Genomic DNA, 72,089 nt, shown 5'->3' on the forward strand with positions numbered 1-72,089 from the left:
ATCTGTTTTAGGTCGAAATAGCGAACCAAAGACAGGAAGTCAGCCGAGCTCGCACTGTCCAAGTGGATGTTCATGTCTCCGAGGACGAGCATGGGACACTTATGCTCAGGAATTGATGACAGCAGGGTCATGTAGGAAGTCACCTAGTTGTCCTGGTGGACGGTAGATGACGACCACGTAGGCTTTCACTGGAGCAGTCACCAAGACGGCGTGATATTCAAAGTAGGCAAAGTTGTTTAAAGGCAGCAGTGGATTAAATTTCCATGTGTTGGAAATTAGCAGGCCAGTCCCACCACCACGGCCAGATGGTCTGGATGTGTGGGAGAATGTGTAGTTTGTGGAGAGTGCAGCCGGGGTTGCGCTATCTTCTGGTTTAATCCATGTCTCAGTGAGAGCAAGGAGCTCCAAGGAGAGGTAGTTGGCATGACCAGAAATGAAGTCTGCCTTGTTAACTGCAGATTGACAATTCCACAAGCCAACAGAGAAGGAGGTCTTTGCAGAAGATGTTTGCTGCAGGGACCTGAGGTTACCCGGATTGCATCGGCGTATGGTATAACGAGGCTTTCTGGGTGACCTTAAAGTTGTAGGGATGCGGTAGTAGCACATTTTGTATGGAGTGAGAAAAAAGAAGGCAGATTTGCCTTGTTCTGTGTCCTTGCTACGTTTGACGTGCAGAGGTAGACGTGCGTCTTTTCACAGAGCGTCTTCACACGAGAGCGACTACAAATGGGCCAACGCTTGAAGCTAACGCTTCAAGGGCAGGACCATAAATAGGTGATAGAATACAGCTGCTCATGTGATTAGGGTTGCACCTGGCTAAGAGCACGCCCACATAAGAGAGGACTTACCTGAATAGGGGGTGTGTCTGGAACACAAGCTTGTTGGCAGATCAGCAAATAGCAGTGAAATGTGCAGATTCAAACCAGTAGTCCAAGTTGCAATACTACAATACTAGATTACATAAGCAGAGCAGTAATACACTACACAGAAACCTCAGCCCTAGAGCTCGACTCAGAGTTCAGTTTGTAGTGAAGGGCATTTATCCCGGTTCAGCGGAAGAAGGACACGCCCAGAACTTTAGACAAAGGGTTTACTGATTAGAGGGAGTTGCTTGGCTCACACCCTTGCTGATGGCTGAGCAATTAGCAGCAGATATGATGGTACTACCCTGAACCAGCTAGGAAAAAGTAAGTGCCAAATAAGACTGAACCAGCAATAATAACAAGAAAAACAACAGCAAAAGGACAACAACAAACGAAAACAATAAAACAGATTTAGTCAGTAATGCACTTCTATTTGACGTGCAGAGGTAGACGTGCGTCTTTACACAGAGCGTCTTCACACGAGAGCTACTACAAATGGGCCAACGCTTGAAGCTAACGCTTCAAGGGCAGGACCATAAATAGGTGATAGAATACAGCTGCTCATGTGAGTAGGGTCAGTTTCTTCAAGAAACTTAATAAACTGACAATGGGGAAGTCCCCTCGCTCGAATAAAGTTAACAAGATTTACAACTGGCTTCACCACGTGGTCAAGCTGCAATACGGATTTACACAGTGCTTCCTGGTGAATTATGCAGTCTAGGGAAATTACCTCCTGCTCAGGGTTGTCCTCTTTCACCCTCTCCTGGATTCTTTTGAGCAGTCCGACGTTTTTTCCCATCAGATTTGGCGATCCATCTGTGGTAACGTTGGCGAGCGTACTCCAAGGTAGCTTGTGCCTCTTGATGACCGCCGACACACTGTCATACAAGTCCTCTCCCCGTGTTTTCCCTTTTAGGGATTCCATGGCCAAAAACTCCTCCGTTTTCTCAAAATTGTCATTAATCCCTCTGATAAAAATAAAAAGCTGAGCGGTGTCCTTTATGTCATTACTTTCATCCAATGCCAAAGAATATAATGTAAATGACTCCGCTTTTTTGTTTAGCTTGCTAGCTAGCTTTGTCAATTAATTCAACACGGCGAGTCACTGTCCTGCGTGATAAGCTAATTTTTTCAAATTTGTTCTTGCTCCCAGGACACAAGATACCTGCTGTCTCTACCATGCACTCTTTGAGAAACTCCCTTTCGCAGAAAGGCTTGCTGGCTTTTGCTAATTTGAATGCCAGCAAATAACTTGCCTTCGGGCTTTATTCTTGGATGGCAGTTTGTCGGATAAAGGTGTTTTGCTGAGCCTGCAAGCCAGCTGCCAACCTCTGAGCGGTATGCGTTGATTGGTTGTTAGCGTAATTAGCATGCTTGGTAGAAAAGTGAGGGCTGATGTATTCCTTTAAAACGGCAATCGTTTCTTGGCAAATAAGACATACAGCCTTTGACCAGACCTAGGTAAAAAAGTATTTAGTTGTCCATTCCTTATTAAACACTCGGCACTCACTGACGACTTTTCTTTTCTTTGGCTCACTCATTGTTGCAGATGGGTTCAGAATAGTAGCAGAATAATAACAGAGAGTAGCTCGGGCTCCGCAAAATCAAGTCACTGCACCTAATGCGCCACCTGGTGAAACGCCAGGCATTGCAGGTCAAGGTGAAATGAATGCAGTCATAATTATGAATTCTGTAACAATCTTCGGCGGGCCGGTTTAAAAAGACCATTGGGCCAGATGCGGCCCGCGGGCCGTAGTTTGCCCACCACTGCTCTAGACCATTGTTATTCACAACTATAGGACAGCTACAAACCCCTCCCCCGCCCTGCCTTTGGTAAGGCAGATCACACCTACATTCTTCTCCTACCAACCTACAGACAACGATTAAAGCAAGGAAAACCGGTTTGTCAGACAGTCCAACGCTAGAGTGAGGAATCCACTGCCACTCTCCAGGAATGTTTCAAAACCACAGACTGGGAGATGTTCTGTGTTGCAGCTGATGGGGACATCCATGCATACACAGACTCTGTCTCAGCCTACATTTCCAAGTGCATTGATGACATCGTCCTGAGAGTCAAGGTCAGGACTTTCCCTAACCAGAAGCCCGGGGTTAATGGTGATGTCCGTGCTAAGCTCAGAGCACGGTCCTCCGCCTATAGCTCTGGGGACCTGTAGGCCTTGAGGAAGTCCAGATATGACGGAAAGCCATCAGAGATGCCAAAAGAGCCTACAGGGACAAGCTGGAGTCGGACTACCACAGTTCTGACCCCAGGCGCATGTGGTGTGGACTTTGCGCCATCACAGACTACAAAGGGAGAAACAGGAGTGATGCCCAGCCAGCCTCTCTTCCCAACGAGCTCAACACCTTCGACACACGGTTTGAGATGAGCAACACCATCCCGGCTGCAAGGCTAGCGGAGGACCAGGATGACTGCACTCGGTTCCTGTCTACAGCTGACGTGAGGAGAGCACTTGAAAGAGTAAACCCTCGGACGTCTCCAGGGCCTGATAGCATTCCAGGCCATGTCCACCAGCTGGTGGAGGTATTCACCTCCATATTCAACCTCTCCCTGATCCAGTCTACAGTCCCCACCTGCTTCATACAGACAACCATTGTGCCGGTACCAAAGAAACAACCCATCACCTGCCTGAATGACTATCGCCCCATAGCACTGACCTCCACTATCATGAAGTGCTTTGAGTGGCTAGTCAGAACCCATATCTGCTCCTCCCTTCCAGACACCCTGGACCCCTGCAATTTGCATTTCGCCCGAACAGATCAACGGACGAGTGTGTTTTTGGCAAACTGAATTAAAATCTAAATGAATTTAAGTGCCAGTTAACAATAGAAGTCTATGCTGAAGTAGTATGAATAGATATTGAATGGTTTGATTGTGTTGCAGACTTTCTTGCAATGGGATGCGTGTACCCACGTTGGTCGTTCTGCCATCTTGACTGCCACTGCGATGGTGAGGAGGATCTGGAACGGTCCCAGGAATCTGGCGGAGTTCCAGCTTTTCCTCCGGCAGTGGCTACCCAGTTACCTGGTCAGAGGTGGTGTAGTGGTCCTTCGAGTGGGATGGGTAGGGCTGCTTTGACCTGGGCACATAGACTTAAAACACTTGGGTGAGAGACACACATTTTGACAACATTGTTTCGTCTAGTGCCATGAATGTAAAATAGGGTACGTGGAATAATTCTGTAATTTCTCAAACAGTTATGTTGAATAACCGACTACAGACTCCGCACAAAGGTTTATTTATGCACCCTAGTGTGACAACAATAATATTATCACAATGTCTAATATGTAGGAGATAATGTCCATAGAATCTCGATTAGGCTACAAAACAACCGACAGTGTGAAAATTATGCTTATCAAACTAACGCTTTTCAAATTTTCCTAGAACGATTTCTCGAATGTTGTCTGAACATAATCCCATCGAAATAATCCATTAATAAAGTTAATCTAACAATGATAAATACTAAACTGGACAATGTGATCACTACTGGATTACGTGATTCTTTTGTCGACAGAAGACATACTTAACCGCATTGGTCTCCTGGTCAGAAATTCATGCAGGGACAGTCGTGTCGCACCATGTGATTGTCCTCGCATTCCCATCATCACTAATGACAGTAATAAAAACCCAGTAGAGCTTACCTCTACTGGGATTCCATTCTGAAAAACATATCAATTATCACCAAACAATATTTTAATCATGACAAAGCGTCAGCTTGATAAGTCCATCATGAGGTTCCTTCATTGTTCTAAGCACAATCACTATGTTTACTTAATTCTCTAACTATATCCCTCCTTTTTGACAAATGGAACCTACCATATGTCAAACAAGTAAAACAATGGGAAAAAAAATAAAAACTTGTGGGGAAAATACAGCTCAGTACATACTGTACCAAGTGGCTCTGCCACTCCAATAATTTAGTGCAGGATGCCTTTGAGTAAAGGAAAAAGAAAACAAGTTAGTGAGCCTGTGTCCTCATCTGTGGAGGAGACAACCATCATTAGACAGAGCATAAATTGGGTACGGCGGCTTTGTTGGCTGCATTGGCTCCAACATTTCCTATAGAGATGGGGTCAAGTACCTGTATGTAATGTAAACAACACAAATAGGAAGATCAAAATGGGGGGGTTATGACATCACAACATTAAACAGATGTTCTGTATGTCTCATCAAACAGGTACACCTCACTTGCCTGTACATATTCATGCAATCAAAAATAAAAACAAAAAATAGTTTACCACAGATAGAAACACAAACACAACCGGTTGTACAAAGATAGACAGACTGTTTTATACAAAAAACAGATGACGGACAAACAAACCAAAACAAAAAACCCTCCTTTTGTTGTACTCATGAGTTCAAAATCATTGTCGTTGAACTTTTCAAGAACTTCAGTAGCAAGATCTGGGCAAAGCCACAAGAGCTTACACTGTCAAGTAATCATGTGAATCTCCATAAGAGTGAAGAGATGTTGGAGTAAGCAAAGTGAAAGTTGTACATGTCAATGATGGAGAGGTGATGTCTGAGAGAAACAAACCGGTTTCCTTCGTAGCAAGATAAAGGCTGCAGCATGTAATCAATCCAATGACCCCAGCACCAAGTTTCCGAGCATAGTATGCAACAAGACGTAGTCCATTTCCATAAGATTGCAACGACACAGCTTACATTAAACCATCTTATTCACCCACAGTTAAAGTAATCCAGCAAACCCAACATGGAGCTGGTGCAAAAAACTTCGAAAAACAACAAAAGGTTCTGCCATGTAATGGCTTGGCAAGCATTGTCTCGTTCCATGATCCAAAAACAACAATAACCACAACAGCCAAGAAAGGCCATGCCAGGGTGCGACCCTGAGGAGACAAAATAAAATAAAATAAAATAAATGTCATAATAAACAATGTGTTGAAAGAAAAAAAAAAATAGAAATTGTAAACATCTTGTTCTAAGTATTTTAGGAATTCCTGTGTATCTACGACACAAGTAGATCAATAAACTACTAATTTCTAATAAGTGTGCTGCCATTGATAAATTCAAAATCAGTCAAAATAAAATTTCCGTAATGTGGCAGAAGAAAAAATTTCTGGAGGCTCCACATAACTTCAACAACGAGTTAAGCAACTAGAGAGGGTAAAGAAAAAATGTGATTCACATGCTAAAACATTTGAATATTTAGCACTCAATACTATATTCTCATTTTAATTTAATAGGTACAATTAATAACCACAAACAATAAGCCTGGGATGTCAGCAGTCACCAATCTAATAGAACCCTAACATCATCAATATAATAGGAGCCTGACTGGCGTTGATAAAACATTTGATCAGCTATCGATTTGCCATGGTTAATTTATGTTACTCAACTCCTTAAAATTACATATATTATGTGCTAAGCTTTGAACTGATAGTCTTACCTTTTGGACAGAGAGTAATCAACTATAAGTCCCATCATTCTGCAGTCTGATTAGAAAAAAATGGAGAGGTTATTTGGCATTCCAATCAAGTTAACACCTTTTTAAAACAAATATATATGTATAATGACAATAACAGAGCCAGCATTCAAAATGAGACCATCTAAAACCTTGAAGGGCTATTAATACATATTTGTCAATCAATGAAAAAAATCACTTTCATCTATTATCTGTGCCTAATTGTGTCTCTACTTAATTATTGAATTTACAAACTATTCAAAACCTTTTCCTAAAATTTTTGAAAATTATTTAATTTAAATTTGGCAATATTCTTAGTAGAATGTAGTATTTCTTAGAAACAATCTGTGTATTATCACGATAGACAGATTGAGAAAACAATGGCTGAGAAAACACAGAAGCAGTCCTTATGGTAATCACACAGATATCATTTCCAGCAGGACTTCAGGTGCTCAGTCATTCCACAGCTCTCAGCTGGAGAAGAAATTCCAATTGCAGTCATTCAGTTTCATCGTGTCTGATGCAGTGACATCATTGAATCCAGTTCCAAAGAAGCACAGTTGATTAGGCTCCTCAACTGTGCACAACATATTTTCCAATTGTGCGTCTGCTGAAATTGGAGGCCAAACACTTCATGTTCGTTGGTGGATGAGAGGATCAGCAGGAGTCAACACTTGCATTTGATTTTCCATAACAGAAGCTTTTTCGTTGTTCAGAAAATGTCCCAAGTTTTTTCTTTTTCTATTCAGCCTGACGTTGGCCAAACTGGATCTCGTATACAAGGTTTTTCACAGACCTTCTCGGAAATGCAGGAGTAGGCAAGTCTCTCAGCAGGATATCAGGCTTTTGGTCTTGTGTGAAAAACCCTTAAGGTGCTTAATGTATTGTTCTCATACATTATCATAAGATGAAAGGAAAAGTCTACCACTGTAAGAAGCAGTGTCATAGAGATAATCACTCCAGGGTGCTCTGACAAGAGTGTTCCTGAGTGTTAACACTGAAATCCTTAACTTAGCTTCTGAAGTTGTTTCAACAACTAGACTAGACAACTAGAATGTCATATTAAAATAAGAGCTAATCAAGAATTATTCTGGTTGTATAATGCACTCTATAATATTTGATGCTTTTATACATTTTAACGATTGAGCTCGATATGGGATATAGAGCTCAATTCAAGGTCTCTCCTTGTATATACTTGCATGCATATCATCTCAAATGTTCCTATTGAGCCTATTAAGTAATCAGATTTGCAAATCAGTTAAATACAAATAGTAATAACATTAATAATGTACAAGGACCTTTGAATGCTGGACATGTTATGGCCTTTACTCATTTGTAGAGCAATTCTCTTTGATCTGATCTCGTTGTCAGTCCCTCAAGTCTTCTCAATCAGACGCAGTCACATCTGCACTGGTCAAAACTGAAAAATGCAGTCAGTGGATTTCTGCTTAAAACTGCGGAAATAAAACACTGAATAGATGGGTTAGTTAATTCATCAATATATATTTACAACATTACTCGAATCGCAAGATATTTTCATGTTTAAACTTAAAAAATTTGAATGTCCAAATTAAAAAAAAAAAGTAATAATAATAATAAATAAATAACATCTAAATGGCCAACGTACTTGACATTTATTCAAGCGTTTAAATTTTTAGTAAGCAAAGTACAAAATCTATCTACCTCTCCTGTATACAAAACAAAACAATTATTCCTCTTTGTTAAACTACTTGTTAAATGTTATACTGTATATCAACATCTACCTTATTCAATGTCAAATCAAGATAACTTCTAGAGGAAGACAAAAATAAAAATTAATAGTATTAATGTTGTTGTTCGATCAACTTAAATAATCACCAGCCCTACTGGGAAAAACAAAAAGTAACCTGTAAGGATTTGAAACATACAAACACAGCAAACACACACCAAAACTAACAATTCACTCATGCAATATCATGATTTAATGTATAGTGTTCAATCTATACCATTTAGTTATTTATCATATCCTTTGATAGAGAATTACAAATTTACTAATGCTTTGTGCCATTCAATTTGTTACCGCTGTAGCACTGCAGACTATCCCACTGTGGGATAGATAAAGGATTATCTTATCTCAACCAGCAGATCACTTTGACACAAGAACACAAAAGGGAAAAATAAAGTAAATTTAAAAAATCAATAAATAACTCTTTATAAACCAACCAATTTTGGAATGCTTTTCCATAAATTCTATTAACAAAGCACCAACTATAGTTCTCAAAAAACAAAAATCACCATACTCCTAACCTTACCAAAACAATTTAATGAACCAAAAACATTTTCCAACAACTTAAAACCACAACACTATTGTCAACATCACAATAGTGTCACAATAGTAGACACAATGGGGGAGAAGACGACAGCCTTCACGAGGCCTCTCCTGTGAGTAGTGAGAAATGGTGCAAGACCAACTCACGAAACTAATGTCGCCAAAGAATCATCGAGCTGGCAGACCAAGGTACAAGCCAATGCCAAAACCAAGGCAGAGAACATCCTCTTTAGGACGGGCGGACACCCCCACCGTCGAAAACCAAGGTCTGCCGGTGCTCCAACTCAATGTCGAGGGCCTTACCATCGCCAAACTTGAAGTCATCAGGCATCTCGCCGATTCCAACAAAGTGGCAGCGGTCCTCCTGCAAGAGACACACTGGGTGTCAGATGAAAACCTCAAGCTTCCTGGGTTCTCCCTCGCTGGATCCATCCACAGCAAGAAGCATGGAATGGCAACCTTCGTCCGAGATGGTTTGAGCTGGGCAGCCACCAGCCAATCTCCACCTGGCTGCAACATCGAGTGGCTGGCCACTAAAATCCAAGAAACATCTGTCGTGAACGTATATAAGCCCCCACCAACAGCGCTGACTGCATCATCACTTCCATCCGTGACTGCTCCTGCCATCTATGCAGGTGACTTCAACTGCCAACATACGGATTGGGGTTACCAACACACATCACAGGATGGAGAAGCACTGAGTGAGTGGGCCTCTAACTTTGAGGCACTACTGCTGTACGACCCAAAGGAGCCCCCAAGCTTCTGCTCTGCACGTTGGAACTCTTATACCAACCCAGATCTGGCGTTCGTCATATGCCGCAGTAACGACCTGAAACCGGAGAGACGTGTCTTGGACAGGTTCCCTCACTCACACCACCGGCCATCCATCATCAAAGTACCATCCCTAGTACAGCCGGTAGCTGGCAAACCGGTCAGGAGATGGAACTTCAGGAAGGCGAACTGGCAGTCGTTTACGGTGGAAACAGAAAGAAGAACTGCTGGTCTCATGGACCCAGAAGCAGAAGACGTGGATGCTGCATACAGTGCCTACTGTGAAGTCCTCCTAAGGGCAGCAAAGCACAACATCCCACGTGGCTACAATAAAAACTATATCCCGGGCTGGGATGAGGAGTGCAGCTGCCTGTTGCGCCAACACCAGCAGGCGATCACCAGGGAAGAAATGGACGCAACAGCAACAACCCTACTGCAGAAGCTGGATGACACCCGAAGGGCTAGGTGGACGGAAGTAGCGGAATCCATCGACTTCACCCACTCCAGCCGGAAGGCGTGGCAGACCATCAACTTGCTCTCAGGGAGAAAAACAACACCTTGTGGGTGTCCAGTGACTACAGATGCTATTGCTTCCCAGCTCCTGAAAAATGGTCGCTTCCCTGATGCGGACAAAAACTTTGCACGACTGACATCGTGTGAGGTATCATCCCTCTCCAGAGCAGCCAGCGCTGATGCTAATCTCTCAGGAGACTTCACAGCAGCCGAGCTAAAGGCAGCAATTAAAAAACTGAAGCTGGGCAAATCACCAGGTCGAGACAATATCCACCCAGAGTTTGTTATGCACCAAAGTGAAAGAACATCTCAATGGCTACGCACATTCTTCTCATCATGCTTCCGGAGGTCCAAGTTCCCGAAGACCTGGCGCCGTGCTTCCATCATAGCCTTGCCAAAGCCGAACAAACCCGCCGAAGACCCGAAGTCCTACAGGCCCATATCCCTGCTCTGTGTCCCGTACAAGATTCTGGAGAGGCTGATCCACAGCCGCATTGAGCCAGTGGTGGACCCTCAACTCCCACCGGAACAAGCCGGCTTCCGCAGAGGCAGGTCAACGGTGGACCAGGTAACGCTACTCACCCAGGACATCGAGGACAGCTTCCAAGATAATGAGAAAGCTGGAGTAGTATTCCTGGACCTTACAGCCGCTTATGACACCGTGTGGCACCGTGGACTACACCTGAAACTGTTGAGAACAATCCCGGACCGGCACATGGTGAGATTTATTATGGAGATGCTATCTAACCATAGCTTCATCCTACAAACCAGCGATGGCCAGACCAGCAGGCTCAGAAGGCTGAAGAACGGTGTCCCGCAAGGCTCTGTCCTCTCACCAATGTTATTTAACATCTATATTCACGACCTGCCAGACACAACATCCAAGAAGTACGGCTATGCGGACGACCTGGCCATCATGCTTCGATGCCCAACATGGAACACTATGGAAGGCCTCAACCGAGACATGGGCATCCTGGCAGACTACCTCCAGAAGTGGCACCTTCAGCTCAGCATGGGCAAAACAGTGTCTGCAGCTTACCACCTCTACAATCGGGAGGCAAGAAGGGAACTGGACCTGCATGTTGGCAACATCCGCCTGGAGTTCCAGCAAGCCCCCAAGTACCTCGGCGTATGCTTGGACCGGACGCTGTCCTACAAGCAGCACCTGGATGAAGTGAAGGCCAAGACAACCGCAAGGGTCTCGCTCATCCGCCGCCTTGCAGGCTCGACTTGGGGAGCTTCCCCCCAGACCCTACGCATATCCACGCAAGCCCTGGTCCTACCCGTAGCGGAATACTGTGCCCCTGCCTGGAGCAGAAGTCCACATGCGAACAAGGTGGATACTGTCATCAACAGCGCCCTCCGGATAGTAACTGGTTGTCTGAAACCCACCCCTGTGTCCTACCTGCCAGTCCTAGCTGGTATCGTCCCACCCAGTCTCCGACAGGAAGCAGCTACCCTCGCCCTGGCAAGGAAAGCCCAGAAGAACGACTGGCACATCCTACACAAAGCCACAACAACACCGGCACCACCATGCAGGCTCAAGTCTCGCCATCCCTACAACAAGGCAGCACAAGAGATGCTACAGTCGATCCCTGACGACTTGTCCAAGGACGCCTGGCTGGCAGCATCCTGGAGACAATCGTGGGAGTCAGCTGCGCCCTCCCGCATCCAACGATACATCCGGGACCCAGGAGGAGGTGTAAAAGGAGAAGACATGCCACGCCACCTATGGACCTCGCTGAACCGCCTGCGTACTGGCGTCGGGCGCTTCAAGTCCTCTCTAAAGAAGTGGGGCCTATCCGACAGTGCGTCATGCGAGTGTGGCGAACCTGAACAGACTGCCGAGCACATAATCACCAGCTGCCCCCTATACAGCCCACCCTCAGAAGCTGGCCTTTTTGACCTAGGACTGGAGATGAGGGCGTGGCTATATGCCTCTGAGTTGGCCATCTGATGATATACGAAAGAAGAAGAACATCACAATCATCTCTCTAAACACAATCCAACAGTTCAGTTCAAATTTTCTTAGGTAGCTACTGTGTTCTGTCTAGGACATATTGTAGTCACCGGGTGCGTTGCATTACATTTCACTGCATATATATATATATATATATATGGATGTATATGTATGAAACGAATAAACCTCTTGAATCTTGAATCTTGAATCTTGAATTAGGAAGGTGAGATGAGAGTGAACGATATTGTAAATCCTAGCATAGATAGCATGCCAATCCTACATCTTGCAGTATTTAATAACCAGAATAACAAGAATACATACATTATGATCAGAATAACCAGGGTGTGGTGTATAATAGACCGTCTATATATAATTTATCAACAACCATCGATACGCGTTTACCCTTCTGCCGGTTCTCCTTCAGGATAGGATACAGCACTTTCCGTCGGTCGTTGATCTCCTGGGGGAATTGTTCGTTCATGCCCAGTGCTGTTCCTTTCAGCTCCCGTCCTTTGCTTTTAACCAGCTCCTTGTGCTTGAAGTGTTCAAACTTAGCAATGATGGAGCGGGGTCCCAGTCGATGAACCGGTGAAAGGTGATCTGCTTCGCGGTGTCCGTCGGGAGTTTCAGGGTGGTGCGGAGAAAGTCTTTCACCATATTTCTGGGGACTCGGTGTTGTTCTCTGGTATCCCAGAAAATGGAAGGTTGTCCCGCATACTTCTGGATTCAATATCCAGGATAGTCTCTTTCATGATTTTATTTTATTTTTTTACAACTTCCATCTCCACTGTGAGACGCTTCACGGAGGTTTTTAGATCCGCATTGTCTTTTTGCAAATGATATTCTATGGGTTCCGTGCATGGACGAGACAAAATGGCCGGACATGCCCTGTTAAAAATTTCAAAACATCAAACCTATTAAATTTTTACCATGAAATTCACAAAACTCGGGACACTTGTTTAACATCTTGGATTAAATGTGTGAAATTTTAGTCACTTTCCAGTCATTTTTATGCTTTGTACTTTCGCAAACTCCTCCGAGGCCATTTACCCAATCGGCTTCAAGCTTGGCGAGTGTCTGCAAGACACCTTCACGATTAAAAGTTATTAAAATATTTTCCTTTTGTCACACGATGTAATATAGTTAGAGAATTAAGTAAACATAATGATTGCGCTTAGAACAATGCAGGAACCTCATGATGGACTTATCAAGCTGACGCTTTGTCATGATTAAAATATTGTTTGGTGATAATTTACATATTTTTCAGAATGGAATCCCAGGAAAGGTAAGCTCTATTGAGTTTTCATTGCTGTCATTAGTGATGATGGGAATGCGAGGAATATGACATGGTGCGACAGTACTGTCCCACCGTGAATTGCTGACCAGGAGACCAATGCGGTTAAGTCTGTCTTCTGTCGACAAAAGCCAGATATGAATTACACCACGTAAACCAGTAGTGATCAGATTATCCAGTTTTGTATTTATCATTGTTAGATTTACTTTATTAATGGATTGTGTCAATGGGATTATGTTCACGCAACATTCGAGAAATGCGCTCTTGGAAAATTTGAAAAGCGTTGCACAATTTACACTGTCGGTTGTTTTGAAGCCTCATCGAGATTCTATGGACATTGTCTCCTACATATTAGACATTGTGATAATATTATTGTTGTTACACTAGGGTGCATACATACATTTTTGTGCTGAGTCTGTAGTCGGTTGTTCCACATAACTGTTTGGGAAAATACAGAATTAAGTATATTGCTGTTTGGCATCTCTGAGTGTTTTTTCTAGTTACAATTGAGATATTTTATTTTCTTCCTGGTAATTGTTGGGCTATAGTTTTAACCTTGCTGGTTACTTCTGATGCTATGAGCCCTGTCTTTATTCATAAAGATTAATAAAGGAGTATCTTATCCTACAGTGAATAGTGCTTTGTTTCATATTTTAATAATTATGCCGAACAGAGATAAACTTAATCTCATTACATTAATGCCCAATAATTCTTCTTTACAAAGAATAATGCACGTATTCATAATAATAAATAATCATTTGGCACGGTGGCGCAGTGCATTGCCTCACAGCAAGATGGTCCTGGGTTCGATTCCCGCCTGGGGCTCTGTTGGCACCGTGCTCCGGCGGGTTATCTCCCAAATAGGAGCCTTTCTGTGTGGAGTTTGCATGTTCTCCCCATGCTCACATGGGGTTTCCTCCACTTAACGTCAGTAAGGACCCCCACCAAAAACATGCACACATCATCGTCTGACCAGTGATGGACATTCATCACCAGGTCCCTGGGCGCGTCCACGAATGCTGCCCACTGCTCCTGGCTGTGCCCCCGGAGGAAGGACAAGCCAGGATGGGTTAAACACAGAGGCCTCATTTCACTGGCCACCATCCAAAGCATGTGCGTGTGTGTGTGTGTGTGTGCGTGCATGTGTTGTTGTAGTGCTGTGTGCTACATGACGATTAAAGATTGTTCTGTCTGTTCTGTTCTAATTTGGCTTTCAAAATGTGTCATTATAGACGTATTTTTTTATATCTTAATTGTATATATTGTATGATCACATTAGCATGAAGTAATAATAATTTTGGGAATGCATTATTTAAATATTTAAAAACATTTTATTTGGATAGGGTAATTTTTTGGAGCAACTTCCGCAATGCATTGAATCAACGTCTGAGAGAAACACACTGCGGTTAACCTCTGCCCATCCCCTCATGCCATGACTTTACCCAACATTGAAACAGCAGAAGAAGAACAGGGGCAATAAAATGGATGATTGTTTTAGAAAGTTAACTTTTCATTTGTTACACGTTTTTGCTGTTAAATGCTAGCAGGTTTTGTGCTATAACACCATATAACACGGAAAGGTAATGCATGCGAAAGTTAATAAGTTAATTTGTTTTATTTTATAAAGCTGTTTTTAACATGCACAGTATCTAGCTTTAGTTAAATGGGTGTTGGAGTGGAGTGTAAACTAGCATCTAGATATAGTTTACTGTGTGTTGGGGCAGGCAGACAGTGCTGTGAGAGATATATGTAATATTTTTACAATCTATAGGTGCAGACAACAAATTGTCAGATTTTGATTAACTTTATTTTAATGAGAAGCATTTTCACACTCTTACATAATTTGTAAAATTGATTTTTTTTTCAGATAATTTAAGCAAGGATGCTTTGCCCATGGTCTGAAGGAAAAACAGCATTCAAGATGTGTCAGATTTAGATAGCTATTAAATACAAAAATGTTGAATTCAATTGGAATATGAGGTATGATGATCTTATTTTTTCACCAAATGAACTTTTACAAAATGATGATAACAACATTGTCTGCGTTCGAATCAGTGTCCAAACAGTGGCTCGAATTCAGATTTTATGATTGTATTTATCGGGTCTCCTTTTAGAGGAAACTGTCAGTGGTTGATCAGTATCTGTGTCTCAAATGAACGTCACTATCCGCTTGTCTGCAGAGCTTTTGGTTTTTATAAAATACAAGCTCAGTCAGAGAAAGTTAAGATGACAATGTTACAACACACAGCCGAATGGCCTAACCACCCAGCCAACCAACTAACCCAACATGTTGTCAATATCTACCTTTATTTCAATATACACATATTTTTGATTCAAGGCTGTTCTGCAATCATTGTAGGATACAAACGTCATGTTGTAATCAATTATTATCTAATGTTTCACAGCAGCTACTCTGTGTATAACATAATTTTTCCTTCACAGGAATTAAGCCATGTTGATGAGGAGGATGACAGCATCCTCCCCAATGAGAATCTACACAGACATGACAACACAGAGATTCTCGCTCCAAAAACTGTAAACGATCTGAATCTGCCATTACTGACGAGAGTCGATAGCAACCTTGTAAGTGTGCTGCTTTACTACTCTCACTACTACAGCTACTACTACACCACTATACTACTCACACTACTACACTACTGTGACTACACTACTGCAGCTACTACTACACTATTACTATACTACTGTCAATATTACAGCTACAACCTCAAAAGTACTATACTACTGCACTACGATTCTACTCTCACTACTACAGCTAGTACTTCTACACTACTATACTACTTCTACTACACCTTTATAGTACTTCCACGACTTCAGCTTCTACTTCGACAGTACTATACTACTAGAGTACTATACAACTCGCACGACTACAGCTACTACTTCTACAGTACTATACTACTACTACTATGTCTATTAGTAAATATTCTCCTACTAAAGTACTACTGTCCCACAACCACTACTGGTATTACTACATAACTACTACACTACAACACAGATCTACTATTACACTCCAGTAGTAGTACTGCTGCTATTAGACTACTACTACATTCCTGTACTACTATACTTCTACATTCAACCTACAAATGTTGAATGCCGGATTTGGCTTCCATGGTTTTAATAGGTTTTCGGTACATTCTGGGATTTAAATGTGTTTGTTTCTTGTAGATATTTTTTGTTAAAACTGTATACTTGATTTACAGCTCGCTGTAGAATATTTGGAATCACCCTCCAAAGTCTCTGAGACCTCTACTAGCTGTATAGCAAGCATCAATAAGGAATAGAGCCCATCTAAAGAATCGATGCAAGAAACTTATGAGGATGATGATCGAAGAGGTGTGGTGCCACAGTGAAAACAAAAGAAACAATAAAAGTGTCAGAGGACTTATGGAAAAATGGCAGTGCCCACTGCTTCTCCTAAAAATGATGGCAATGAAAGCTCAGACACCTCTCAAAGTGAGATGTCTGTTTTTAGCCTCCAGCAGAGTATGCTTGCCTATCATGACAGTTGAATGACAATATAGATCTGCCATGTCCAATTTATTACTTTTTTTTCTTAAGGTTCCTCCAAAAGAATCATGGTGACAAGCGATGAGTTTAGTGATGTCACTGCACCAATTGGTATGCCACAAACTAAGCCCATGTTATTGATTGATCATTGATCATTGATATTTTATAAGCAAAAAAAAAACACCTAAGAGAAGAAAAGAAACTGAATCTGACAGTGAAGACCTTGAAATAGGTCTTTTTTACAAAAACATGCTTGTTAATTGTTAGTTACCTGTCTAAGTTTAGCCTTATAGCAAGTTGATTTACTGTTTAATGATGCAATTTTCTCAGGATTCTCAATAGCTAAGAGAAGAGAGGTCATGGCATCAGACAGCGATGAAACACAATCAGGTATTTGACATGCTAAATGAACGTCTTGCTATTTTAGTTTACTTCCCTGCTTTTGTGCTCTCTTTCTAAAAGTTCATCACAAAATCAATACCTGCTGCTTTTATCTGAGAAAGACACTTTATTTTCCTCAATTAAGTGAACACAAGTGTAGTGGTTAAAACATTGGCTTACTTTTAGAGAGTGTAATTCCTGTTCAAATTCCTCATTAACATGAGATGAATCTCTCGCGCTCTATTTTGGAAAAAAGTACCTGACAAATGTATAAATTTGGGTTGAATTTCATTGATAAGTTGGTTGGTTGACATCATCTTGTCAAAACATTTTGTCAGACAATCTCAGAAAAGTGCTTAGTTCAACACTGGAGACTAGGACTCATGAGAATCAGGTTGAGGCATTTTCCAGCATTGTCTTTCACTTAGGTAATGGAGCATATACATGTCTTGCACATTCTCAGCTAGTGAAAATCTGAATACCATTTAGCTTAATTGTGATGTGGTGCCTTTGCCAAGTTTATTTTTTTTGCAGACTGAGTTGCAGTTCATGTGTGAGGGAGACAGCTACAGATTCTCCATTTTTTCAATATCTGATTCTGAATTGAATATAGAGTCACCAAAAGATACAGAGATTGAAAGACCTGGTCTAGACTCCTAATAGTATTTGTCCTTTTACATTTCTATTTCTATCTTAGAAATCTCTGAGAGGAGGAGATGGTTAGCTGAGGAGGTCCATGTCGTGGAAAAGACCCTGATGGCTTTCATTAAAAGTGGTAAAGTGCCAGGGAGGACTGAGTGTGATAGCTGTATTACAGCTTCACCTGAAGCTCGAAACCAGTGAAGCTGGACTGCAGTGAAGTACTATGTAAAAAGTCGGATCACTGCCGTCCAATGCGAAAGTGCGAGAATAATTTATTAATAGAGTTGTTAAAGCATTTGCTCAAACATGTTGGTTCACGTTGCTCAAAAATGTTGGTTCATTTGATGCAACTTCATTTTTGGTGATGTTTGTGTTGTTCGTTGGCATCCTGAGTACCCAGGTATACAGTGGAGTTCAACTAGTAGTTGATTTTATCAGGTGAATACACTGATAATGTGTAGTTAGGTGCAGGCAAAGGCCATAAGCCAATTCATCTGCTGATGACAACTGACCCAAAGGTGGCCAACAGGAAAATACACTGCAACTAAAGAAAACACATGTGAATAGACAAAACACAAGCAAATTAAGAAAATGTCATCATCAATTTGAAAACACAAGAAACAACACAATGGAAAAGTTCACAAAGGAACAAACTTAAAATAAAATCTTTAAGCTTACTCACAGCTATTTCTTTTGATCTTCTCTGTTTGGCACAATAGCTTTTTCCTTCGATCTTCCCTGATCGGAACAATATCTCAGTGAGTCGTCACCTTAATTTTTCGGGAATCTTGTGTTTTGCCTTTGCTGGACCTGTCCAGACGACTCCTTCTTGGATATCTTACGGCCGGTCTCTGACTGCCGTTGGGCACACAACCTGGACATGAAGAGGTCCAGCAGAGTCAAGCAGAGTGTCTCATCGTCGCCAGATTGTTGGATAAATTATCCTAGGTGGTCGGTGGGGTTAATCTGTCCGCTACAGGAAAACAAACTGAGAGTTTTACAGATTCTGCAGAATAAAGAGAAAGATACAGTCATGCTCCAAAGCAGTGTTCTGATCAGTCTACCCCTATTACTGACGAAGAGGGCTTTATACCAAAGAGAGGTTGTGTGCCATTGTTCATGTGTCATTTACAACACTGTGACCCTCATATCCCCCTCATATTCCATGACCATGCCATATCCCTGGGTGTTACCCCTAAGCAGTGATTTAACAGTCAAACTCTGGTCACAGACACAATCCTACTCTACCATAAAACAAACACACAACGCTCTTTTAAGTCCCCCTTGTCCTTATCCTTATCTCCACACATGGTTAACTGAAGGATGGAATGTGGTCTGGTTTTTCCAATACTACAACTGACATTTTTTAGCTGGAACAGTCTCTTTATATTAACTCTGAGTGACTCATTAAAACCCATAGACAATGAGTTTTTTAACTACGTAACATACAAAAGGCTATTGTCCTTTATAAAACATGTAAAATATCATTCAAATAGTTGATCACGTGCATTTTTCTCTCACAGTGTATGGCCTCTATACGTGCAACTGCGGCTCTTGCGCGGGCCACTGCGATCGACGTTTCACCGACTGGGCTTGATGGACCTGCTGGCCAATTTAAAGGACTTATTGGCCCAACTTAATGGACTTGTTGGCTGACTTGAAGGACCTGCTGGATGAGTTTCAAAGCACGCTTTGGTCAGTCAAAGTTGTACTGCCACTGCTGTCCAGGCCTTCTGCCCATTCCTCCAAGCCTGGCTGACTGTTTGGGCCCACGAGTTCCGTGGAGCCTCGGGGTTCAGAGGGGTCTGGGGGTTCCCTTCTCCCTGGGTGTTCTGACATCATTGCTCTCAGCAATGCCTTGAGGTGAGGCCAATCTTTTTACTCTTAAGCCCTCACCAGGTGTAGCCGAACTTGGCTATACAGCAAGCTAAACACTCTTCCAATCAGTACCCAGAGACAGGAGCTCACTTTTGGTGTCTTTAATGAAAGCCGTGTAAAACTGTGGAAGTCAGAAATATGCAGATAAACGATCAATCTCTCTGCAGATGTAGATAACCTTAATACGTTATCATAGCTCCTACATTGTATACATACAACAATAACATTAATTATCTCACAGATTGTGCTTTCTCGAGGGCAGTGAAGAGGCTGATGGAAGAGATGTTAATCAGGGTCTAGGACATGATCAGATTGGCTGAGTGTGCCTCGATCTGTCTATGCCTGTTCTGATATCATACTATCATCCAAATGCAATGACGTTGCAATACTGACTGGGCGAGGGGCGCACTGGGAGGCAGAACAACCCTGTTTGGGTTTCATCTGAATTGTTTATTATGGCTTTTAAGTTGGTTTTAAACTGTATTTCTGTATCAGGATTGCGTCTGAATCTTTGGGACACATCATCAGTAGTGGACGCCAGGATCATGGGGTGTTTTGACAATGAGGAATGCCCTCCCGTGGTTGATCAAGCCTCTTAAGGCCCTAAAAGTCACGTAAACTGCAAACATTTTTTTTTTTATAACTTTTAATCCCCAATTAGTCTCGATCAAAAAACTCCCCAAGGAGAAGGTCCCAAAAGTACAAAACATAAAATGTGCCTAAAATATTACGAAAACACAGCTTTTTTTGGAACATGAAATTCAACGCTTTGCCACGCCCACATCGTGTGACAAAAAATAGATATTTTAATAACTTTTAATCGTGAATGTGTCTTGTAGACACTCGCCAAGCTTGAAGCTGATCAGATAAATGGCTTCGGAGGAGTTTGCAAAAGTACAAAGCATGAAAATGACCGGAAAGTGATGAAAAATACACATTTAATCCAAGGTTTTACACAAGTTTTCCCGAATTCTCTGAGTTTCATGGTAAAAAGTGAATGTTTTTTTTTTCGCCGCAAACAGACCGACGCCTGTCGGTCTGTTTGCGGCGTGTCCCGGCTGGGACACCTCCGAGCCACCTGCCCGATCGGTCCACGAGAGGGCGACTCCTCGGTAGGGTTACGTTCCGGTCGCTCCAGCGCCAACCCTCTCTCCCATCCGCTGCTCCCAGTTACCCTTTCGTGGGGAGATATAACACTCTCTTCCTCCGCTCTCATAGATTCCGGGGCGGATGGGAGTTTTCTTGACCAGGGACTAGCCCGCCAGCTAGGGCTGACACCCGTCCCTCTCCCCGCACCGCTCGAGGTCAAGGGGCTGAACGGGTCACATCTGACCCGGATTACCCACCAGACAGCTCCCCTCAAGCTGCTACTCTCCGGCAACCACTGTGAGTCCTTAAGGTTCTTCCTCATTGATTCCCCACTGAACCCCGTGGTTCTGGGGTACCCCTGGCTCCAGACCCACAACCCTCAGATGGACTGGCGCTCGGGCAGCGTGAGCTCCTGGAGCACACACTGTCATGCCCACTGCCTCCGCTCGGCTTCAACCCCGCCGCCAGGCGCGCCACCGGGGGCGCTATCCCTACCACCTCATCGCCCCTACGACTGCGCAATCAACCTCCTGCATGGCGCCCCCCTCCCCTGAGGCCATGGAAACTTACATCCGCGACCCTCTCGATGCCGGGATTATTCGCCCCTCATCTTCTCCGCTAGGCGCAGGGTTCTTCTTTGTGGCTAAGAAGGACAAGACCCTCCGTCCTTGCATTGATTTCAGGGGGCTTTACGACATCACGATCAAAGACAAGTACCCCTTGCCCCTGATGGATTCAGTCTTCGTCCCCATTTAGGGTGCCACACACTTTTCCAAGGTCGACCTCCGCAACGCTTACCACCTGGTCTGCATCCGCGAAGGGGACGCGTGGAAGATCGCGTTCAACACAATGCTCGGACACTTCGAGTATCTTGTTATGACCTTTGGTCTGTCAAATGCCCCAGTGGTCTTCCAGGCCCTAATTAACGATGTCCTCCAGGACATGCTCAACTCATTTGTCTTTGTGTACCTTGACGACATCTTAATTTTCTCCAAATCCCTCTCCGACCACGTCAAACATGTACGCCTGGTGCTGCAAGTCTCCTGGAGAACCGTCTGTTTGTTGAAGAAGGTGGCCGCCGTGTTGGAGTGGCCAACCCCAGCCAATAGGAAGCAGCTCCAACAGTTCCTCGGGTTTGCAAACTTCTACCGGTGCTTCATCCAAAACTTCAGCCGCATCGCTGCTCCCCTCTCAGCCCTTACCTCCACCGCACTGGCCCTCAAGTGGACCCCCACGGCCGAGGCCGCGTTCCTCTACCTCAGGAGCCGCTTTTCATCAGCCCCAGTCCTGGCCCAGCCTGATGCCAACCTCCAGTTCGTGGTAGAGGTGGACGCTTCAGACACGGGGGTAGGAGCAGTACTTTCTCAGCGCTTCCCAACCGATGGTAAGCTCCACCCCTGTGCCTTTCTGTCCCGCAGGCTCACCCCACCCGAGCGCAACTATGACGTGGGTAACCGGGAACTACTGGCCGTCAAACTAGCCCTGGAGGAATGGCGCCACTGGCTTGAGGGAGCAATCCACCCCTTCGTCCTCTGGACGGCGAAGCGGCTCAACTCCCGGCAGACCAGGTGGGCGTTGTTTTTTGGCCGGTTTAACTTCTCTCTATCCTACCGCCCAGGAACCAAAAACACCAAACCTGACTCCCTGTCCCGTGTGTTCGCGCCAGAGGAGAAGACAGGGGATCCAGAACCCATCCTTCCACCCCTGTGTCTTGCCGCAACACACGCACAGGAGCACCAGCCCGACCCACTAACCGCCTGTTCGTCCCTGACTCCGCACGCTCCCAGGTTCTGCAGTGGGCCCATGCCTCCCGCCTCAGCTGCCAAGCCCTGATCACCCGCACCCTGGCCGTCATCCGCCAGCACTTCTGGTGGCCGACCCTGCTCCCTGACACCCAGTCCTTCGTCTCGGCCTGTCCCACCTGCGCCTGGTCCGAGATCTCCACCCGACCCCGTTCCGGCCTCCTACGCCCATTACCCATCCCGACTCGTCCTTGGTCCCACATCGCCCTGGACTTCGTCACCAGTCTTCCACCATCCCGGGGCAACACTACCATCCTCATGGTGGTGGACCGCTTTTCTAAGGCGGCCCACTTCCTCGCCCGGCCCAAACTACCATCGGTGAGGGAGACCGCAGACCTGCTGGTGGCCAATGTGTTCCGCCGCCATGGCATCCCGACAGACGTGGTGTCGGACAAAGGACCCCAGTTCACTTCCCAGGTCTGGCGCGCCTCCTGCTCGGCCCTTGGGGCACAGGTCAGTCTCTCCTCCGGTTTCCACCCCCAGACCAACGGCCAGATGGAGCGGGCAAACCAGGAGGTGGAGGCCATGCTCCACTGCCTGACAACCAACAGCCCCACCTCCTGGAGCGACCAGCTGCCATGGGCCGAGTACGCCCACAACACCCTGGTGAACGCCTCCTCCGGCCTGTCGCCCTTCCAATGCTCTCTGGGCTACCAACACCCGCTGTTCCCTGCCCAGGAGGCTGAGATCGCCGTACCCTCCGTCCAGGCCCACATTGGTCGCTGCCGGAGGATGTGGAGGAGCTCTGCCCTACTCCGGGCCTCTGCCAGATCCCAGCACCGTGCGTCCGCACCCACATACGTCCCCGGACAGATGGTATGGCTCTCCACAAAGGACTTGCCCCTCAAGGTGGACTCCCGAAAACTCGCTCCCCAGTAATTTGGCCCCTTTCCCATTGAGTCAATCATCAACCCCTGTGCCGTACGCCTCCATCTCCCTCCCTCCCTCCATGTCCACCCTACCTTCCATGTATCCCTGCTTAAGCCGGTGGTTTCCAGCCCTCTCTCCCTCCCCGCCGAGGCCCCACCACCCCCCCGCACCATCGACGGCCACCCGGCCTACACAGTGTGGCGCCTGCTGGATGTGCGGAGACGGATCCTGGATGCCTCCCTCATCCGGGATTTCAATCGAACTCGCCCTTCCAGCTCCAGGTGACGGCAAGGGGCGTCCGTAGAGGGGGGGGTACTGTTAGGCCCACGGCCTCAAGTTCAAGTTCAAGTTCAAGAGGTTATTTGTCACATACATATACATACGGTCATACATATATGCAGTGAAATGTCATGACACCCGGTGATTACGCACAATACCCAGCGCCACTAGAGGCCGCCCTTGCCCCATCTGCATCTCCCTACTCAAGCCCGATTGCACACACATGGGATCAATTACCTGCACAGTATTTAGTCCCAGCTTCCAAGACATCCCTTGCCGGACCGTCAACTAGCCTTCCCGAGTTGTAGTGCCATTGGCTCCCTTCCAAGTTCCTAGTGCATATTCCTAGTTCATAGTTTATGTCTCGTTGTCTCGTTTTCCCCTTACCTGCTTGTCTCCTCTTGTCGACCCAGTCTGTCTCGCCAAATCCAGCCAGCCCGGTTTACCTGCCTGTCTCCGCTCGTCGACCAAGGCTGCCTGTCCAGCCTGGTTCCCCGTCTCTCCACCTGGATCCTGGACCCCATCTCCTGGTCATCATCATCCCTGCCCTGCCCTGCTCCATCCCTACCCAACCAGGTCCCCCCGACCAGCTCTACCGTCCCGGCTAATAAACATCCTTTGCCTGCCTTCCGTCTCCCTGTGTCGTGCGTTTGGGTCTCTCCCAGTTCTGTTCGGGACAACAACAGGAGGGAGTGTGTGAGAAAATTGATGATCAATGTTAATGAATGATATAATTCTACCACCAAGTGATGTCTAAGTGCTTAGGCATATGTTTGATTGGTGACGCCCAACTCTTTCACAGGAGATCTTACATTCCTGTATACCACTGTCACAAATGTTTTAGTCTTTATCTCAGTATTTCTAGATTGTAAAAGGACCATTTGTGTAAACACTCAACGTATGCTTTCCTGGCACCGAAAGTGTTCTATGTTTTTCTTTGTTAAAACATGTTCACAGCTGTTACTGAAGACAACAGCGAATTACATGGCAAGTCTTAGAATGGGACACAACCTCTCATGACTATGAAAGCCACGTCAAGTAAAGAAGAGGTAGACTGATCAGAACACTGCTTTAAAGCATGACTGAATCTCTCTCTTTATTCTGCAGAATAAATATCTTTAATACTCTCAGTTTTGTTTTCCTGTAGCGGGCAAATTCATCTCACCAACCACGCACGAGAATTTCTCCAACAAACCCTAATAAACAGAGCAATAACAATAGGATCATAATCCTATGTTCTGTAGAGGAGGACACTAAATATACAACAACTCTCGGCCACATACATCTGGCATTTCAGAAGCATTGCGCAAATGAGTGTCAACCACTGCATACCGTCCATAATGACAAATGATTGCACGTGTATTACTATTTAACGTCAGCAAACATGTATCATATTTTGCCAACATATTTTCCAATCCGTGTTGTAAAGTGATGTACCTGAAATCCTTGAAAGAGTCTCCATCAACCACAATGACATCACCATTTATATAGTCATCGCCAAACTCAAACTCAAAGTCCTCTCCATAAAATGTGTGTTGTTGAGGTAATTCAGGGACATACAACAAAACTTGCCCCCTTCTGATCTTGCCAGTACCGTGTCCAGATCTTCTATAAAACACTTTGAAGCATATGTTTTGCGAGGCTTGCCAAACCTATTGCCATGCACTGCTTTTGGTGTCTCACACACCCCGCCGCACATCCAACCCCAACGCGCCCGTTCCAACATGTAATGATGGACTTCGTCGAACTTACACCGTGCAGAAACAAAAAATACTGTCTGATCATGGTTGACATGTTTTCCAAATGGGTGGAAGCCTTCCCCGCCAAACATGCCATGGCCTCAAAAGTGGCGAAAGCCTTAGTGACATATATAATTCCCAGATGTGGAATCCCGGAAAAACTGTCATCCGACAATGGCAGCCATTTTGTAAACAACGTCCTCACACAGTTGTCGACGCATTTCTAATTTTATTTAAAAACACGCTGCAGCTACCACCCACAATCCAGGGTTGCTGTAGAACGCCAAAACGGGTCGCTGAAAAACAAACTGGCTAAATGCGGCAGCGAAACAAACCTCAACTGTGTAGACGCCCATCATGCTGATGTACATGAGAATGCGAGTGCGCACGCGAAATAACCTTTCCCCTTTTGATGTCCTGCAGCCCCTCCCAATGTGGGACTGGGACCTCGAGGCCAGCCGATGGACACCAACCTCTGCGAAGACACGCTGGTAAGATATTGCATTTCCTTAACCAAATCTCTTTCTGAAATCAGACAACAGGTAGGCTCTGCCTTACCCCAAGGTGCCACCGGGCCCCTGCACAACATTCACCCGGGCGACTTCGTGCTGATAAAGAATCAACGCCGGAAGTCCTGAAAACACCAGCACTGGCTGGGCCCATACCAGGTCCTCTTGACCACCCACACGGCGATAAAAGTCCAGGAAAGTGCAACGTGGGTGCATGCCAGTCACTGCAAGACCATCCAAGCCTCCAACCACAGCCCGGTAACACCCTGCAAGGAGGGTCACACACAACCCCTCCCATCTCCTAAAAACCACTGTTATGAACACTGTTAGTTGCAAGGTGACGCCTGCTGGCAACCATCCACCTTAGGTCATAGACGAACGCACCCATAGGTCATAGACGATCGACGCCGATTACCGCACACCACACTACATCAAGTCAGCAGAAGCAGACGACACCATGGAACGCCGTCCACCCTGGGACCTGTTCCGACTCCCCGGCCTCTGCGGCGGGCACGGCACGCTAACCATTCTGTTTCTAATCACTGTAATGATAGTTGCATCTTGGATCTGGTATGACATGCACTCTTGCGCTACGCCGACCACCGACCTTGACACTGACGTCACCCCCTCATTCCGCCCAATTCACGTTAAGCACGCCATTTATTCCGGAAAAGGACAAACTATGTATGCCATGGGTGTCACAAAGCCTGCCGTGCGGAACGTTTCTTTCTCTGAATCTCTGAAACACTGCCCTCGCTGGCATCGTTGTTAACCCCTGCCATTACTTTCCTCATTCATGTTATGACAACGGATTCGCCCTGGGCTGGACGACAATATTAATGTGTTATACGTGAGTTTCTCACCCTGGAAATGTTCCCCATCCAGGCAATTGGGGCCCCTGTACAAACTGGGCACAGGTAGTATGGTATACAGATCATTATACCTTACCCCACGACCGGTCTGACCCGACCAACCGACTAAAGGTCCAAAAACTCTCTAATCTTAACGCTACGGTCATGATTAGCCTGTCCAGACCCCAGGTTAACGACTCCGGTTTCGTCGTCATATGCGCCTACGTTTCAGACACCGATCCATGCGGCTTTTTTGGTTCGAAGTTCGACCCCCGCCCGGCCCGCCGCTTTCCTCATCGCTGTATTCCTCCTCCCCCTAACACCACCCCCTTTAGGTCTGTCCATTATGTGAATCTCCGCCTTATGGAGTATGTCCCGCCCGTGTCCCCAGATAACAAGGGTCTAGGAATGAACCTCTGGTGGCGCCTACTGCGCTCCTGGACAGAGGCCACGGGATTTAATAACTCCTGCTACGCCTGCACCCTTTTTACCAGGTGAATGGTATTGCACCCTCCTTTCACTCACCGACCCCGTAGCGGGCCATAAATAGGTGGTGGCTTGCGCGGCCAAATCTGCCTTCCCCGTGTTCTCTGTATTCTAATAAGGCGTGAGGTGCCCATTACAGCACCACCCTCCACTCCTGAGCTGGTGCGCTCCTTGAGCCAGTTGCTATCGTTCACCCCAGCCTCCTTTTGGTTCTCCGTCAAGCCCTCTGCAATTCACAACGTCGACACCCCACTCGTGTACATCTCGGCAACACCACAGGCTGTGCAGTTACCTATGATAACAACTGCGGCCTCCCGCCCATCCATAATATCTCGTCCTGCCTCTCATTCGCCAACTCCTCGCACGGCGTCAACTCCTCCAATCTCTTCCGTAACGTTTCCGGGAGCGATAATCTCACCTCAACCATGTTGTTCTGGCCCACCGATTGCAGTGCTGGCTTGGGTCGCGACGCCTTGTGGCTTTTCCGCCCCAACCTACATCAGTTCCTTCCCCATTCTTGGTCCGGCGTTTGCGCCCTTGTTTAACTATGTCCCGCCGTTACCATGCTAGATAGATTACTACATACCACGCATTATTATGCCCATTATCGTGATCCCGCCACCAACGGCCACCATATCACCAGACGAGAACTCACGTCAGGCCCTACAAAATACTTATCCGGAATCCTCCCCTGGTGGGGTGTGGTCAATAACGCCCACAACATCGACCCTCTCCACATGCATTTAGAGAACCTCACCGCACTTATGACTGACGGCTTCTCCGCTCTTACTCCCTTTATGACAGCCACGCCTAATATGTTACTACAACACCAAGCCGCCCTCGACATCGTCCTAGATTCCAGTGGCGGCCTCTGTCATGTTATCAGCGATTTGTGCTGCACCTACATTCCAGATGCAGCCGGCAATATCTCCCATACGATTACACAGCTCAACTCCCTTTTCGCAGATATGAAGGCTGACGACGTCCCTCCCCGCACCTGATGGGATTGGTGGTCTTGGCTCAGCTAGCGCCTGTGACCCCTCCGCGCCGGCGCCATCCACGTGGTCGGCCTTGGCCTCCTTTTGGTTCATGTTGTATTGTTCCACTCGCTCGTTCGGCCGTAACTAAACTCATCTTTTCCGCTTTTGTCCATTACTCTGCCCTTTCCCAGAGGACGCCCCCTCCCTCAACGATCCCTTTCCCCTATCCCTCCCCGACTTCGACTCAGACGACGACACTTCCACAGTTTTCAAGGGACCTCTGTCCCTCTTCCCTTCATGATGGGTTCTCTTAAACCTTTGAGTGTGCGTCCCTGGATGTTCTTGTGTTCGCCGACAGAGCTTTTCTAAATACTGTATCTGTCGAATATCTGCTTATTTTTTGAGTTTGTTCATATTTTGCTGTTTTTGAGATGATTTTCTTTCGTGCTGTTGTTTAAATATAAACAAAAGGAAGGATATGTACAGGCAAAATCCTCCTTGTCCGCTTCCATAATAACATATCTGCAAAACACTATCTGAACAGCATGTACTTTAGGCAAGGACGAGTTATTCGCACAACAAGGAACACAATGCAGAACACACCAAAACACATCGTCGAAGATAAATCCTTCACCCCACCCCAACAGTCTCACACATCTCACCACAAATATACACGTGTACATCGTGTATCCAGCAGGACGGGTGAGCTCGACTACAGGCTATATCCATCCATTTGCTCTCTCCCTCTCCTCCCTTTGCAAAGACAAACTCTGTTCCTCTGAAATAAATATACATGCAACAAAGAATTTGTTCACGACCCTTTATTACAGAAATGACCATGACAGTGGTTGATCTAAGGTGGTAGCCTGCTCCGTCGAAAGTTTAGGAAGGTCAATATCATCAAGGAATGAGTGAATGTTTGATATATTTGATTCATTATCCGAGTGATATAGGTTATTATAAAAGTCTCTAAATATGTTATTGATGTCTTGCGTATGTTATTCTACCCTGTGAATCTTTGATGGCTGTAATCAGTGATTTTTCTCTTTCACGTTTCAGTTGATTGGCAAGAAATGAACCTGATTTGTCATTGAATTCAAAATAATTTGTTCTTGTTCTTGTTCGTATTAAGTTGAGATGTAATAGTCCTGATCTCATTTCGGATTGGCTCAGAAGATGAGTGGGCTTGTTGGGAGTGCAACTCCTTTAGTCGCTGTTCGAGTTTATTTTGGCATTCTTGTCCTTTCTTTTTCATGTGAGTGGAGAATAAAATATTACTACCTCTTAGAACTGCCTTAGCTGTTAACCAAAGTAAGGATGGTGATATTTCTGGGGAGTCATTCAGTTCAATGAAGGAAATCCATTCTCTTGAAAAGAAATTGTTAAATTATTTACATCATTTACATTTACATTTACATTTAGTCATTTAGATTTTAGCTTTATTCCAAAGCGACTTACAAGGGAGAATAACATTCAAGCTACATTGCGACAGAGACATTAGTATAACAATAAATACTGCTAGGTAGTGCTAAGTAATTGTAAGTTATCTGTAAGTTATCTGTAATTGTAAGTTATCTGTCAAAAGTGCGGTGTTAAACCGCCACATGCCGGGAGGGTTCCGGTTTATTTCATTTATCAGGTTGAAACTATTCGGCCCGTGATCGGAAATTACAATAGGGTGGATTTCTGGATTAGTGATTGGACAGTGCAAAGTTACTTGTCAAGAAAAGGTCGATTATAGAGAAACTTTGGTGGGGTGGTGAATAATATGTGCATTCTCTACAATGTGGGTTATTTGATCGCCAACAATCCCCAAGAGCAAGATCACTCTTATTGTTTTATAGTGCACGATGAACACCAGGATTTGGGAAAATTTCTGGCTTGAGAACAGTCTAAATTTGGATCCAGTACTGTGTTGAAGCCTCCTCCCAATATGATAATTGATTCAGAGAATTCTAAGAGTTTTGAAAATATATTGTGAAAGAAATTTGGGCCGTCCTCATTGAGGCCATAAATATTAGCTATGGTTAATTTGATGTTACCTAAAATCCCATTAGTAATTATGTAACGCCCTTCCGGGTCTGATATTGTGGTTTTATTTTGATATGGGATACTTTTATTGATCAATATAGATACACCTCTTTTTTTTGAGTTGTATGATGCGGAAAACATCTGATTAACCAATTTAGCTTTGAGTTTGAGGTGCTCAGATGCAGTGAGGTGGGTTTCTTGCAGTAGACAGAAGCTGGGGTTCATCTTGGTGAGCTGAGTTAGGATTTTGCTACATTCAGCAGGTGAGCCCAAGCCTCCCACATTCCAACTAACAAACTTAAGGGGTGTCATTGAAGCTAGTTAGGGGATGATGGCACAGTGCATCCAAGGCAATAGCTATACTTCTGTTCCCATGCTCTCCCATAGATAAGTCTGTCACCTCCTCCCTTACATTCCTTTTCACCGCCATAGTATTGTAGGAAGTTTGTCGGGATACATAACTAGACAAACAAATGACAAGTAGACTAAGATAAACACAGAACATTCCCGGGTTAGACAAACATAAAGTGAAAGACATTATAGAGTGAGAGTGATAGGAGAAGTAAGGAGAGAGGGATTAGGAAGGTGAGATGATGAGAGAAGTATGGAGGGGGAATTCTACCTGCGAACACGCTCAACAACAACAAAAATGGAGCCGCTCTTCCAGGAGCGGGCCCGCGGAGGAAGCACCGTGGTAAACGAGGCGGCATTCGGGTCAGAATAATGAGCAACCTTACCGTCCAGCACTGGTGGCACATCACATGTGTCACCAGGGGAGATAGAACTTTGGACCATTGCTACACACCGTACAAGAAGGGATACAAGACTGTCTCGCTCCCTGCTTTCGGGAAATCTGACCACGCCACAAAACCTGGTAGGTGTTTCAATGAGATCAGAATGTATGTTTTTCTTCCTGAGTTGTAATATTTATGTGGGAGTGCAGACATTTGTAAGTTATCTTGTTATTGAAAACAGAAATTATTTTAACATTAAAATAAGGCTGGTTCCTGTTTACAGGCCTCTGATCGTGCAAGAACTTGTGGTGACGAGGGAAGTGAAGCGGTGGATGGACCAATCAGAGGCTGCGCTTCAGGACGCACTTGCTGACGTCGACTGGGACATGTTCCAATCAAGTTCAAGTGACGTCAGTGAGTTTATGGACGTAGCGGTGAGCTTCTTGGCTATGTTAGCGCACAGCATCGTTCCCACTTTGAAAGTTTGGATATTTACAAACCAGAAACCGTGGGTTGACAAATCCATCCACTGCACTCTGAATGCTTGCATGGCCGCTTACAACGACGGTCTCTTATCCGGTAAAATGGACAATTACAAAGCGACGTCTTACAATCTGCGGAGGGTGGTGAAGGACACTAAACGGATGTACAGAGAGACAGTTGAGCTACAGATGGAGCAGAGGGACACAAGACGCTTGTGGCAGGGACTGCGGACGATAACAAACTACAAGAGCAGTTCCTCCCCAGCCAAGAGTGTGGACGCCTCCCTAGCCAACGAAGTGAACTCCTTTTATGCGCGGTTTGAGTCTGGCAACAGCACCGCTAGCTCACCGGCTAATTGGAGTTACACCGCTGGAGATGAGCGCGCACTCTCAGTGTTCAATACCATAGTCCCCACCAGACTGGCTGTCAAGCTGAAGGAGCTTGGACTGAATACTTTGCTGTGTGCCTGGATCCTGGACCTCCTCACAGCCTGGCCCCAGGTGGTTACGGTGGGGAAGCAAATGTCCAGCTCCCTTACCCTGAATACAGGATCCCCCCAGGGCTGCGTCTTCAGCCCCCTACTGTACTCCCTGTACACACATGACTATTTGGCCAGGTCCAGCTCCAACACCATCATCAAGTTTGCTGATGACACCGTTGTTGTGGGCCTGATCACCGACTGCGATGAGAAAGCCTACCGCAAGAAGGTGGCTGACCTGTCACTCTGGTGCCAGGACAACAGCCTACACCTGAGCATCAGCAAAACTAAGGAGCTGATTGACAACTTTAGGCGAGGATTGCAATCGAGGACACACACGCCCTTGGTGATTAATGGGACTTCTGTTGACAGTGTGAGCAGCTTCAAGTACCTGGGAGTCCACATCACAGAGGATTTAACATGGACTTTAAAAACAGACACTCTGTTGAGAAAGGAGAGGCAGCGTCTTTACCACCTCAGGCAGCTGAGGAAATTCCGGGTCTCGGTGAGAATCCTCAAGTCCTTCTACTGTGGAGCGGTGGAGAGCATCCTGACAGGCAACATCACTGCCTGGTTTGGGAACTGTACTGCTCAGGACAGGTGGGCCCTGCAGAGGGTGGTGCGTTCAGCTGAACGTACCACTGGTACTACCCTCCCCTCCCTGCAGGACTTATACACCAGGAGGTGCAGTAGCAGAGCCCGCAGGATCGTGAAGGATCGTCTCCACCTCAATAACGGACTGTTCCAGCTGCTGCGGTCGGGGAAGCGCCTCTGCAATCAAACAGCGAGAACAGAGAGACTGAGACAGAGTTTTTTTCCCGCAAGACATAAGAACTGTCAATGCTGACCTCACCAGGGGTACTCACTGAGCCACACACATAGGCTCCACTACCATCTGTACTATATGTAGCATACTGTACCGCATACTGTGTCACTGTTCTGGATTGTTCAGTGTTACCGTATTGCTGCGCCCTACTGTTCTGTACTGTGTTGTATTATCCCACAAACACTACCTCACTTTATTTACATGCAACTTTAATGCACGTATCTGTATTTACACAATTGCCTATCCCATATACATAAGTCTATCCCATATACATAAGCCTATTCCCTTTATCTATTCCATTTTATTTTATTTTATTTTATTCTATATATTTTTATTTTATTCTATAAGTATTCGACTTACTGAGACCAATGCGGTTAATTCTGTCTTCCGTCGACAAAAGCCACATATGAATTATACCACGTAAATCAGAAGTGATCAGATTATCCAGTTCAAGAAACATTCGAGAAATGCGCTCTCGGAAAAAAGCGTTGCACAATTTACACTGTCGGTTGTTTTGAAGCCTAATCGAGATTCTATGGACATTGTCTCCTACATATTAGACATTGTGAAAATATTATTGTTGTTACACTAGGGTGCATACATACATTTTTGTGCTGAGTCTGTAGTTGTTCAACATAACTGTTTGGGATTATTCCACGTACCCTATTTTTCATTCATGGTCCTGGACCAAAACATTTTGTCAAAATGTTCTTTTTCTCTACAATGTTAATTCTAACATGGAAGAACCAAATCACATTTGGCCCTGTTTACCTTGTAAGGTTATGAAGAATAATCACAGGGGAACCTGGAAGTGCATTGTAAGGGATAGTAATCCACGTCTGCCAGGTCATTTACAAGTTCCTGTGAATTTACTGTTTGAGGATGGCATCCAGGAAGACAGTTGAGGGACACAGACTTGTAAATGACTTCTGACCCAAGCCACACCCTATTTTTGTAAAAAGCCCTCTTGATCAGAAATAAGATTAGACTGGTCAGAACACTGCTTTGGAGCAGTACTGAACATTTCTCTTTATTCTGCAAAATAAATTATCTTGAATATTCTCAGTTTTTGTTTTCTTGTAGCGGGCAGATTAACCTCACCGATCATTGCAGAAGAATTTCCTCAACAGTTTCCATGAGGCTCAAAAATTCAGGTCTAAATTTAATTTGAGGGTTATCAATTTTTTAAGTGATTTTTGTATTAACAAAAAATGATCATGAATTTAGAAGTTAAAATCATGTCTCTAGCACCTTTAGAAAGGCTGGATCCCAGGAGGCTGCAGCCAGCTGTGTGGCCCCACGAGGTAAGAAAAAACAGTGTGCGTGTGTGTGTGTGTGTGTGTGTGTGTGTGTGTGTGTGTGTGTGTGTGTGTGTGTGTGTGTGTGTGGGGGGGGCATTTAACAGCTAGTTGGAGCTAACGCCGTGTGTTAGCTTAATGACGGGAGTCGCTCCCGTCTTCGTGCTTGTAGCAGAAAGGACACCTGTCCCCTCGATATATATACACACACTGTGTACAGCTTCTAGAACATTTACGTCGTCTTCTACGCAATTACGCACTGAAATACTGCTTAAATCCCGTGGTATACCCGACGCCCCCCTCCCCCACCGATCATTTTGCTTGCCGCAGAAAAGACACCTGTCCCCTAGAGAGGAATATTTCAAATGATTCGTGTTCCAGGAGAACATTGACAACCTATTTTGGACACACAATGAGTTTTTTATGATGCCCCGTCATTTATGTACTCAATGCTAAAAATTTTACGAGACACAAGGACCATGGGGTATGCCACTTGAAAACCCCAGCATGCAACGTGGGGTGTACCCTGTATTCCTTATTTGTCCACGTTTTGTTGTTAATTGTTTATATAATTGTTATTTCTCTACATTCTCCTGGTACTTGTAGAGTTAATTGACTAACTGATATGATAGTCTATAGACCAATGAATAGAAAAAATTGTTTAACCTTAACAGCCAGCAGTAAGGTTTTTGGATGCTTTAAATTGCAGTACACTTGTTCTAGAAAATGATCAGTTTCTAAGTTATGGAGCCATTTCAAGTACAGGTGCAGCACAGGTGATCCCCAGAAAGTGCACCTGTAGCCAATTTCCACCGTGACCGGACAAAGCCACAAGCTGATCATTCCAGCAGAGTCTCCAGATAAGAATGTATTTTTGTTTGGATATTTATGAACAATATTTATTCTGATGAATAAGTTGTGATTTCCATTAAAAAAATAGACTTTCAACTCCCATCTACGGAGCATTGTGGATGGATTTGTGAAGATGCCAGGGGACCGAGGTACTGAATTGGTTCTGAGTGGTTTTTGTCTGGAGACCTGACGCAGTTTGTGTTGTAGCCCCGAGCAACGACTTGATAGCCAGCAGTAGACTTCGCAGCCTCCTGGTCAGTGTCTGCAGTCGCTGGCCAAAGGTACACTTGATGTTTATTACATATTTGTTAGTATTGGTACTATTAATACGTTTGCTTTGTGAGCTCTGCAGAACATGTTTTACATTTTGAAGACAAATGATAAACAGTATAGGTGTTTGTCCTGGACTTCCCTCCGCGTCTGACTACGGAGGTGGCGCTGCAGGATTTGCTCCCTGAGGAAAACCATCATGTGGCGGCATGCATGGGTATGTTGGAAGCATATTTTAGTTTTAGTACAGTTAAATGGATAACGGAGTATAAATTTTGAGACAAACCAATTCAATAAATATTTTTCTAATGAACAAAGTTGACATATATGCATGCATATTTTTATTCGTCATAACCGTTGTTTTAAGGTATCAAGTACTTTTCTGCAGCCAACCACTTCCCATTGAACCACCAAGAGGTGTGAAGCAGAGATGGTGTAAGTACAATTGTACAATTTGTTGTCATGTCACGTGATGGCAATTTTATTAATAACTTTGCTAAGTTGTGTAACCATGGCCATATAAACTTGTGTGTAACAATATATCTAAATCTATGTTATCAAGAAACATTTATGCTACACATAATGAAGAACACAACCTCATAAATCACAGTGTTAATTCCCACAGACAGTCCCAGACGCAGCTATCAGTGTTCAGGCCTCACCGTGATGCAGCTGCAGAGGCCGAGAACAACATCCATTCTTTACTAATCTGTGACGCCAAACTGATTATATATTGTTTCTGACTTCCCAAAATAAACTGTTGATCCCAGAGAGCTGCTTTAAGCACATCTGTGATCCAACGCTTGTACAACCGTAGCTCACGAGGTAGAGCTGGTCGTCTAGTAATCTAAAGGTTGCTGGTTCGATCTCAGGCTCCTCCTGCTAGCATGCTGTAGTGTTCTTGAGCAAGACACTTAACCCCTAATTGATCCTGATGGTCCATCGGTGTTTGAATAATTGAGTAAGTAAGTCACTTTGGACTGTTACACTAATGTTTCTGTTGCAATGTATCCTCCCTTGTAAGTCACTTTGGATAAAAGCGTCTGCTAAATGTAAAAACCTCTTTCCTCTTCATTGTTTATTAGAAAACAGGGTATTCAGCAAAATTATTTTTCTAACACACACCAAATGGAAAAGTTTCATGTACCCATCTTTGTGGTTGATACAGCAAGTTCTGTCCTTGGCAGATACACATTGAGGGCAACTGTGATATACCATATACCCGCAATGATTTCAATCTGCTTTGTGCATTAATGTTTCAATATTTGTTGTTGCAGGTACACCTCAGTAATGCTGAGGGGATGAAGATCCTTGTGGCATTGCTGTGAAATGCTTCTTATCGCCAACTGGAGACAACAGCACCGCCAACAGCACCAAAGTCAAAGGTTTCTCCCAGCATGTCACTTCCAACAGACTCTCCAAAAGTGGTTGTGAAGGGAGAGCTCATCGTGCCTCATCCTTCACCTAACCCTTTTGAGTGGAGACTGGTTGAAAGGGGCAGAAAGATAATGGGTTGCACATTGTTATTGTTGAGTTAAGACCCTCTGGAAACTGTGATATTCCCTGATATTCACCCAAAGTGTACCTACTTTTTTTTTAAACAATTTTAATATCTTTATTTTGTGTGTAGTTTGCCTTTTATCAAGACAAAGTCTTAAATCATCATTTTGCTCTATGATTTCACAGGGTGACACAACACCAGTAGCGTCTCTGGAATGGTCCATCCCACTATCTCATTTTGGATGCGATGGATCAATTTGTTTCATAGCATCTTTCTCGCCCTGTCCAGTGTGGAGATTTTTATGTATTGTTTTTATATCAACAAGTTAATTTTGCTTTGCTTACATGAGAAAGCCAAGGTGGGACACCGGCAGAAAGCTACTGCCTCCAAGAGGACACTGGGAAAGGAGCAGGTTTGCTTTGTTCAGTTTTTTTCTTTTTTTTTTTGTGCAATATTAGACTTATTTGGAAATGTTTTAAGACAGTTTGAGTAGACATGCAGCAATGACATTTTGGATAGGAGTACTTCATTTTAGTGTTTATTTTGTCAATGCATTTCATTCTTTTGCTTTTTGTTAGGGGAAGGCAGTACCGACAGTTGTGGAGGTGTCTTCAAAGCCATCACCTGCCAGTGCTGTGCCAGTTCTTGTGAAGGAGTAGCAGCGCTCTCAAACATTCGTCAAAGGTCAGAGTGACGCTGTTCCTTATCATCCTGTTATGGAAAATGCTACAATGTTTTCTGATGTTGCAGCAGAGCTTGAGGGTAGCAGTTCTGTCATGGGAACAAGTGATGTCAGTTCTATCAGGGGAACAGGTGATGTCAGTTCTGTCCGGAGAATACAGTAGGTGGAGCTTTTGAGTGTCCTAGTGCTACAGATGAGGTTGTCGAAGCTTTTTCTGTCAAGGTGGCAAATTAAAGTGTTAATCTGGAAAACATTCAAGTTGTAGCTGAGCCTGAGGAGTACTTAATTATCAGCGTTGTAAACAGTGTAAGGGGATCATTTTATCAGGGGAAAGATATTTTTACATATGCAGGTGTACAGTGCATGGCAATAGGTTTGGCAAGCCTCGCAAAACATACGCTTCAAAGTGTTTTATTGAAGATCTGGACAAAGTTCTGTTGTTAGGTGACCAGTTTATCAATAATTGCGAGATACTGGCAAGATCAGAAGGGGGCAAGTTTTGTTGTCTGTCCCCGAATTACCTAAACAACACACATTTTATGGAGAGGACTTTGAGTTTGAGTATGGTGATGATGCTATGAATGACTCTTTCAAGGATTTCAGGTACATCACTTTACAACACGGATTGGAAAATATGTTGACAAAATATGATACATGTTTGCTGACGTTAAATAGTAATACACGTGCAATCATTTGTCATTATGGATGGTATGCAGTGGTTGACCCTTATTCGCGCAATGCTGCTGGAATGCCAGATGTATGTGGCCGAAGTGTTTTTGTATATTTAGTGTCCTCCTCTACAGAACATAGGATTATGATCCTATTGTTATTGCTTTGTTTATTAGGGTTTGTTGGAGAATTTCTCCTGCATGGTTGGTGAGGTGAATCTGCCTGCTACAGGAAAACAACACTGAGAGTATGGAAGATATTTATTCTGCAGAATAAAGAGAGAGATTCAGTCATGCTTTAAACCAGTGTTCTGATCAGTCTACCTCTACTTTACCTGACAAGGCTTTTATAGTCATGAGAGGTTGTGTCCCATTCTGAGACTTGCCATCGGATTCGCTGTTGTCTTCAGTAACAGCTGAGAACATATTTTAACAAAGAAAAATGTAGAACACTTTCGGTGCCAGGGAAGCATACGTTGAGTCTTTACACAAATGGTCATTTAACGATCTAGAAAAACAGAGATAACGACTAAAACATTTGTGACAGTGATATACATGAATGTAAGATCTCCTGTGAAAGAGTTGGGCGTCACCAAACAAACATATGCCTCAACATTTAAACATCACTTGGTGGTAGAATTATATCATTCATTAACATTGATCATAATTTTTCTCTCACACTCCCTCCTGTTGTTCCCAGTGGAACAATACAAAGGGAAAATGCAATAATGCTTAAATATCATATAATTGAGGATCAGAAAATGACGTATAAATTGAGTACAATACAATTATATTACAGAGATATTGTTTTATCGTAGTCCTTTTGATGGAGGGGCGAAGAAAAATTATGAACATATGACAAGGTGGGGAGTGTCCAGGTGTAATCAAATGTGGAGCAGAAGTCCAGACACACATTTTGACAACATTGCTTGGTATAGGTCCAAGATTGTTAAATGGGGTATGTGGAATAATTCTGTGATTTCCCAAACAGTTATGTTGAATAGCCGACTACAGGCTCAGTACAAAAATGAATGTATGCACACTTGTGTAAAAACAGAATAACATTATCACAATGTCTAATATGTAGGAGATAATGTTCATAGAATATCGATTAGGATACAAAATAACAGTTTGTAAATCATGCAAGGTTTTTATTTTTCTGAGAATAGATACCTTGAATGTTGCCTGAACATAATCCCATCTACACAATCCATTAATAAAGTCAAATCTAAAACTGATAAATACCAAACTGGACAATCTGATCACTACTGGTCCAATTCATGTGGCTTTTGTCGACAGAAGACAGACTTAACCGCATTGGTCTCCCGGTCAGCACTTCATGCTGCAACAGTCCTGTCACACCCTGTGATCGTCCTCACATTCCCTTCATCACTAATGGCAGGAATGAACTCAGCTTACCTTTACTGTGATTCTATTAAGATTCCCATCAATATTATATGGGTCCCGGCATAGCCGTGGCAAAATGGCCGACCACGCCCTCTTTAAAATTTCAGAAAAATAAAACCATTCACTTTTTACCATGAAACTCACATAATTCGGGACACTTGTGTAACATATTGGATTAAATGTGTAATTTTAGTCACTTTCCAGTCATTTTCATGCTTTGTACTTTTGCAATCTCCTCCAAGGCCATTTATCTGATCGGCTTCAAACTTAGCAAGTGTCTACAAGACACCTTCACAATTAAAAGCTATTAAAATATCTATTTTTTGTCACACGATGTGGGCGTGGCAAAGCGTTGAATTTCATATTCCAAAAAAAGCTGTATTTTCGGAATATTTTATTATTATATTTTATTATTTATTTTTATGTTTTGTACTTTCACAAACTTCTCCAAGGGGATTTTTGTGATCGAGACTCATTGGCAATTAAAAGTTAATCATTTTATTTGTTTTCGTCACGATTGGGGCGTGGCAACGCGTTGAATTTCATGTTCAAAAAAACAGTTTACGTGACTTTTGGGGCCTTAAGAGGCTTGCTCAACCACGGCAGGGTCTTGCTCAGGTGAGGGTGTCTAGTGATAATGGTCAAAACACTTCATGATCCTTGGATCCACTACTGATGATGTGTGCCCAAAATTCAGACGCAATCCTGATACAGAAATACAGTTTCAAAACCGACTTAAAAGCCAGATTTTAAAAATCGGATCCAATACAAACACAGAAATACAGTTTAAAACCAAATTAAAAGCCATTATAAACAATTATAATAAACAATTCAGATGCAACCCAAACATGGTTGTTCTGCCTCCCGGTGCGCCCCCCTACACAGTCAGTATTGCAACATCATAGCATTTGTATATGCTCCATTACCTAAGTGAAAGACAATGCTGGACAATGCCTCAACCTGATTCTCATGAGTGCAAGTTTCCAGTGTTCAACTGATAAAAAGGCTTCTCCCACAAACAAGTCGGTCATGAGCATTATGTATGTATATATGTTGTCAATTATGATTTAAAATTATTTAAGAAAATAAATGAGCCAAAATTGGTATCAGCCAGTCAGACTTGGTAAAATCATTGTTCAGAATTGGCCAAGAAAATTGCAATTGATGCACCTCTTAATTTAAGCACTTTTCTCCTTTTTAACACCTGAGATTATCTGACAAAATGTTTTGACAAAAGAATATCAACCAAGATTGAAGAGGTTTATTCGTCACATACATATACATACTTTCATACATATATGCACTGAAATGTCAATGCAACGCACTCGGTGATTACACCCAATAGGTCCTAGACCGAACACAGTAGCTACCTAAGAATTTCTACTTCACCAACTAACTGATTCCTAAAACCTAATGCGGTAAGTCGAATGCCATAGAATAAAATAAAAATATATAAAATAAAATAAAATAAAATAAAATAAGAAATCAAGGGTAATGCAGGGTGGGGCTACAGAATAGATAAAGGGAATAGGCTAATTTTTATGGGATGGACTTATGTATATTGTAACCAACCAACCAACTTATCAACCAACTTATCAATGAGATTCAACCCAAATATATACATTTGTCAGTTCCTTATATCCAAAATAGAGCGCAATAGATTCATCTTATGTAAATGAGGAATTTAAACAGGAATTACACTCTCTAAAAGTAAGCCAATGTTTTAACCACTACGGTTGTGTTTACTAAATTGAGGGAAATAAAGTCTCTTTTTCAGATAATAAAGGTGATATCTGTGAGTATGTCTGTAGCATTGAAATAAAAGCAGCATGTTGTGATTTTGTGATGAACTATTAGAAAGAGAGCACAAAAGCAGGAAAGTAAAATAAAATAGCAAAAAGTTCATTTAGCATGTCAAATACCTGATTGTGTTTCATCACTGTCTGAAGCCATGACCTCTCTTCTCTTAGCTATTGAAAATCTTGATGAAATGACCACACATTGCATCATTAAGCAGTAATTCAACTTGCTATAAGGCTAAAATAAGACAGGTAACTGACAATTAACGAGCATGTTTTTGTGAAAAATACCTATTTCAAGGTCTTCACTGTCAGATTCAGTTTATTTTCTTCTCTTAGGTGTTGAAGATTCTGTTAATAAAATATAAATGATCAACTCCTTGAAAAAATGTTCGATAAACCAGGAAAGACTGGATAACGTAACATGGACTTAGTTTGTGGCATTCCAATCGGTGCAGTGACATCACTAAACTCTTTACTTGTCACCATCATTCTTTTTGAGGAACCTTTCGAAAAAAAAGTACTAAATTGGACATGGCAGATCTTAATTGTCATTCAACCTTCATGATAGGCAATCATACTCTGCTGGAGGCTCGGTGGCGCAGTGCATTGCACTGCTGCCTCACAGCAAGAAGGTCCTGGGTTCGATTCCCGCCTGGGGCGCTGTTGGCACCGTGCTCCGGCGGGTTATCTTCCAAAAACAGGAGCCTTTCTGTGTGGAGTTTGCATGTTCTCCCCGTGTTCACATGGGGTTTCCTCCACCTCACGTCAGTAAGGACCCCCACCAAAAACATGCACCCATCATCGTCTGACCAGCGATGGACACTTATCACCTGGTCCCCGGGCGCGTCCACGTATGCTGCCCACTGCTCCTGGCTGTGCCCCCGGAGGAAGGACAAGCCAGGATGGGTCAAAAGCAGAGGAGCCATTTCACCGGCCACCATCAAGCATGTGCATGTGTATGTGTTGTGGAGTGTCGTGTGACAATTAAAGACTGTTTCTTCTTCTTCTTTCTTCTTCAAAACAGCTGTTTTATTCAACTTGCCTTATGAAGAAGATTGGAGAGAGGAGTCCCTTTGTCCCTCAGTCACTGAAAGACCACTGGCCACAATGTCTGGCAATTGCCCTGAAAAGCAATAGTGTTGTTCGGTGCTGCACCTCTCGAAGAGCCTACATCTGCACATCGGCCTCCACAATGCTTCACAGTTGATGCAGTGCATATACTCACTTGGATTGACAGGTGTCCCTGTTTGCTGACTGGGAATGAGTGTTCCACTACAGGTCTTTAACACTCTATGGTTGTGTGCATGGTTACCTTTATTCCGAATCAGATCTAAAAGTAATTTCCGTTCCTTTGACTTTAAAGGAAATGCTATGGCTTTTGCAACTGCTGTTACTGACTTTGTTTCCGAATTAAATGCCTTGCCATTTTATGGCACTGAGTTTGACAGTACACACAGTTGTGCTTTTTTTATAAAATTTTCTTCCATCTTTCCTCCTCTTCAGCTTCATAATTGACATCTCACTCTGAGATGTGTCTGAGCTTTCATTGCTATCATTTTTAGGAGAAGCAGTCGGCACTGCCATTTTTCCATAAGTCCTCTGACACTTTTTTTGTTTCTTTTGTTTCCACTGTGGCACCACACCTCTTCGATCATCATCCTCTGAAGTGTGTTGCATCGATTCTTTAGATGGCCTATATTCCTTATTGGCGCTTGCTATACAGCTAGTAGAGGTCTCAGAGACTTTGGAGGGTGATTCCAAATATATTGCAGTGAGCTGTAAATCAAGTATACAGTTTTAACAAAAAATATCTACAAGAAAAAAACACATTTAAATCCCAGAATGTACTGAAAACCTATTAAAACCATGGGAGCCAAATCCAGCATTCAACATTTGTAGGTTAAATGTAGAAGTATAGAAGTACAGGAATGAAGTAGTAGTCTAATAACAGCAGCACTACTACAGGAGTGTAATAGTAAAACTGTATTGTAGTGTAGTAGTTATGTAGTAATACCAGTAGTTGTTGTAGGACAGTAGTACTTTAGTTGGAGAATATTCACTAGTAGACATGGTAATAGTAGTATAGTACTGTAGAAGTAGAAGCTGAAGTAGTGAGAGTACTATAAAAGTGTAGTGGTATTATATTAGTGTAGCGGTAGTAACTGTAGTAGTGAGAATATAATAGTAGTGCAGTAGTATAGTACTTTTGAGGTGGTAGCTGTAATATTGACAGTACTATAGTAGTAGTGTAGTAGTACCTGCAGTAGTGTAGTCACAGTAGTGTAGTAGTGTGAGTAGTATAGTAGTGTAGTAGTAGCTGTAGTAGTGAGAGTAGCAAAGCAGCACACTTACAAGGATACTATCTGCTCTCATCAGTGATGGTAAATCCAGATCGTCTCCACTCTTTGGAGCGAGAATCTCTGTGTTGTCATGTCTGTGTAGATTCTCATTGGGGAGGATGTTGTCATCCTCCTCATCAACATGGCTTAATTCCTGTGAAGGAAAAATTATGTTAGACACAGAGAAGCTACTGTGAAACATTGGATAATTACTAACAACATGACTTTTGTATCCTACAATGATTGAAGAACAGCATGGGATCAAAAATTTGTGTATATTGAAATAAAGGTAGATATTGACAACATGTTGGGTTAGTTGGTTGGCGGGTGATTAGGTTATTCGGCTGTGTGTTGGAACATTGTCATCTTACATTTCTCTGACTGAGCTTGTATTTTATAAAAACCAAAAGCTCTGCAGACAAGCAGATAGTGACATTCATTTGAGACATAGATATTGATCAACCACTGACAGGTTCCTCTAAAAGGAGAACCAATATATACAGTCATAGAATCTGGATTGGAGCCACTGTTTGGACACTGATTTGAACCCAGAGAATGTTGTTATCATCATGACAATTTATTGTCTGCACCTATAGATTGTAAAATATTACATATAATATTCTTGATTAATCCAATATTTCATTAATTTCCATGTTTCTGTCATGCAGAAAAATACGTCATCAATTCACTCAACACTCACCCCAGTCTTATCGGCTATAAGCGGGCGGCTCTGTCATCGGTTCTGGCTTCAACACCAGAGATATACATCTAATACAAACACATTTAACAATTAATTTCTCCGAAACATTGGGTTAACAAACTCTGATCATCCAGAAACATCTAAATTCGAGTACTCTAAAGTAAAGTACTCTCTTTACTATAAAAGTGATCACAATGTGTCATGTGCAAAAAATTCTTCTGCAATGATCGGTGAGGTTAATCTGCCCGCTACAAGAACACAAAACTGAGAATCTTCAAGATTTTTTATTCTGCAGAATAAAAAGAAAGGTTCAGTACTGCTCTGCGCTATGCTTTGTAGTCATGAGAGGTTGTGTCCCATTCTGAGACTTGGCATGTGATTCGCTGCTGTCTTCAGTAAAAGCTGAGAACATGTTTTAACAAAGAAAGACATACAACACTTTCGGTGCTGGGAAAGCATACGTTGAATGTTTACACAAATGGTCCTTTTGCGATCTAGAAAAACAGAGGTATCGACCTAAACATTTGTGACAGTGGTATACAGGAATGTAAGATCTCCTGTGAAAGAATTGGGCGTCACCAAACAAACATATGCCTCAGCATTTAGACATCACTTGGTGGTAGAATTATATAATTCATTAACATTGATCATCATTTTTCTCTCACACTCCCTCCAGTTGTTCCCAGGTGAACAACAATCCAAAAGGAAAATGCAAAAATGCTTAAATATCATTCTATATAAATTCTATGTAAATTGGAAAACATACAATTATACTTCAGAGATATCGTTCAATTCTATCTTATTGGAATCTACTGGGAAAATCCACATCTAATACTAAACTAAACTAAATGAACCCATAACCAAATTCCAGATATAATTCAAGGATATCTCCACCTTAAATTGGCCAAATCTCTCTTCTCACATTTGGCTGGAGAAAAGTAAAAGACCAGTAAGGGTTATTTACTATACTATGACATCATACAGAGGAAAAAACCTGTGTGGCCATCTTACAATTCTAACTCGAATAAAATCCTGAATCACATAATGAAATAAACAAAATAAACAGAGAGATTCCACTACTACATTATGCTATGCAGAATAATCAATGGTTATCACTTTATAATGACAACAGCAAAATGCATTGTGCACGTAATGACTAACACATCCTTTAAGTAAGGATAAACATAATTAGACAAACATCTCCATATATCAGCATCTCAGTGTCTCAACATCCCTGTCATCATAAGGTGGTTTCCAATCATCTAGTGGTATGGAGACAAACTGTACTATACACACTAGACAGCAACATAACATTAAACACATTATCATTACAGGTATCAATATCTTTATGACCGTAGAAATCCATGGCCCCAGTGCATTTCTTAGCCAAGCAAATGGGTCCCAAGTGTTAGCTTGGTCTTTTATTAAATCATCACGTACGTAACTCTTTCATAGCTTGTATGGTTAAAAACAAATTTCTTTATTCTACATCATTGGCAGGAATGTATGTACAGCACGACTCACCTATCAGAGCACATACACCTGCCTGAGCCGAACTCATTATGTCTAGTACCATACGATTCTGGATAACCATTAAACGGATCAAAGTTAATTCTTGTTTCTAGGTTCTTCTGCGAGGACAGTTGTATTAATGAACAGTAACAACTTATAATGTATCATATTTAGCCAATTAAAAGCTGTAGATGTACCTACGGGCGCTAACATAGACGTAAAAAAAATGTTCTGATCCACCTACAATCCTATACTCACCTGGAACCGATGTCACGGACATATATGTTCCTGATTGTCTTACACGCACATCTTGATGGGTCTTGGTCAGATTATACATGTAAATTGGCACATTTAACATAACTGGTGTGCAAATACCAGTGCAATTCTTGGGTAGACTTGCATCCGCCATGTGTCCACATAACCAATAGATATCAGGCATTGTTGCTCATCCCATTGTATAAACTATTTGAGCTTGTTTACATGCAGTTTTTATCCCCACTGGAATTCCAGGGTAGCAGTCAACAAATGGAGTTCCAGCTTTTCCTCTGGAAGTCGCCAACCAGTTACCTGGTCAGAGGTGGTGTAGTGGTCCATTGACTGGGATGGGTAGGGCTGCTTTGACCTGGGCACATAGACTTAAACATTTGGGTGAGAGACACACATTGTGACAACATAGTTTGGTCTAGGTCCATGAATGTAAAATAGGGTACGTGGAATTATTCAGCAATTTCCCAAACAGTTATGTTGAATAACTGACTACAGACTCAGCACAAAAGATTATGTATGCACCCTAGTGTAACAACAATAATATTTTCACAATGTCTAATATGTAGGAGACAATGTCCATAGAATCTCGATTAGGCTACAAAACAACCGACAGTGTGTAAATTATGAAACGTTTTTCAAATTTTCCGAGAATGCATTTCTCGAATGTTGGCTGAACATAATCCCATCGACACAAACCATTAATAACGTAAATCTAACAATGATAAATACTTAACTGGACAATCTGATCACTGCTGGTTTACGGGACGTAATTCATATGTGGCTTTTGTCGACAGATGACAGACTTAACCGCATTGGTCTCCTGGTCAGCAATTCATGCTGAGACAGTCCTGTCACACCATGTGATCGTCCTCGCATTCCCATCATCACTAATAACAGCAATGAAAACTCAGTAGAGCTTACCTTTGCTGGGATTCCATTCTGAAAAACATGTCAATTATCACCAAACAATATTTTAATCATGACAAAGCGTCAGCTTGGTAAGTCCATCATGAGGTTCCTGCATTGTTCTAATCACAATCATTATGTTTCCTTAATTCTCTAACTATATCCCTCCTTTTTGACAAATGGGACCTACCATATGTCAAACAAGTAAAACAATGAAAAAACTCATGGGAAAGATACAGCTCAGTACATATTGTACCAAGCGGCTCTGCCGCTCCAATAATTTAGTGCAGGATACCTTTGAGTAGAGGAAAAAAAAAAGTTAGTGAGCCTGCATCCTCATCTGTGGAGGCGAAAACCATCATTAGACAGAGCAAAAATTGGGTACACCGGCTTTGTTGGCTGCATTGGTTCCAACATTTCCTATAGAGATGGGGTCAAGTACATTAATGTAAACAACACAAATAAGAAGATCAAAATGGGGGGGTTCAACATCACAACATTAAACAGATGTTCTGTATGTCTCATCAAACAGCTACATCACACCGTATTACACTTGCCTGTACATTTTCATGCAATCAAAATATAAACAAAAAACAGTTTACCACAGATAGAAACACAAACACAACCGGTTGTTCAAAGATAGACACACACTGTTTTATACAAAAACAGATGACAGATTAACAAACCAAAAAAAACCTCTCCTTTTGTTGTACTCATGAGTTTAAATCATTGTAGTTGAACTTTTCAAGAACTTCAGTAGCCAGATCTGGGCGGGGCGAAGCCATAAGGGCTATCGCTGTCAAGCAATCATGTGAATCTTCACAAGAGTGAAGAAGAGAAGTTGGAGTAAGCAAAGTGAAAGTTGCACATGTTGATAATGGAGAGGTGATGTCTGAGAGAAACAAACTGGTTTGCTCAATAGCAAGATAAAGGCTACAACAATAACAACAATAACAGCAATAACCACAACAGCCAAGAAAGGCCATGCCAGGGTGCGACCCAGAGGAGACAAAATTAAAATAAAATAAATGTCATGACTCAAATAATGAACAAAGTATTTTAGGAATTCCTGTGTATCTACGACACAAGCAGATCAATAAACTACAATATTTGTAAAACATGTGCTGGCATTGATCAATTCAAAATCAGTCAAAATAAATGTCCGTAATGTGGCAGAAGAAAACATTCCCGGAGGCTCCACATAACTTCAACAATGAGTTAAGCAACTACAGATGGCTAGGAAAAATGTGATTCACATATTAAAACATTTTAATATTCAGCGCTCAATACTATATTCCTATTTTAATTTATTATCTATTTATTTGTATAATTCTTACTTATACCTTTAAAGGTACAATGAATAACTGCAAAAAATAAGCCTGAGATGATGGGAATCCATCAGGAAAAGGATCAGTGATTGGTTTGTTCGGTACATGCTAATGTTACCCACTCTTACACTCAGGATGTTGAGGAAGGGTTCATTAAGTTCATTCATTATTCATTAAGGGTATTCTCAGTCAAAGATACTGGGCACCAGTGCCAGAGAAATATTAAAGCATGGGCCCAGGACGTGGTCAGGTTCCCACTCGACCTTATGCTGATAGTTGTGCTGTGGAGTGTATGATGTACCTTAGCTCCACTATACACTGGCGAGCTGCACACTCCAGTACTGCCCTTTCACCAGGAGCTCAGAAGCTTGTGCACGAAATGCTCACAAGGGAATGTGAGTCTCTTGATGTAAGAATAGATCTCTTGATGTAAGCTAATGATATTGCAGATAGAACAGTTCCGCTGGTAAGAAATCTAAAGGTTCTTGTAATATGAGTGCTACTCTCAGAGAGGTAATGTTAGCATTTAACGGATCATCAAATGTAGTACAATAATGAATGTAGCTAACAGACCATCGATTCAGACCCCCAAGGGGACTTGTATCAGGATAAGAATGCTACCATCAACTCAGTGTAATACCGTGACCAACCGTTGGCAGACATCTTTTCAATGTGTGGTGGCGGATCATTGCACAACACCTTGCCAATATTCTGGGACGGGGTTTGTGCACGAGTACAGTTACGCCAGTCCTTTACTTTGGTAGCAGATGACTGGGACATGGTAGTGGCCGGCAAAAATTAGTCCGTCGCAGAAGAAAAAGGGCATATATTCCTGACCCTGATTTGTTCTCACATAGTATAGACCAGCCTAGGGGGATACCGCAAAGTGAGATTTCAGCAAGAGCTGAAGGACTTTAGGGAATCCTTTTGTTTATCCCTGGGTTGGGTACTTTTGCAAGTATGACATCAACTAAGAACACAGAATGGATTAATTATGTATACTATAACGGACAGAGGTCCATTAACTACACCAATGATGCCCTCTCCTCATTAGGGGAGCAGTTGCAGGCGACAAGTTCTATGACATGGCAGAATAGGATAGCACTAGACTATTTACTGGCAGAAAAGGGAGGGGTATGTCATATGTTCAACGATCGGTGCTGCACATTTATCCCAAATAACATTTCCCCCGAAGTTTTACTTCGGGGGAAATGTTAGTTTTACTTGAGCCATGGAAAAGCTGAAAAAGTTAGGCCTAAAGGTAACGGCTGCTGCAGGATTGGACGCTCACCAATTGGATTGGTTAGAGAGTAGGTTTGGCCAACAGGGAATTTGGCTGACAAAAATAGCAGTGATAGCAAGAATAGGATTTGTAGTATGCATAATTTTCTGCTGTCTCATCCTAATATTAAGGTCCTGTATAATCAAAATGACAGTTGCCCAAGTAGGCCTACAGGCGGCTGTGCAGCCGACGATCATTATGCCAGACCAGCGTCTGCTAGCTCATGAAGTGGCTGGCTATCCAGGACATTATGTCACGCCTGAAGGGATGCCATGCAACGGCCACAGGGGACAACTCGACTGCCCCTTCAGGAATCCTGACTGCGTTTGGCCATTTGGACCCGATGCAGAGTCTTCGTGAATAACATATGCACAGATGGTCCACAGGAAAAGTACTCTCCGTGCCTGATGAGGAATGTTTTTTTACCCCTGACACTGGCTGCACCCCACAGCCAGGACTGATTTTGTGTTATGGACAAGTATGACCCTTGCACTCACTCCCACACTTACACTGATGCAGGCATGGCCCAAAAAGTATACTACACTATGGATGGAATGCGACTACGGACTCACAGCCAAGTATTCAGTATTGTACTATGGACTGGTTCGACATGGACTCCCCTACATGATGTTAACGTTACCAAAATGATGTATCTTTATGGAGTCTTATGTTAATATATGCATGATTATATCGGTGTATTACCTTGCAATTATATTATTGTCACTATTGTCTGAACTCAGAAGACCTGCTATATTAAGGTCTTGTATTTGGTCAACTTTTTCTGTTTATGCCACACTATAGGTGGTATTTGCGTATAGCGTATAGTGGTATAGCGTATGAGTGTCATGAGTATTTACAGTTTTTGCTGATAATCAATTATGAACATTTGCTGGGTGCATATGTACAGTCATATGCACCCCTGCACTTAAATGCTGTAAGCTAAGTGACCCCTGGGAACTTGTCCTAGGTGATGTATACTCCAATGCTTGGCAATTGTTTTTGTGGTGCTCTGTTTAGCACCGAAGGGGGGAATATGTGGTAGAAAAACCTATCTGTATGGTTTAAGTTTAGATCTGCATTCCTATGGTCAAATGAAGGGAAACCCGACTGTGCCGCAAAGAAAGCTGAGGAGACAGCTGACCAGCCTGACCAGCCATGAAAAACATGCGGTCAGCAAGAGTGGCCAGCAATAGTGGTGGAGCAATACAGAAACAGATTCCTTAGGGGCGGCTCCTGAGAGGAAAGAGCCAAAAATAAGTATGTGCAAAAGTATAAAGGTATGTGACCTGGTTGAAAAGAGCAGCTCTTCTACATAAAATGCTTTTCTAAAAAAGCCATGCTAGGGTGCCACTCTTGACAAATAAATGACTTATAGAGCTTATTGTGCGTAATCACCGGGTGTCATGACATTTCACTGCATATATGTATGAACGTATGTATATGTATGTGACAAATAATCTCTTGAACTTGAACTTGAACTTGAACTTAAATAGTGAACGTTCCTTTTTCTCGGCTAGAGTTACAAGGAAAAATAAACTATGTGACCATCTTGTTCTTAGTATTTCCTTAAGAATTCCTGTGTATTGTTGGATGTAGTATAGCGCTCAAAATGGCGCCTGATAGCAATGACAGGGCGTTTTGCTTAAAATGGCGCCCCTGGTAGGAAATGTCCCTTTATGACATGTCACATCCATATAGCCTTTATGACGACTTGCTTAGGAGAGATTATATGAGGGTTGAAGCTTTTGTCATCTCTCTCTGACACTCTCTGGCGCGCTCTTGCTTTTGGCTTGTCTCTTGGTCTTAGAGTCGGAAGTAGATAAAGGGTCCGGGAGAGAAAAAGTAAGAAAAGATTGAGATGGATGTGATGTAAATGTATGTTTCTATTCAATATTGTGAGCTGGTGGTGAATTAGACGGATATGTATTAAAACTATTTGTGGGACTGGGATAGAACCCCCAGTAGTCCGCCGCAGTTTTTCGGTCGAAGCGGCGCCGACCGCACCTTCATTGCCCAGTACGATGTGTATATTGGAAATAGACTCGGGCAGATTCCAGATTCCAAATTGAGGTAGTGAAGGGGCCCGAAAGAGGGTCTGACGGGTGTGGGACAAGGACTCCGCCGATGAGGGCCGAGGACTGTCCACCGTGCAGGCCAGGGCCGGAAAATCCGGGGAAGCCATTCCCCAGGGGCCCCTGCCATGCACTGTGACGTGGGAACAAACGGCGTTGAACAGAATTAGAAATAAGACACGGGAACAACAACGGGAAGTTGAGGACTGCGAGGGGGCGCGTCGCAAATATCGACCGATAGGAGGGATTAAAACAGGAGGCCGACCAGACACAGTTCGAGGGGTTTTGACGGGCATTTATGACGACACAAAGGACACCGACGACGAGGGGCCGAGAAGGCAGACAGGCGGGGTCTTTATTCGTCACGCAACACACCACACTACAACACATGCTTGCACACACACACACGCACATGCTTTGATGGTGGCCGGTGAAATGGATCCTCTGCTTTTGACCCATCCTGGCTTGTCCTTCCTCCGGGGGCACAGCCAGGAGCAGTGGGCAGCATACGCGGACGCGCCCGTGGACCAGGTGATAAATGTCCATTGCTGGTCAGACAATGATGGGTGCATGTTTTTGGTGGGGGTCCTTACTGACGTGAGGTGGAGGAAACCCCATGTGGGCACGGGGAGAACATGCAAACTCCACACAGAAAGGCTCCTATTTGGGAGATAACCCGCCGGAGCACGGTGCCAACAGCGCCCCAGGTGGGAATCGAACCCAGGAACCCGCAACCCGACGCTACTGATACTACCCAACGACAGGCCGAACTCACGGCTTGTACCCGACATCAAACCGGGGGAGCGACCAGTCCGGCCCACACTCGTACCGGACTACCCTACTGGCCCAAAGGCCCACAGTCCCGCTTAATGTAGGGGTGGCGTCGCGGTGTATGACCCCGGGATGCGGAGAGATCAAACACAACGCCGAAACCACGCTCACAGCCGATCAGGTACCGTTACACATGATTGCCCTACCACTTAATGACACCATACGCAAGCGGTTTCCCCCGACTGTGGCCTCCACCATCCCTAAGTTTCCCTGGAAGGAAGGACGGTCCCCCAGAGAGCACCTGACAGCATGTAAGGACGAATGGACTCGTTTGACCGTTAGTCATCCTGAAAAGGAACGAACATCGATCGAATGGTATCGGAGAGCGGTGTTAGAGGGGGCCCCGGGGACAGTAAAGGATGCCATGATGGCCAATCCTGACATCCCAGGATGCCCCTCCATGACCTGGGAAAGACATTTTGTACACCACATGCAGAGAGCGCTCGACTCCAAGGAGGAGGAGGCCTCCGCGGTCAAGGACCTGCAGCTGCAACTACTAAAATTAGAACTAGAAAAGGCCGACGGGATGCGACCGATAAAAAGAAGGCGGGGGCCGCCAAACAAATGTCCGCACAGACCGGCCCAGCGGGTCCAGCCCCTCCTGATTTGTACCTGATCCCACTATGGGAGGAACAGGGCCCCTACCCTCAAGGGCGTGGGTGGGGCCAGGGGCGGAGCTATGGGGCTCGACCATGGGGACAGCGAGGTATGAGAGGGGGACCGCTCTGATGCAACGCAGATGCTACACGTGTGGAGAGGGAGGCCATCAGGCAAGGAGATGTCTCTACCAAGAACAGGGGAATGCGTGGGTCCAGCGGACATTACCAAGGGGGTCGAGTGGCCCCTAACCCCCGTCTGGCACGTGGCCCTTCGGCAGGAGCCTTCCCGTTCCGGGACTATGAGCACCATCAGTGACACACCCCACAGAGAAAGCCAGTGGCAGGGGGCCAGGCAGACCCCATGCTCCCGATGGGAGTGCTAGGCGAATCGCTGCCTTTCTTGGTAGACACAGGGGCCACCCATTCGACTATTGATATATCAGCCTTTTACAGGACGTTTATAAATTTAATTGATACAGGACATCCATACATTTGATAAAACATATATAAGAAACGAGGGACTTGGCCTTTTTGTCCGCGTTGCAGAGAATTTGGGGTCTCTCAAACCTCGGCCGGGTGATTATATTAAATAAGCAGGCGTAGGACTGTAAAAATTTGGATTAAATAAGCAGGCGTAGGACTGTAAAATTTGGATTAAATAAGCAGGCGTAGGACTGTAAAATTTGGATTAAATAAGACAGGCGGCGGACTGTCACAATTTGGATTAAATAAAACAGGCGGCGGACTGTTAAATAAGACAGGCAGAAATTTGGATTAAAGGAGGCTCCGGGTTTTCTGTGGCATGGATTGGGAGGTTGGGTTTGGCCGTGTGTCTGTGTGGCGTTCGAGTGCGTGTGTGTGGGTGAAGGACCCTTGGTTTTCTGTGGAGACGATAAAAAAGGTCAAGTTTAACACAGTTTTATTTGGATGTTTCTGAAAAAGGGGGAGTGGCAAATGCTGCCCTTTTTTCAGAAAAAGGGGGAGGTAGAGTAGTCCTATGTCTCTAACTGAACTCAGTAGAAAAAGGCTAACCGCCACGCACATGATTTTCAGCCGCAGTAGCAAAAGCATTAACGAAAACACCCCACATGGTTATGTGACTAGTTTAATTGGAATGGGTATAACAAAAATGATAATAATAATTGGAATAATAAAAATAATTATGGCGGATCATGGATTTAAATTGTCCAAAGTCAAAGAAATTCTGATTCTTTCTTTACCCCTAGAAAGGGCAAATAGTACAATTAAGGCCAAATTGGCCAGGATTTGCACGGACTCAAAGCTAACTAGGGTAGAACCCCTTCCGATAGCTCTTATGTCAATAAGGGCATCCACTAACAGCGACACAGATTTCTCCACATTTGAATTATGCACAGGAAGGAGGTTCGAGAGTCTGGCCACAGTGGGTCTGAGGGGGACGCCCCTGGATCTCACCCATAACCTAACTATTCTGGAAGTCTCTCTCTCGCTCTCTCCTCAAAAATACAGGACCACGCTGGAGAAGCGAATCAACCAATCGTAAGGCTGTGTAAGAGTCTCCGACTGGGTCTGGTTGAAAGCGACGAAAAAGCTGTGGACGGAGGCCAGGTGGACCGGACCGGGTAACTCCGAACTACCCATGGCCGAGTAGGTCCTGCTGAGGGTCATCCAGCGAAAGTAGGCGGACCCCCGGTGGACGGGACCACATCGGGTCACCGAGCGCACCCCCCGCGTCGTTTGGCTCGAGGGAGAAGGGGACACGCGGTATCACTGGAGTCAGTGCGCCGCAGCCTCTAACCCCGACTGCCAACGACCAGATCTTTACAGCACCACGACACCGCCCGACCCCTGAGGAACGGGTGGCAGCCGCCGATTCAGGGCACTCACTGTTAGCTGCAAGGATGAACGTGCTAGTAACCTCTCCCCTCTAGGTCATAGAGGAGCGAGGCGGGACGATCACCATTCCCCGCCCAGAAGCAGACTGTCCACCTCGACGGGACCCCAAGTTTCCCCTCCTTGTTTATGGTTTATTTTAGATGATTATCTGGGAAGAAGTTCAATGTTGTATATTTTATTTCTCATGTTAGGGTAAGATTCTATTAGGTAGGGAAAGGTCCAGCTGTAGGATCCGATGGGTTGACCAGTCTGTGTTGGACACTTTTATGTTTTAGTTACCTTCTTCCCCTTTAACTGTTTTAGCTCATCTAGTTGACCAGGGTTCAAGAGAGAAAGATCAAAACAGCGGAGTAAGGACACCTCGCATGCGGTTAAGAGCAGAAAAGCTGCAAGATCCAGTATCACACCCAGGGAGACACTGCTCCTACGAAATCACTCTGTACTTTTGTTTGTTCATAATGGTTAAGTTAAAGTATAAGGTGAGTAATGGTTAAGTTTAAGTATAAGGTTAGAAATGGTTAAGTTTAGTATAACGATAGTAATGGTTAAGTATAAGGCTAGAGAGAGTTAGGTCTGTGCAGTTTGTTGACGATTTTGTGATTGAAAATGGTCCAGGTGGTGAGTGAATGCCATTCTCGCGTTCAGTAATACGGATGTTGGTAGGTTTTTCCGCTAAAAACCAATGTGGTATTTCTGGCCAATCACTCCTGGTCCAATGCACTGTCAAGAATTGTTTATTGTTGGTTTTATGTTTCATTTACCTTCCCCTTGATTAATATATGTTGTGATAACTGTTTTAGAGTGACCTCATATTTGATGAGGTCAAAAGGGGGATTGTTGGACGTAGTATAGCGCTCAAAATGGCGCCTGATAGCAATGACAGGGCGTTTTGCTTAAAATTGCGCCTCTGATAGGAAATGTCCATTTGTGAAATGACTTGCTTAGGAGAGACTATATGAGGGTTGAAGCTTTCGTCGACACTCTCTGGCGCGCTCTTGCTTTTGGCTCGTCTCTTGGTCTTTGTCACTCCACCAATAAAGGATCCATTTTGCATCGCACCAGTCTCCATCTTATTGTGGAAGCTCCACACCTCAACCAACCTGGGAGCGATCCGTTTTCCAGATCCCAACAGTTTCCGTGACACAAACAGATCAATAAACTATCAACATTCAAATCCATGTGCTGCCATTAATAAACTCAAAATGAGTCAAAATAAATTTCTGTAATTTGGCAGAAAAACATTAGCTGAGGCTCCACATAATTTAAACAATAACTGGAGAGGGTAAGGAAAATAATGCAATTCACACACCAAAACATTTGAAAATTTAGCGTTCAGTACTATATTTCTAATATATTTATATACTTTTACTTATACCTTTAAGGGTACAACTAATGACTGTAAACAATAAGCCTGAGATCTTCGTCATCAAGCAAATAGTTTCCGGACTGGTACAATGGATCAACTATCTATTATCTCATGGTCACTGTGTTATTTGACTTCTTAAAAATCACATGAATTATGCGTTAATCTTTGAACTGCTAGTCTTTCCTCTTGGCCAATATTTAGTTAATGATAATTACAACATTCTGCAGTCTGATTAGAGAAAAATGTATGGGTTCTTTTGCATTTCCAATCAAGTTGACACTTTACTATATATATATATATATATATATATATATATATATATATATATATATATATATATATATAAAATGATAACATGGCCAGCATTCAAATTGAGAGCTTCTAAAATCTTAGAAGGGCTATTTTTAACATTGTAAACACAATCAATGAAGCAATCACTTTTGTCGTTAATATGTGCTTATTCCTGTTTCTACTTGATTTCATTTACTACATTTTTGAACCATCTCCCTGAATTTTGAAAAATTACTGAATGTAAATTTGCCAAAATCATATCACAATCTAGTTTTCTTAGAGAACATTTAATCATCAGTGTACTGTCAGGACAGACCAATTGATAAGACAGTGACCCCAGACATGAATAAAGGCAACCTCCGGGGATCACAAGGATATTATTTCCAGCAGGACTTGAGGCAATTCCACAGCTCCCAGTTGGAGCCGAAAAACATTTGAATTCCAGTCATTCAGTTTGATGCTTTGTCTGATGCAGTGGCATCACTGAGTGCAGGTCCAGGGGAGCATAGTTGGTTGGGGTTGGTTGTACGTTTGTGGCAGTCCCAGGCCAGACACTTCATGTCGTCGGTGGAGAGGAGGAGCAGCAGAAGTGAACACTTGCATTTCAGAACTTTGTTCGTTGTTCAGAAAATGTCCCAAGTTATTCAGCCTGATGTTGGCCAAATTGGATCTCTGTACATAAGGTTTTCACAGACCTTCTCAACAATGCAGGAGTAGAGCGTCTTCCAGCAGAGTGTCAGGTCGATTGGAATGTCCTTCAGGCCTTGGTGAAAACCCAGTGCTCTTAGTGTGCTTGCCGCAGACACTGTCAAACAGGCAGTGTCATAAAGAAAACACTCCAGGGTTCTCTGATAGCAATGTCTCTAGGCGATATCACAGTAATCATTAACTCAACTTCTGAATATTGCTTCAATAACTTGGTCAATTTCGGATAATGTTCAATCAAGGTTTTTTCACATATTTTTGCATTCATTTTATCTCACAATAATTCCAATTCAGCCTGTTAACTAATTGTATTTGCAAACCAGCTAAATACAAATTGCAATAATATTAATTCACAAGGACCTTTGAGTCTGGACACATTACGGCCTTACTTAATTGTAGAGCAATTCACTTTGATCAATCCTGTTGTCCATCCTTCATGTGTTTCCAATCTGTCCCATCTACAGTGGTTAGAGGTCGAACTGCAGTCCAGTGGATTTCTATTCAAATGCTTAAAACTGCAGAAATAAATCACTGGATAGACCGGTTGGTTAATATTCATCAATACACAATTACAACATTAAATGATTCACAAGATATTTTCAAATTTAAACTTTAAACTTTGGAGTGCCCAAATTAAAACCATTGAGACAGCCAACGTAATTCACATTTATTTTAGTGTTACAATTTTTAGTAAGCAAACGCACACATCCCATCACCTCTCCAGTGTACAAAACAAAACAAATCCTTCTTTGTTCTTTGTTAATCTATTTGCTGAGTTTTATACTGTATATTAACAGCTACCATGTTCAATGTCAGGTTGAGATTACTTCTAGAGTAAAAAATAAAAATGTTTGCTTGATCACACTTAAACAATTACCAGCCTTTCTGAAAAAAGTGACCAGTAAGGATTTGAACACACAAACACTACTGTATACTTTACCAATATTGACAATTCACTTATGCAATACTACTATACAATATACTATGTATAGTGTCTAATCTATACTGTTTACTTATTTATCATATCCTTTAATTTAGGATTACCAAATTACCAACGTTCTGGGCAATCCCTTCGTAGGTGGCTGGTTTGCCCACATCCCCAGCACATGATATTTGCTGTTGCAAAGGTTTGGGTTGGACTTGGAGCGTGTGCATTATGATCCAGGTTGTCTGCCGTTCCCTTTCTTGTATTTTCTTCTTTGGTCTGTCTGTCCTTCCCTTAGTGTTAGAGTGAAGTCTCCCTGTAACTTGCCACTTCTCATTTTTTGTCTTGGCTTATCCTCAGTGGTTACCGTCCTATTTTAAATAGGTTTCCATCACGTTGGTAAGGTCAGTTGAATAAGGGGGATCTATGGGCCTCTGACCTCCTTCTATTTCTCTCCCTTTTCCTTTGTCTCCTTTCCCTGGCTTCTTATTATCCTCCATCAATGTCTTTGGTATTGCTCTCACCATTTGTTGGGGATTGGTTCCCTCTGGTCCGAAACCAACTTAGCACTTCCCTTTCTTTAGCTCTTTTCTCTGCCCTCTTGTCAACGTGTCTTTGTGATGTTTTATGATAGTCTCCAACTTGTTAAGCTCCAATTTGGACACCTTCCTCTTGCTCCTCCCTTGGCCAGCCCCCATATATCCTTGTCGTGTGCGCTCGATAGAGATCTAAGTATTTCTGGTTCCTTGTCTAGCTCCCTTGTTCTAATTAATATGATTACTGTCCTATTATTTTCCCCGCGGTGAAAGGAGAGGAATGCGAACAGGAGGGTGCTGGTGCGAGTTCAAAGCAGGTGTTGGTGGTGTGTGCCTTGTATGTGTGATGGGACGGCCTGTATGTGTGTGTGTGTGTGTGTGTGTGTGTGTGTGTGTGTGTGTGTGTGTGTGTGTGTGTGTGTGTGTGTGTGTGTGTGTGTGTGTGTGTGTGTGTGTGTGTGTGTGTGTGTGTGTGTGTGTGTGTGTGTGTGTGTGTGTGTGTGTGTGTGTGTGTGTGTGTGAGCAGTCCAATGGTGAGTGCACAGGACTTTGGTTCTGGTGTATAATCTCATTATATCGTGGTGCCTCCAAGCAGCAGAAAGGTTTTTCTGAAGCCCCCCCGAGCTCCACAGCTGCATAGACACCCGCCGGTTGCAGGAAAGCCCCGAGCACCCTGCCCTGCAGCCACAGAAGACCCTGGTCCCCCAGAGAAGCCGGAAGCCCGCGGAGCAACCCCCACGCCCGGCCCCGAGGAGCAAAACCCAGTCCAAGGGAGCACAGGGAGACCCCGCACCCCAGGGCCGCACACATAAAACCCACCCAAGTTCAGGCACAAGATGCAGCCGCAGGTGTAGAACCCGGGCCATGGGCGCAAGGCACGGACCACAGGCCCAGAGCCAGGCGCCGCACCAACATACCAACACCCGCAGGCGTGCTAGCGGGAACCCCATGCCCACCCACGCCCGGCGCAAGGACGAGGCCCGCCCCACCACAGCGAACTAGATACCCACACGGCGGGTGGGAGTTCTTCAAGTCCTTCAAGCAAGTCGAACCAGAATCACTTGCACCCCTCTTGCCCCGCACTGGGAGAGAGGCGAAGCTGTACCCTGACTGCTGAGCTCCGATTGTTGCACAGCTGTTCTAATTATTTATTTGTTTATTTAATTATTTATACATATATATATTTTTTGGTACACCAGTCATGCAACGTTTGCTCCGAGGCACGGTTTGGGAGGTCCTCTTTTGTTTGAGTTAGATTAACAAAATCTACCAAAATCTTAGTTTGATCAGCTGTGTGTCAGTTGCTCTGCCAATGCTCTGCGCCCTCCTTGTCTCTGTATGTTTGTTCAATTCAAAATGTGTGCGCGTGTCCCACCCGTCAAGCAAAAAATGTGTGTGTATGGCGTGCTCTGAGTCCAGTCAACCCAAAAAATGTGTGCACGTGGCCTGCGTCTCTGAGTCCTCCCCTTTTTTCCTCAGTAACAGGTGCAGTGCCACGATCCACAGTATTATTGACGCTCATCCAATAAGGAGTCCCTCCACTCCTGCATATCTCTGTATGTTTTTTTCTTGACTCTCCCCTCACTCCAGATGGTTCATGTATAATTTTTTGGTTAGATTACAGACACAAAACTAATTTTACAGTTTATATTAGCAATATTTACAAGCGCTTATATACACTTTCTTGGCCAAGTGTCACCACCTTAAAGGCTCTCTAGTGATTGCCTATCCCCTGAGGTAATTTTTTAACTAGATTGCCTATCCCCTTTGGCAATTTTTAAACTCGATTGCCTATCCTCTCTTCTGTATATTACTCTATTTTCTTAAGTTCTTCTTGATCTTATATATTTTACCTATCTAGTACTTTTTATCTTCTACCCATCTGGCGTTCTTTCGAGATAAAACTTCCTCGTCACAAGATTTTTGAAGTTGTATGTAATTACTCTGCGACGACCCTCTGGATGAGCTGTACGTTTACCCACATCCACACTGTAAAAAAACCCCACTGTTTTTACAGTTTTTTTTCTCCCTATAATTTTTACAAAAATCACCTGTATTTCCAAATTACAGGACAATTGTATTAAAATTACAAGAGTAAACTGTTTATTGAAATGTGTCATGTGATTTAACATAAAGTCAGTATAAATTCAATACATTAAATATCTGTTTTTTAACAGCTTTTAAATGAAAATTTTAACAAACCTAACTGTAAAAATAAATTCTCCCCTACTCACAAAAGTAACAGCATTTTCTGCAATTTTAGAAAATAAATAATTTTGTTATGCCAATATATCACTGTCAAATACATACATTTTATTTCTCAGAGTGCATTTTGAAAAAGAAAATGAATTTATTTTGAATTAAAACACATGAAATAAAAAAATAAATTGACAGATTTTTTTCTGCAAAACTCCTGACAGTTCATTTAAACTTGGGCATTTGCAAAGTAAAATTACATGTTTTTTGTGTTTTATATGTAAATGTTCTTAGATTTATTGTATTTTTTGTAATAACAATAGTCGTTATCTGTGCTTAGGCTTTCCTTTATTGTTTTTAAAAATAATTATCCCGTTTTTTAGAGGTGTATGACTCTATTCTAACAATTATTATACGTATGTTAAAAGTAAAAGATTTCATTAAATTATAGGGAGATTTCTTGTAAAATAACAATAATAGGTCTTAATTATGGTAATGAAATCTCAGGATCACTCATTCTTTTCACACCATAGTCTTTCATAAACACACATACACATAGATTATTCGCATCAGCTTCTGTTTAAGTTCATTTTTCTGATGATTTTCTTTCTGATTTCTTAAATGTATAATTACAATAATTTTTAACAAGGTCAATGTTTAAGGTGCATTGGAGAGGAGACTTTTCCAATACTTTACAACCTAGCTGGAGTCCTGCACTCAGACACAACCCGAATTTGTAGAAAAAAAAGCTATGTGGCAGAAGAACATTTCATTGCACTGGCTCAATGTTGGGTTTGCTGAATTAATTTAACTGTGGATGAGGAGGATGGGTTTATGTTAGCTGTGTTGTTACAATCTTATCGAGATGAATTACTTCTTGTTGCATACTATGCCCGTGATTGGTGGGTTGATTACATGCTGTAGCCTTTATCTTGCTACGGAGCAAATCAGCTCATTACTCTCTAGCAGCAGCTCTCCATCATCAACATGTGCCACATTCACTTCGCTCATGTCACTTTGAGGTGGTGCACCGCTCCTACACCAACTATTCTTCTTCCCTCCATGATGGAGATTCACATGACTGATTGGCAGCGATAGCTGTTGTGGCTTCACCCTGCCAAGATCTTGCTAATGAAGCTCTTGAAACGTTCAACTATGAAGATTTGAACTCATGAGTACAACTATTGGGGGGGGGGGGGTGGACTGGACTTAAGTCTCCTCATCGCCATCCTTTAAAACAATATTGCTGTCAAATATCTTGGAGAAATGAACAGCCGTAGCCTTGTTTAAAAAGCGGGTGCATCTCGTTTGCAAAGAAACAAATATAAAATTAAATATATTTGTGGTCACTGACAAATAAATCCTTAGAGCCAAAAAGTTCAATATCAGAGCGTGCCCTCCCAAGTGTGTAGAGCCAGATACATGTTGCATGAAATTAAAGACTAAGTGAGATTAAGAAATTCAGAGGCAGTGGTACCTTAGTATCATCAATATGAACCTTTATTATGATAAAAAATCAGCGAAATCTGTTAAAGAATGAGCGGATTGAGCCTGGTTGTCAATAAATAAAAATACAAGAAATAGGTTTAAGTCGACCAACTTAAAGCGAGCAGAGTATGTGAGCATTTGTCACAGAGTGAGTGACTTTCGTAATGCTTTTCTATCTTTCTGTGTTGTTGAATAATTTTTTGGTGACAGCTGTTGTTTTTTCGATTTTACTATTTGTGATGTGAACATACAGTGGGTGGGGGTTGGTGGTGGTGGTGTGGCTCCGCAGCGATGTCAGACCTCACCAGGTTAACACGGAAGCACGGCGTAAGTATCTCCGCTGTTTTCCCGTGTTCCATGGTGGAGTGTGCGCTGGCTGTGGCGCAGGTTGTCGGTCCTATCAGCTTTGTGTCCGCAGCCAGGATGAATAGTGCGGTTGTTATTTTTAAGTTCAAGTTCAAGTTCAAGTTCAAGAGATTATTTGTCACATACATATACATAAGGTCATACATATATGCAGTGAAATGTCATGACACCCGGTGATTACACACAATAAGCTCTATAAGCTCTAAAAATACTAAAAAATACCAAAATGTGCGTAATCGACACAAGGCGCTCGCGCAGGCAGCCGCAAGGGGAGGCGCCACAATCGCGATTCTGGGTTCTATAATCATATAATAGAATTAATTGACTGTGTTGTATTAAATATACATTAAAATCCTCCTAAATGAAACTTACCTGAACTTACTTACCTCCAGCACTTACGTCCCATGCGTGGCGCCGTCTTGCTGAGGTGGCGATTGTTGATCACCAACTCCTTTCACAATACTGAACCGATTTGGATAGGAAGGTCAAGGGTTTTCCCCAAGAACTATAGTAAGACGTCTTTTAGGACTCCGAGTCATTGTTTATATTTATATTTATATGTGCAATACACTTATACTCTGGTTCTGTAATGGAAAAAAACACATCTAACACTTAAACTGAAGAAGAGAGGTTCGAGAGAGTCGAGGTCTGAAGATATAAGACTTTATTATCACTTGCAAGAAGTGACAACAGAATCTGAGTTGGTTTGTTAAAGAATTAACTACAACTACAATTCTGTTGGTCCAGAATGTACATCTGTTTATTCTCAATAAGAATCCCTTCCTTACTCCTACACTGTCAGTAGTGCAAAGAACTCAGTTGTCTGCAGTCTTTGACGTCAGTTACACTAACAAACCTTCCAACGACAATCCAGGCCATATTTTAGAGGGGATGTTTGCATTAACAAACCTTCCCATGTCATATGGCTCACGGCCAACAAAGCACTTATTCCTGTCTGCTACTTTTGTTTAGACTGAAACACCATGTCTTTGCTGACCCCTGTTTCACGCACACTTACTTCATTCATATAGCATATGGGCAAGAAATTGAATGTTGAACCTTTTACTTAAGCAAGTTAAAAAAGGTTACCAAATGTGCGATACCCTATAAGTGTTTCAATCCTCTGAGTTCAGTTATAAATGTCATGTAAGCGGCAGCCTGTTATTTAAGTAGAGCCTTGCATGTGTTGTTTCCTCTATAAATCGTGAAAAACATCTAAATCATTATCTCTCCACAAACAATGACCTAGACAAACATCATATAAGTACTTCAACGAATGCATAACACAAAATTAAACAAACTTTCAGCATGCATTGAAAGTCATCCTTACAGGAAGTATAAGACACAGAATAAGAAATAAAACTCAAATTCTTTCAACATGCATTGTCGTGGATGATCAGGGGGGTTTTGGGCATTATTGTAGTCGTTGCTTCAGCTTTCATCAGCATCTTCATGTCCAGTTATTTTATGAGTTCAGTGTTCATCCTGCTTACCAAGGGTGTGACCCACATGGACAGGTTACTAGCACGATCACATGTGAGCCTCCTCAAGGCCAGGTCAAACCTTGGATTTCTCCCCTTCCATGTCGTCATCATCATCCTGGCTGGGCTGGGTCTGGTCTTGGGGTGGTGGGTCAGTATCGGGTGCGTCTGCATCCAACTCCTCCCCACTCTCTTCCCTCGTCCTGGGCTGTGCAGCTTTCGTGCAGTGGTTGAGGTGGTACCAGGTGGAACTCCCTTCCACCTGGATGGCAGTTGGGGTTGCATTGGTGACTTTGTATGGTCCTTCTCTCCTGGGCTCGTTCCACTTTCTCCGGAACACCCTTAGGTACACCTGGTCGCCTGGTTCCACCCCCCTTGGTGGGTCGTCTTCTGGTTCTGGAACTCGGTCCTTCTCCTGTTGGAATATATGCTTATGTATGCCAGTTAGTTGCTTGATATATTCTCTAATTTCTAATTGCAATTGTTCCAGTGGAGGACCCTCATGGGGTCCTCTGAGGTTAGGTGCAGGCATGGGTCGACCCGTGAGCATTTCATGCGTAGTTAAATGTGTCATTCTGTTAGTTTGCATCCGATAACTCATTAGTGCTAATGGAAGTGCATCTACCCAGTTCAATTTAGCACTTGCACAAATTTTGTTAATTTTTGTCTTGATTGTTCCATTCACTCTTTGTGTATGATACACAGCACCCAATCTTTGCTTCACATGCAATTGCTGTATTACTTGTTTAACAGTTTTTTGGATAAACGCAGAGCCATTGTCTAAGCTTATTTATGTTGGAATTCCAAACCTTGGCATGACCTCTCTGGTCAAAAATTTGATTACTATAGCCGCACTCTGATCTTTTGATGGGACTGCCACCACCCATCTGCTAAATCTGTCAATGACTACAAGCATGTATCTTTTCCCATTTACTTTTTTGTCCACATAGTCTAAGACTAGATGTCTGAATGGTCCCTCTGGTGTTGGAATGTGTCCCAATGGGGTGGTGATGGTTTTTCTTACATTATTTTTCGCACATACTTCCCATTCATTGGGCTGATTTTCAACCATTGTTTGCAAGTATGGTGACCAAAAACCTTGTTTTCTGATTCTCCTTACTACTTCCCCCCTTGCGCAATGGTCAAAACCATGCGCATTAGTGATAAGCAATCCTAACAACGCGGTTGGTGCCACTAACATCCCATCATGAGTTCTCCATAACCCAGTCGGAGTGCGCACCGTACCCCTCTTCAGCCACATGTTTTGCTCATAGACACCACCCTTCTCTTGCATGCGGACAACATCATCTTCAGTAGGTGAAGCCACAGGCATAGTCAACACTGCCTGAATCAAAACACAACTGTTAGAGGCTCTCTTGGCCGCCTCATCTGCAGCACTGTTACCTTTTGTGACATAGTCATTTCCTTTCTTGTGTGCCTGACATTTGATTATCGCCACTTGCTTAGGTAGCAACAATGCCAACATCAGTTCCACAATCTGATCACAATGCATTATGGGGGACCCATCAGTCCTCTTAAAACCTTTCATTTTCCATACTGCTCCGAACAGATGACACACACCATGTGTATATGCAGAATCAGTATATATGTTCACAATTTTACCTGCACCTTCCCGGCAGGCAGCTGTAAGAGCTTTCAATTCAGCCACCTGTGCTGAACATGGTTGTTTACAATAAGAACTTTGAATGACAGCGAAAGTTCTATCCGGGTTTTGTCGTACTATTGCAAATCCTGCATGGTTACCCAAATGATCTCTGTAGCACGAACCATCTACAAACAACTCCTCCTCAGCCCCAATTAGTGGTGTTGACAACAAATCAGGCCTTAACTTGGTAAACGTCAGAGAATCCGTCACACAGTCGTGTGACGTCCCTTCAAAATCATGCAGAATTTTGTCTGCTGGTTTCACCGTTGAACACCTTCTAATGGTAACATCGGGGAACGTAAGCAAGGTCAAATATTCCAACAACCTCGAGTTTGTCAACACAAATTTCCCCTTTTCAATCAGTTCAGTAACTTTATGATGTGTAAAAATAGTTACCGGATATCCCATCGTGATGGACGAAGCTTTGTCATAAGCATACTGTACCGCAGCTAATCCCTGATAACAGGGTGGGTAGCCTTGTGCTACTGTATCCAATTTTGAGCTATAATTTGCTATGGGTTGATTTCGCCTCCCACTGCAGGATCCTTGCATTAGTATTGCTGATGCGTACCCCTGACTCCTATTTGCTACATACAATAGGCCTACGTTCTTCATTATTGCTCTTAATGGTGCAGTTTTAAGGGCATAGTCCTCTATCCAATCTGCACTAAACCCTGTCATCCCCAGAAATGTCATCATTTGTCGTACCCTGTCTGGTTTAGGTGCTTTGCTAATCACCTCGAGCTGATTGGGTGCTATGGCTTTAGTTTGGTGTGCTATCAGCCTCCCCAAGTATTCGACATCTGTCTGCCAGTATTGTAATTTTTTCCGGGACACCTTGTGCCCCCCTATTGCCAATCGTGTTAATACAGCCATGGAGTCCTCATGACACTGTTCCAATGTAGGAGAACATATCAGGAGATCGTCCACATACTGTATCAGTGTACCATGTAGTACCAGTTAATTCAAATCACTTTTCAACACCTGATTAAACAAATGTGGAGAATGTTTAAACCCCTGTGGCATTCTTGTATAAGTGTATTGTTTACCTTTATACGTAAATGCTAACAAATGTCTGCTTTCTTCTGCAAGAGGTACACTGAAAAATGCACCACATAAATCAATCACTGTGAAATACTTGGCATCAGGAGGAACATTGGTCAGCATCGTGTGTGGATTTGGAACTTCAGCCTGCATGTCCTCAACAACGTCATTGACAGCTCGCAAATCATGCACCAACCGCCATTTTTGTTTATCTGCTTTTAGCACAGGAAGCAAAGGAGTGTTACAGTTACTTTTTGTCTCTAATATAACACCTGCCTTTATTAGTCCTTCTATGGTGGGAACTATGCCTACCTCTGCCTCGGGTTTCATCTGTCTCGGGGGCCCCGTCCCAGGGTGTAACTAGACTGTCCCTGCTGCTGAGCATACCTTGGATATTCTCGCTGTCCCCTATATTGGTTCTGTGTGTTCCCACTATTCTGCGTATAAACATTAACCACAGGTGGGGTGAGTGACCCTTGGCTCTGAGGCTGTCGTGCCGGGGGGGGAAATGTCTGTTGAAGATCGCTGAACTCTTTATGGGGCATTGATGAGGTCAGTCCCACCACATCTCCTAGCTTGCTTTTGACCGGGCCAGGCAATGCTTCTACTATGGCATTTCTGAACAGGATCGAGACCAATCCATCATTTTCTGGATCCTTCTCCATCTCCAATTGCCACCTCCTAACTTGGTTCTGCAGGAATGTTGCAGGGTTCTCTGTGTCGCCTATTGTCATAGGTTCAACACCTGATTAAACAAATGTGGAGAATGTTTAAACCCCTGTGGCATTCTTGTATAAGTGTATTGTTGCAAGTACCCAGTCTGTATAGACCCTCAGGATCCTGTGGTCTATACAGACTGGGTACTCGCATCTGAGTTCTTTGTCTATAAGCGTCAAATGTGGTTCCATCAGAGGCCTCGTCCAGCAGTTGGCTCAAACCCCCGTTTGTTAGTACGCTCTTCATCTTCTCTATCCCCAACACTCTGGCCAACAAAGATTTCAGATCACCCACTGCCATTATATTCCCTATAGTGTTTTCCTCAAACATCCCTATCCACTTTGCAGCCCCTTTGTTAATATTAGGCTTTTTTACCAATCCTTCCAAATCTTGGACCCCCCATGGGATATATTGGGCTTGTTGTCCTTTTACCAGGATAGGATATACTCCTCAGTAAGTCTTAGGTGCTCTTTTCTTTCTTTGCGATCTCCCAACAAGTTCCTCTTGTAAGTCGAACGCTAGGTGAACTTGCGCTTATCTACCGCTGCTGGGCTCGGCCCCCTCCCTTTCTTTCCCTGGTGTCCCACTGAAGCTCTCTCCCTCATGGCTGCGCTCCGCTGTCATCTCCATCTGGCTGTCTTTTAACCTTCTTCCTCTATTACCCCCCTCGTCTCCATCACTATCACTACCGCTATCACTACTCCACTCGTTGGCTGTCCTTCTAAGGCCTTTATAACAGTCCATGTGTAAGGCTGGTCCTCTCCCTCTCTGTGTTCTACAAGCCTTATCCCTCTCTTTATCCAGCTTAACCTCCCCTTTAACCTCCACCGTGCCTGTTATCATTGGGTACTGTCCTGTGTTATATGAAGGTGGCTGAACCTTTTCAACTTCCTCAACTCCACTCAACATTTCCCTAGCTGTTCTTTCTCTCTGCCTCCACTGTGTCCCTTCTTTTTGGAACATTGCTAATATTATCCTCTCTCTTTCTCTTTTCTCAATCGCTTTTTCCCGGTTTTATTTATTTTGTGTTTCTTCATCATCACCTCCATTTCTTCACACACCGTTGCATCAAATGTTCCTCCCTCTGGCCACTTTGTTCCCAATTTGGCAGTCCTCTTACCCCATTTGTCTGAGATTTTTATTATCTCCTCTTTATTTAAAGGGTTTTTTTTAGTCAATATTTCTACGGCTGTAGGAGCCATGATACTTAATAGTGTATGTAGCTATAAATTATCTAGTTTTATTCTGTTGTTATTCACTACAGTTTACGTTCACGCCTTTTCCTCTGTCTTCTCCAAGTGAATGCAAAGCCGCTCTACTCCTTTTTTTTTTTTTTTCTGACTTGCGGCTCCCCCGGAGCTGCTCGACCCCCACCTTTTCTGATTCCTGTCTTCTCCTCTCCTCCTTCCTAACCCCTGCTCTCTACACGCTTCCCAAGCCACTCTGCTCGACCCTATTATTAGAAATGTTTTTTAGGTTAGTTGTTAATTACAATACCTTATCTTCATCTATATCTCTATCTATTACTTCTAGAACTCCTACTCTCAGCTAATTAACTACAATAGACGAAGACAAACACAATTCTCTGACTATGCAGACCCTTTCTCTCTTGAAAGGCGGTATCCTAGATTTACCAACACATAACAAAGCTCCCGACCAAGCTCAACACAAAATAACTCTTCCGACCAACTGAGCCCTCTCGTCAGAGGGAGTGTCCCGGTTTTTTAAACTTAAAACAAACTAAAAATTGATAATCATCGTAGACAAAATTAAAGAGATCTATACAGGACGTCTCTAACCTGCTTACCAAAATAGATCTATACAGGACGTCTCTAACCTGCTTACCATAAACAAAAGAGGTCTATACAGGACGTCTCTAACCTGCTTACCAAAAATAGATCTATACAGGACGTCTCTAACCTGCTTACCATAAACAAAAGAGATCTATACAGGACGTCTCTAACCTGCTTACCCAAAATAGATCTTATACAGGACGTCTCTAACCTGCTTACCAGAAACAAAAGAGATCTATACAGGACGTCTCTAACCTGCTTACCAAAAATAGATATATACAGGACGTCTCTAACCTGCTTTCCATAAACAAAAGAGATCTATACAGGACGTCTCTAACCTGCTTACCAAAAATATATCTTATACAGGACGTCTCTAACCTGCTTACCATAAACAAAAGAGATCTATACAGGACGTTTCTAACCTGCTTACCAAAAATAGATCTTATACAGGACGTCTCTAACCTGCTTACCATAAACAAAAGAGATCTATACAGGACGTCTCTAACCTGCTTACCAAAAATAGATCTATACAGGACGTCTCTAACCTGCTTACCATAAACAAAAGAGATTAACTCTGGATCGTTTCCACACTCCGCTACAATGTATATAAATCACAGAGCGTTGTGTGTGCATGCATGCAACAAATTAATTCCAAGCCACTCTCTTTCTCTCTCCTCCTTCTTTAACATATATGCTTTTGGTTCTTTTTGGAGAGACACAATACCTACCACTGGGCGTTAGAATCGGGCAGACAATGATCACACAAATTTACTAAATTAATAGGTATGAACAATGCTTACCTTTTCAAGTTGGGTGGCCACCCATTTTTGTGGGACCCTTGCCGGTCCCCGACCCACAGCCCAGCAGCCGGCGGGTCCCTGTTCTTCAATCCTGCCCACAATGCCAAATATGTAGTGGAAAAAACCACATCTAACACTTAAACTGAAGAGAGGTTCGAGAGAGTCGAGGTCTGAAGATATAAGACTTTATTATCACTTGCAAGAAGTGACAACAGAATCTGAGTTGGTTTGTTAAAGAATTAACTACAACTACAATTCTGTTGGTCCGGGACACTCCCTCTCGTCAGAGGGAGTGTCCCGGTTTTTTAAACTTAAAACAAACTAAAAATTGATAATCATCGTAGACAAAATTAAAGAGATCTATACAGGACGTCTCTAACCTGCTTACCAAAATAGATCTATACAGGACGTCTCTAACCTGCTTACCATAAACAAAAGAGGTCTATACAGGACGTCTCTAACCTGCTTACCAAAAATAGATCTATACAGGACGTCTCTAACCTGCTTACCATAAACAAAAGAGATCTATACAGGACGTCTCTAACCTGCTTACCCAAAATAGATCTTATACAGGACGTCTCTAACCTGCTTACCAGAAACAAAAGAGATCTATACAGGACGTCTCTAACCTGCTTACCAAAAATAGATATATACAGGACGTCTCTAACCTGCTTTCCATAAACAAAAGAGATCTATACAGGACGTCTCTAACCTGCTTACCAAAAATATATCTTATACAGGACGTCTCTAACCTGCTTACCATAAACAAAAGAGATCTATACAGGACGTTTCTAACCTGCTTACCAAAAATAGATCTTATACAGGACGTCTCTAACCTGCTTACCATAAACAAAAGAGATCTATACAGGACGTCTCTAACCTGCTTACCAAAAATAGATCTATACAGGACGTCTCTAACCTGCTTACCATAAACAAAAGAGATTAACTCTGGATCGTTTCCACACTCCGCTACAATGTATATAAATCACAGAGCGTTGTGTGTGCATGCATGCAACAAATTAATTCCAAGCCACTCTCTTTCTCTCTCCTCCTTCTTTAACATATATGCTTTTGGTTCTTTTTGGAGAGACACAATACCTACCACTGGGCGTTAGAATCGGGCAGACAATGATCACACAAATTTACTAAATTAATAGGTATGAACAATGCTTACCTTTTCAAGTTGGGTGGCCACCCATTTTTGTGGGACCCTTGCCGGTCCCCGACCCACAGCCCAGCAGCCGGCGGGTCCCTGTTCTTCAATCCTGCCCACAATGCCAAATATGTAGTGGAAAAAACCACATCTAACACTTAAACTGAAGAGAGGTTCGAGAGAGTCGAGGTCTGAAGATATAAGACTTTATTATCACTTGCAAGAAGTGACAACAGAATCTGAGTTGGTTTGTTAAAGAATTAACTACAACTACAATTCTGTTGGTCCAGAATGTACATCTGTTTATTCTCAATAAGAATCCCTTCCTTACTCCTACACTGTCAGTAGTGCAAAGAACTCAGTTGTCTGCAGTCTTTGACGTCAGTTACACTAACAAACCTTCCAACGACAATCCAGGCCATATTTTAGAGGGGATGTTTGCATTAACAAACCTTCCCATGTCATATGGCTCACGGCCAACAAAGCACTTATTCCTGTCTGCTACTTTGGTTTAGACTGAAACACTATGTCTTTGCTGACCCCTGTTTCACGCACACTTACTTCATTCATATAGCATATGGGCAGGATAATGAATGTTCTTTCTTATTTAATGGTAGAATATAATGAACATATTT

Source organism: Zeus faber (genome assembly GCF_960531495.2).
Source record: "Zeus faber genome assembly, chromosome: 9".
In the NCBI taxonomy this organism is placed as follows: Eukaryota; Metazoa; Chordata; class Actinopteri; order Zeiformes; family Zeidae; genus Zeus; species Zeus faber.